The sequence below is a fragment of the Triturus cristatus genome, chromosome 5_1 (assembly GCF_964204655.1).
Source record: "Triturus cristatus chromosome 5_1, aTriCri1.1, whole genome shotgun sequence".
Lineage (NCBI taxonomy): Eukaryota > Metazoa > Chordata > Amphibia > Caudata > Salamandridae > Triturus > Triturus cristatus.
In genome coordinates this window covers 129,364,064-129,435,854 of record NC_140587.1, presented here as the reverse complement: position 1 = coordinate 129,435,854, position 71,791 = coordinate 129,364,064, and the positions used below count along the sequence as shown (strand labels likewise).

Sequence of the window (71,791 nt, the reverse complement as noted above, 5' to 3'; positions counted from 1 at the left end):
AGGAGATTGCGGACACAGAGAAGCGTCTCTCATTAGATTTGCTAACTGGCAAACGATCTTCTTTGGGCAGAATTGGGAATGTATTTTCCCCTGGGGTGGTAGCGAAGGAGACAAGTGATCCTGGTTCTTACTCTTCTGAACGGGAAGAAATGAACACTGAGACTAACTGTTCTTCCGTGGTTCCTAACCCTGTACATATATCGAGTTCAACCATTTCTGGGCTATCAGACTCGCCGAACTTGGACATATCGTCCCCATTGAGTATAGGGCCTTCTGACCCTAGGTCTAACATAAGAAAGAGGCGAGGTTCCCCCACTATATCATCTAGGACAAAAAAGGAGAAAGCAAAATCACAACTCCAAAAGTCGACATCCTTAGGGTCTTCGGAAATAACTAACCCATCTGTAATTACTACTACGACAGGGTTTATACCTGGTCAGGATTTTGTGGGTGAATTACTTAACAAAATGGAGATCATGGTAAAGTCTCTACTACTTCCTCTTTCAGAGAGGACTAGACTAATGACCCTGCACCTAGATGATTTGGGTAAACAGCAGCAAGAGAATAATGTAGTCTTAACTGAATTAGCTAGGGCTCAGATAAAAAGCATCCCGCTTGACTCAGGTGCTCCTCCCACCCGGCCCCTAGAACAACCATCAACCAGTGGTACCGTAACGAATAGCCGCATCGTGTTGGGTAAAAAATCCCTGGTAAAGTCATCCAAAGACATTACAGGCAAAGGCGCTATTAACTCCTTTGGCAAAGAATCAGGAAGACAAATAAAGATGGTCGATAACACTAAAATTGATGAGATTGGAAACGCTGAAAAAGTAGTAGGGAAAAAATCCCCTATGGTTACTAATAATATCTCTGTGAAAAATAGACAGGAGAATGGAAATGGTGAAGATCCTAATCAGCCTCTCTCCACTCTCCCGACTAGAAGAGTGGATTTACCCCCAGAATCAGCACCATACACTATCATTATGACGGGAGTACCAGAACTGCCAGAAGGAACAAGGGAGGACTACTATGCCCTAAGAAATAAAACTATTTATTGGTTGAAACAAAATAGACCCCTTCCAGCGCATATAAATGGAGAAATTTTAATGGTAAGACGCACGTCTTGGGTGGGATCAAGACCAAAAGACAGGAAGGGGGATGTTATAATTATAAATTTTAGGGATCACAGAGCAGTCAGATATATTGGTGACTGGTACGAAGCCAGAGGGGGGGGGGGGGGCGGTATTCTTACCCACTATGTTAACTATTTCTATCCACGTGAATTGATCTCCCAATTAAAACCGTTTCCTGTAAAAGACCATCTTCTAGGCTGGAAGGAACTCAACTATCAACCCTCCCTTCCTCACCCTTGCAAATACATATCCAATCCCCCTTTCTTCAGGGGACCACAGAATAACGACCACTTTTATCATCAAAGGCCTATTGCACCACCTCAGAAAGTGAATTCCTATCCTTATCAGGATTATAGCGTGCCCACCTTTAACCACTTCCTTCCACTTTTTGATTTGGAAAGTGTAGACTGACTCACTGAAGTTGAGGCCCCGCTTCAAAAATCCATCTTTGCAGAAGCTAACACGCCTAAAGAGGTAGCCAACTCGAGCGTAGGCATAGAAAGGCAAGAAATTGAAAACAGCAACTACTTACAACTGCCTAATTCGCCTTTCATTGGAGGAGTAGATATTATTGCTCATGGGAATAGTTCCTGTAGTGGATCTTTAGATTCGGGAAATTGTCCCTTGGGAGTCCGGGAGACCTCACCCGTAGAAGAAACAGTCAGTGTAAATAAAGTATGCGACCCTAGAAAGGACGCTATAATACTTCAAATCATGTCCTGGAATATAGCGGGTTTACGCATAAAAATATTGGATGGAAGTGCAATGGACTTTCTGCAGGACTACCATGTGATAGGCCTGCAGGAGACATGGACCACTAAAGAAATGCATTTGACAGGATATAAAACATACTTCTCTCCAGCAGTTGCAGGCTCACATGGCAGGGCTAAGGGTGGTCTAACGATATATATAAAAAATACTATATCAGGATTAGAAGTCAAGGAACTTAGCCTACAGCCTAACTATCAGATCCTGAGATTATCGTTTCCAAAGAAAAAGACTATCTTCTTGGTTAATACCTATGATAATCTGCCCGATACTGAGAGAGTAAATATCTTTGGGGTCCTTCGGAATAAGCTTTTCTCTCTCCAAAAGAAAATGCAAGGGTCAGAGGCCCCAAGTATTGTTTGGGGGGGCGATTTTAACCATCATCCTTGTGCCGTGGAAAATAGTAAGATCTGCGGCATAGTGGAGGAAACAGAAATCCATACCACCCATTTCAGCCATTCTAGGGTAGGTGATTTCTTAAACGAACTCCTGTCAGAATTAGGATTAGTGATATTAAATAAAATTGATATTAGTAGCGGACAACTACAGCCAACCTATGTCAGCAGGGGATGGGAGTCAACGATTGATTATATACTGGTCTCAGCCACCCTTGTTGGTAAGGCGCAGAAATTCAGATTAATTGCTAATACTTTAAGCGATCACGTTGCCCTGGCTTTTGATTTAGTGGTGGATCTGGAGAATTTAACCCCACATCTGCTGATGACTGCACTTGCACAGAATAATTTAATCCTAACAAAAATCAATGGCTATGCCATAGGTTGGGGCAAGATAGAGCCAGCAGATCTGACAAAGAAGGTGGTACTTGCGGTACTCCCCGCTGTAATGAAGTGCCTAGATGATGATATAGGCGAGGAGGAAGTTTTGAAAAACTTCAGTCAAATCTTGGAGAAGGTAAATGATTGTCTAAAACACAAGAAGAAAGGGAGTAAGGGTGGGAAAAAAGGATGGTTTAATCGAGACTGTACCTCGGCTCATAAAGCTTTAAAAAAATCCCTGACGAATTCCGTTAGAGATAAAGAGGGGATTCGCACCCTAAGAAGGTCCTATAGATTAGCCTGTAAAATAAGAAAACAGGAATTAAAAAAAGCACTCTGGGACCAATTATATGAGAGCGCCAGGAATAAAAATAGCGCGGAGTTCTGGAAGGTGGTAAAGACACCCTTTCTGGTAGAGGTAAATGACCAGCCAACAATAGAAGTAACAATAGAGGGCCCAGCATGGGTAAATAATTTTTCCAAAGTCTTCGGTAAAATACCAGGAGTTGAAATATTAGAGGAGATAAATCAGAATTCACAAGGTAATTTATTCCCCATACCTATAAATTTTGGCATTACCGAAGTCATAAATGCTGTTAAAATGAGTAAATGCGGAAAAACTCCGGGCCCTGACGGCGTGCCAGTCGATTTTTTTAAATTTAACTTAGACCTGTGGGCTCCAATTTTAAAGAGGGTGTTTGATGCTGCAATGAAGTGTGGACTAATGGAAACCTGGACCCATTCGATCATGGTCCCTATTTTTAAGAAGGGAAATAGGGAGGAGGTGACCTGCTATCGGCCAATTTCATTACTGGACTCGCTTGGAAAAGTATTGGGTAGAGTACTTCTTCAACGTTTACAGGAATGGGCTGATGATCAAAAAATACTATCCGATATCCAATATGGCTTCAGAGAGGGTTTTGGAACCACGGAACAGGCTCTGAACCTAGCCCTAATAATGGGAAAATACGTATCAGCAAAGCAAGGAAGGCTCTACATGGTCTATGTTGACCTATCTGCAGCCTTCGACTGCGTTTCCCATTCAAAACTCTGGGCAGTCCTTACGGATATAGGTGTCAACCCAATCCTTGTAAACCTCCTTCGTGCGCTATATTCTGATGCTTCCTCCAGGGTTCGTTTTGGAACACAGGGTGAATTATCAGAACCATTTAAGGTGGAGCGGGGCGTTAGACAGGGTGGTGTCCTGGCCCCCTTCTTGTTCTCCCTCTACACTAATGGTCTTGAGGTAGAGATGTTGAGGGGTTGCCAGGACCTCCCTCGAGCGAAAAATCGCCTAGTCCCCGCGCTCCTTTATGCGGACGACGCAGTGATTTTGGCACGCACCCCGCGTGAATTACAAAAAGCACTGGGAAGATATGCTAGGTTTATGGGCAGGTTGGATCTAAAAATAAATATAAAAAAAACATATGTAATGAGGGCAGGCAAGGGACAGAAAGGGGGGAGGACCATATCCCTTGATAAAGAGAGGTTAGAACAGACTTCCCAATATTCATATCTTGGGATAATGATAGACGATAAATTTAATTGGAAAGCGGCTATTGATGCTCGCAAACATCAATTATTGCGAGCAATAATCGCTCTCATAAAATGTGCTCATAAGCTGGGAAAGAGACCACCAGTAGAGCTCCTTCGTATTTATAAAGCAAAGTGTCAATCCACCGCACTTTATGGAGCGGGGTTGTGGGGGCACAAAAACACAACCTCATTACAGATAGCAGAAAATACGTTTATGAGATTTCTCTTGATGGTATCCAAGCGTGTCTCTACTTATGCCTGCCATGCTGAGCTTGGAATGCCCCATATTGAGGATCTGGCAAAAATCCAACCCCTTATGTTGTGGCGCCGTATTTGGACAGCAACAAAAAATTCACTCACAAAAGAGATAGTGACAGATTGTATGTCTCTGGAACATGTGAAAAAAATAGAATGGTTGTTATACGTAAAAAACCTCCTTGTAGATCTGGGTTTAGACAAATATTATCTAAACCCCGAATCAATTGCTGAGATCTCAAAGAAAGATCTCAAAATAAAGGCTTTGTCTCACATGGAAGAACTCCGGCTGAGCAGGGAGATAAATAAACCATCTGTCCAACATTCCTTGGGAGTGATGACTACCTTGGATATGGAACCATACTTGACTTACGTCGAGCCACAATTTGAGCGTTTCCTTCTAGTACGCTTTAGATTGAACTCTTTCCATAGGCTTGTAGCCTTTCCTAGAAGAAATAATTGGGATGACTCTTTAATGCTGTGCCCTTGTGATGAATTATCACAACAATCAACACTGCACACAGTTTTGTTTTGTAAGTACTACACTGCACATCGCAAATTATGGTTAATACCCCTGCTGAGAGCCCTCGGTTTTAATAGATGCCGCCCCACTATGCTCCACTTGCAATTTCTGAACAATGCTTTAATTTCAAAAACTGTTAGCACCTTCTTAAAGTGTATTTTTAAACATAGAGCAAATCTTGGATGAATTTAATTTGGAGGTGCATAGATTGGCGTATTATTATACTGTTACGTACCTGATATAGATTGTACATTGGAAAATGTTTTATTGTGTTTGTAAGTTCAATTTATGTGTATCTACTTTCATGGTTATTAATGATTATAACCGAATAAAGATTTACTACTACTACTACTCTTGGAGGTTTGGTGTGTCTGTCGCAGGTGAAGCTGGAGGTGCGGCAGGAGAAGGGTCCGTGGGTCCGTTTCGGGGCAGCCTGGAAGCAGGTGTTGTGTCGGCCGGCGTTGAGTGCGTGGAGGGAGTCGGCATCGTATCTGAGTCTGGCGTCGTGGCGAGCGTGGGGTCCAGGGGTTCTGGCGCTGGGCGTGGTCCAGGCGCGGACGGGCTTGCCTTTGGCGTGCCGGAGGCGCGCCCTCCATAAGAGGAGCTGAGGGAGGGAGGGGCAGCTGGGAGGCGGGAGCGGGGTGGTGAATGGGATGCTCGGGGGGGAGCAGCGGTGGGAACCAGGCAGTGAGGGGAGGGGTGCGGGGGGGAAAACGGCGGGAATCGGCGATCGGGCGAGCAGGGAGTGGGAGTCAGGATCAGGTAGCGGGCGAACCAGAGCGGCACTCAGGGGGGCAGCGCAGCGGCTGGGGAGCGACCTAGCAGTAAAGGAATGCGCAGTAACGACGCGTTCGTTGTATTGCACGTGTTGTAGAGGCATGCATGATAAACACATGTGTGGTTCTGTCATCCAACCGCCAGAGATACGGGTGACCCCTTCCATTAGCCACCGTACTGTCCAGGGCTTAAACTAACCATGCAGAGGGTGTCGCCCAGCATGAACCCGGAACAGAAAGAAAACGCCAAATGGCAGTAAAACCTCTCAGAATGAAGATGATCAGGGCTGAGAAGATCCAAGAAGACCCCGACTGAAGGACCAGCTGGAGACCAAGGAGGCAGAAAGTTCTGGAAACTGCTGGGGTAAAAAAGGGAAAAGAAATAAGCAGGTGATGAAAACAACGAAAAATACTCAGAAAGTGTTACGGCACATTGCCTTCCACAGGTTTCAGCTTTATATACCTGTCCGGAAGGAAGCTCTCCCAAACAGTTCCTGTCAGCCATCTTGGATTGGTTAGCTGCAAAGAAAAAGTGCATCTCACATTTCCTTCTCATAGTACAGATCCAGCTGGGCTAGGTTTCAGTTCTTGAATTTGGGAGGGGCTGTTCGGATTTCCAGAGCTGAATCGTTCTGTAAAACGAATTCTTTGCTCGATGTTTTTTAACTGGACCTTCAGGCCAGTAAATCTTCCATTTCCACTATAGTGGATGGTAACATTTTTCATTTGCTTGACCTATACGTCCTGTCGATCTTTCCTTCTTTTTCCGGTTCAGGGTCATGTGGGATGGCGGTCTCGTGGACTGAATATAAAGGAGTTTCTCTTCTGGAGATATGCGGGGCAGCCATCTGAGCCTCTCGCGCCACTTGTATCACTCATTGTAGGCTTCAGGGAGCCTCCACTACAATTGTTTCTGCTTACCGCGGTGCAGTCCATATGCTTCTTTGTATATTGGGAGACAGAGGGGGGAGAGGGAGCGCGAGAGAGAGGGGAGTGCAAGAGAGGGGGAAGAGGGAGAGAGAGAGAGGGAGAGAGAGAGAGGGAAGTGTGATAGAGGCAAGTGGGAGAGAGAGAAGATGAAGAGAGTGCGGGAAGAGGGAGAGAAAGAAGGAGTGTGAAGAGGGGGAGAGAGTGGGAAGAGAGCGGAGAGAGGGAGGTGAGGGAGGGGGAGTGGGAGAGGGGGGGGAGAAGAGGGAGAGAGAGGGGGAAGAGGGAGAGAGAGGGGGGAAGAGGGGGAGAGAGTGGGAAGAGAGCGGAGAGAGGGAGGTGAGGGAGGGGGAGTGGGAGAGGGAGAGAGGGGGGTGAAGAGGGAGAGAGAGGGGGAAGAGGGAGAGAGAGGGGGGAAGAGGCAGGGAGAAAGAGAGAACAAGAAGAAGAAGAAGAAGAAGAGAGAGAGTTAGGGCGAGAGAGAGAGAGAGAGAGAGAGGGAAGATGGAGGGAGGGAGCGAAAGGAGAGAGTGATTGAGTGTGTGTGTGTGTTTAGTTAAGCTATGCTGAGTGTTTGCCCAGCACTCTGTGCACTCTGTAAGGTTAACTCAAAGCCTTCAGGAGGGACAGGCGAAATGAAACAGAGGAACAGAGACAGGGGAAAAGAACTGATATGGAACTGAGGAAGAAAGTGCAACCTTTAGGGATGGAGTGGTTTTCTCCAAAAAAAGGTATGGACTTGTCTGAAGCCTGGGTGTTGCTGAGAGTTTTGTTCTGCGCCTGCGTTTGCCTAGATCTTACACAGAGTGTTTTTATATCTGTTAATTAGTTCTTCTCATTAATACACTTAAAATGTTTCAGTGAAAAATAAATTATCATTTTATGAATCAGTTGTTTCCTAATAGACAGATACCCCAATAACATATGTGAAACAAGATATATACAATATTGCACGTGAGGTGATTACATAAGAAGGAAGAAACTACACGTACCCACAGGAGTCAGTAAGAAAAGTTCACTCGTGTGTGCATTAAACGTGGGCAAATCTATATCACAAGGATAGAAATCTGACCACTGTGCTAGGTTTTTACTCCGAAATATTTTTCGCGAGGGCAGTGTGGCGAACAGTGAATTGTTGCATGCAGGGGGCACACGTGACGGAGGACAGCTGGTAGCGGTGCCATAATGTACAGACTCCTCTTGTTTAATGTTGTACCCGATAATGTGAGTCGGAGAATCCAGCTGCAGAGCCGTGCTCAGCACACCCCCTCCTCACCCCTCCCCCGGGCTGTGCCCACTGTGTGTACCTGGACCACGACATCGGTGTTTGTAACAAACTGAGACCGGTCATACACTCGTCACATACCAGCTGCCATTAAAATGCCATTATCCCACCTTGATCAACACTGATCAGCACGGCACGTGCTTCATTTACTTAACACAAAATATAGCGCTGCCGCCTCTCGTCAGGGGTGCCAAGCGCTACATAACTGTAATTTTAATGCAGTTCAATGCAGCGCCTAGGCGGATGCCGTCTTATTTCAGGAAGATTTGGAAATATATGCTATTTCCAGGAAGCCTGTTGTAGGCATATCAATTTCAACTATATCATGGAACAAAGAGATGGTCACGAGACGTCCTCGGGAGGCGCGTGCTGCCTCCTACCTGGCGATGTACCCGAGCGTGGGAGAAGTCAGATACTGCAACGACGCACAATTTAAAAAATAGGAAGAGAGAGGCTTAGATGGAGGCAACGGGGGCCTGGATGGGTTAAACAGAGAAGGGCAGAGAGAGAAACAAAGCAAGGTAGAAAGGGGAGGTGAAAAGAGAGAAAAAAACGAGCGAGACATGCAAAAAGAATGGGAGAAAAAGAACAAGGGAAGTAAGACAAATATAGTGCTCAAAGAAAAAGGAAAGAGTGTGAGACGGAGAGCGAAGAAAGAGTAAAATGGAGAAAGTGAAATACAACCAAAGAGAAAAACAAAATGAAGAGAAAGCGTGAGACGGAGAAAGGAAAGAAATAGAGAAAGTGGAATATAACGGAAAGAGGATGGAGTAAAACACAAAAAGAGAACGGGGAAAGAAGATGCAAAGTTAAGGAAGAAGAAAGAAAAAAATGAGGTCGCGAAAGAGGGTAGGAGCGAGCGAGGAAGAAAATTAGACGTCAATTTAAAGTTAAAGAGAGAAGAAAGAGAGCGAGAGGAAAGTGAGTGTGTGTGTTGGGTGGGAGACAAAGTCAATGAATTGGTCATAGCGCCTAAAACACACCGATAGGGCAAACTACACCCCTTCCCACGTGCCGCCATCTACTGCGCACACTGGATGTTTTCGAGAGTCCTCACCGGCTGCCCCCTGCCCCCGCCACCATGGACCCCACTGCATACCCTGCCCCCTGCCCCCGCGGACCAGGACCCCACGGCCTGCCGTGCCCCCCAGCCTGTCCTGCCCCCGCCACCATGGACGCCACGGCCTGTCCTGCCCCCGCCATCATGGACCCCACGGCCTGCCCTGCCCCCGCCACCATGGATCCCAGGTCCTACCCTGCCCCCTCCACCGTGCCCCCGACACTCAGGGTCGTTGTCAGCCGATGGTTCTCTTAAGGCCCCTGTAGCCGCTTCCACTGCCCCATTAACAGCTCTTCACGTCGCACCCTCTGGCTGTGCTGCGACAAAAGGGGCTGGAAGAGCCCTCTGCCCGCCCCCAGGGGGCAGCCACTTACCCTGATAGCGGGGCACTTACTCGGCAATAGTATCTGCGTCTCGCGAAGGGGGGCTCACCCGGATTTAGAGAAACGAGGATTTAATGGCAGATAAGCGCATGCAGCCTGCCCATTTCCGGTCCAATGGGGCATCAAGGCCCCGCCATATAGGCCCCAAACCTTAGCGCATTTTTGTATACCGCGAACTCGACCTGAAGGCATTGGACAGCTTGTACACGAGCTCCGGGTTCGTTAAACATGGACACATTCATTTTTGGTACGCAGGAGGAGATTAAGTGATTTGCCCAGAATCGCAAGATGTTGAGTCAACGAGACTCGAACCTGGTTTCCCAGCTCCAAAGGCTGCTTCTCTGGCCCTTAAGCCACACCCACGTGTCACTAGGACCTACCGCACAGGCCATCTCGATATGGGAGGAGGCACATTTTTACGTTCGCATCCTGCCCTACTTGTTACTAAAACGTAACCTCCCTGCCCATGCGAATATGTAAACAGCGTGGTTCTCTGGTGAAGCGCTCTAATGCTCTCGAACAAAGTTGGCGCTGCATAGCGCTGCAATATAGAACATTAAGAAGCTAAACCACGATAACCAGTTCTAAGCCGGAAAGCCAGATTTGTAGCACCTCACATCTACAATTGGGACAGTGGCAGAATTCCACTATGTAGCTGACGAGTAATGCGTGACATCGTCGGCCTGGCTTTTAGCCGGCAGCAAGTTGAGTTCTGTGACTTGTAGTTTCACTTTTAACATATACAGTTCACTAAAATATTAAAGGGCCGACTGAAAGTGGCATATACAGCTTTTCGGCTATCAGCGGGCCAAACGGCTTCCTGAATTAAAGGGCGCGCTCCTTTTCTAGACACGTCTTTAACTCCCTGATAGCCTCAGGGGTGATTAACCGCTATACAAGCCCCCATTGATTGTAAATAGCTTCTATAGATTCCCTCCTCCTGAAGCTATCCTTATGACTTAACGGCAGGAGTAAACTTGAACTGTTCTCTACGTGTCACCGGTCAGCCGGTCCGTTCCGGAGTCTTTCTTTCTTGTTTCTATTTATACAGCGCTTACTACCAATACCTGACGAGGCGACGCATTTGGAAGCTAAATGCCGTATCCCATAGACGTGAATTTCGTCTCCATAAGTCAACAGCATATGGCCTGGGCAGACCAATCCTCGCAGCAGGTGAAGCATGCATGCCTTAGAACTGCATTAAAAATGCTAATACTCCCAAATAGAACGCTAGCTCAGTGGGAGAATGTGCCGGCGGCGGAGAGCCGCGTACCACCTTCAGCCACGCTTAAAACCAGGCGAGACATTCAGCAGATCCAGAACTGACGGACCAGCCAGGTTGCATAAGATCTTCACCCTTACCGACTGGACGACTTCCTGCCCCGTGCTCTCTCGGGGCGGACCGGATCCCTACTATGTTTAAGCCTTAACAAGTCCCATGTTTAGGGTGACCAGAAGGCTCCTTCACCGGAGACACGTTTCCATTCCTGCTCTTTGTTTTCACATGCCATCATGATCCGTGTTCGTTCAATTGGCCCAATGAAAATGAACCAAGACTACAACTCCCAGGATGCACCAATATGTTAATCAAAGTGCAAAGTTGTGTGGCGCTGCCAGGGAGTCATCTGGTCGCCCTTCCAAGGCTTATTGTGCCACACTTGTGCGCTGATGCTACCCCAATATACCAGAAGATGATCATTAAATGTATATATATTCATAGCAACCGACCCCTGACCAGAATAATTTCAACGAAATATTTCCCTTTATTGTCATTTTCGCTAGTCTCATGTTATTGAGAATGCAGACATGCTGCTGGACATGAACATCCAGTTGACCCTCAAAGGTCAGCCGTTGATCGCCGCACGTCCTTAGAGCCAGTCCGGCATGTTCTGTGATCTCAAAATAATGTTTTGAGGAATGATGGTAGGACACGGGGCTCCCAGGATCTTCATCACATGGGTCTCAACATGAGGCGCTCAGCAGTCTGATGTAACACCGCCCGCCATTATTGCCTATTAGCAAGCAGCATTCTGGGATTCGTAGTTTTCTCTTTACAGCTAGAAGTATGACATAAGAATCGCAACATGCTGCTGGGTAGGAAACGGGGCTAGTATAAGGTGTGACGCCTGACTATGTGAATTTAAACATATACACGTCACCGCTATGTCACTACCTTGTGGCAGTTAGTAAGATATTATACACAGCTGTTACTTGAAGAAAGGTTACCACAAACAATATAAAAATGTGGATTATAAACTAATTTGGACTATAAATTGTTTTTACTAAGTGCTTTATTAATGTGTTTTACGGTATCGAATTTCTTCTTGCCAGTGTATCGACATTGGAAGGATGAAGAGCTCAATTGATTAATTCGTTCATCATTGTAAATTAGTAATATTTTTTGTGTGCATTCCTCTCCCTTGCTTACTGTGTTTGATTTTGTGTTCTTGCCCTGTATGGTTTTACCCTACCTCTTCTAGTCTCCTGTTTGTTTTTGTAACGTTCTATTTTGTAACATTTCTCTCATCTAACGTAACTGGTTCTATTGTACAGCGCTCTGACACCTTCGGGTAAAGTCAGCGCTATATAAAAATGCATTAAATAAATACATAAATTGAATCAGACGTCTGGACAGCCATCCATTTTAAATGCTAACATAAGGTTTATTGTAAAGTGTGGTTCTCGAAAATGGTAATTTTAGGAAGGACAGTAAACTGCGGGAGGGGGGTATAATTACGCCTCCCCCACTCCATCAGTCATCCACGTCAGCCCCCCTCTCGCCAGCCTCCCGACGCTGCAGTGTGACATTTCTCGAGAGCTGTCGCCTTATCCAGATAACACAGCGCCCATTTGTTCAGGGTTTAGGGGTGACAGCTGCTGGCTCTAGGGGGCGAATCGCTGCAGTCTCTGACTTGCCCGGCCTTTACTGTAGTTCACAAGCCACGGATCAAATAATGAACCCAGCTTCTTTAATTCCGTTTGTTTTTGTATGGCGTTTGCAGGGTTATTTCTTCCTCCATGCCGCATAATTCTACCAGCACAGGTAACCTAAAAACACTGTAAAGTGGTTTGGGGCGTGTCATTATGACGTCGAAACGGTTCGCTGGGCAATACAGGGTTTCATACCACTGCATTTTTCAAATGTAACATGCAGTGTATTCGAATTTGTATGTGGGGTGCAGGGGGCATTATTTTAATGTTAGATCGCTGGCCTCACACACACTGCTGAGAAACATGTCCGGCAGCATTCCTACTCATTCTGTTTAGATGGCGCATACATTTCTGCGTTTTAGCTTCGGTTTCAGGGCACTGTGGGTTAATTCCGTGTCACGAGGCCTCGGCTGCTCCGGTTCCTGACTTTCCTTTTACAACTCATTGCATGCACGTGGGAAGCTCGCATGGCTTTAAATAAACTACAAATCCCAGAATGCATCGATTTGGCAATTAAAAGTAGATCAGAAAACAAAGGGTTTTCTGCATGGAACCACAAAGTATTCCCGATTATTGCAAATCTATGCCGTGGCTTCTTGACCGCCCTCTCCATTTCTGCCAGGTTCCTATGCCCCCACCCAGGGGTTCTTTCTTCCAGGCGCCCCCACGCCGAGACTGACTCCTGATAAGAGGCAGAGTCCTTTCCACTCAGAGAAGGTCGTGCTAATGCCGGCACAAACAAGATGGCGACCCCCTGCAGGGCACCCCTTCATGTCTTTGCACTCCCTTCCCAAATCCTTGGGTAAATCCCCCAGATCCCGGATTTGGGGTGTAATCGGCTGCCTGCACCCTTTGTTTGCCTTTATTTCAGTGTTGTTCTACCTCGACACAAACAGTGCGTGTTGTTACCCTTGGTGTTTGCCCTGTCCACAGAGAGGCCTGGAGCATCTGTCTCCATCCCTAGCTGAGCTGCTCCGCCCCCTGCCTCGACGCCCCCTCCTCCAATCAAGGCGCTTGATGCCCAGCGCTTAACCTGGCCATCACGGGGCGCTTTCCAGAACCAAAGGCGTTGTTTATCCAACAAGCCCCCACCCCTGCGTGCCACCAATCTATGATGCCAGTTGTGGGGTCATCAGCATGACAAAGCCCTGGGGTTTCAGCAGCATGAGGGGCTTCCTTTAACATATCCCAACATCCTTAGCAAGCCCGACCCAACCTTCACCTTCGGAGAGGCAGGACCGAGGCTTGGGGCGCACTCTGGTTCTAGCCGAGGCCTGGACGACTGAGAGGCCAAGCATAGTTGGGGCCAGGCAACCCGGACGAGCAGCAACTTAAGCCTAGTTTAAGAATCCAGCAGCAAGGGTTTCGAACTGGTCTCAGCAGCAGCGTTCTCAAGCGCCCCAGCAACATGGACTAGCAGCAGAGGCCTGGCTTCAGCAGCAAAGGCTCAGTCCTGGACTGAGCAGCAGCGTTTACAAGCATCCCTTCGACCCAGTAGAGGATTAGTACCCCGCACCACATTGTGACCATACAACTTGGACCAAACCGTAGCAGATGGCTAGCGCCATGAAGCCAGCGCCTCCGGGACCTGCAGAGACGCCGCACCCTGGATAAAGCGGCAGCTGAAGGTTCGCGCCATGAAGCCAGCAGCCTGGGGTCCCGCAAAGACGCAACATCCTGGACCAATCAGTAACCCTGCAGCAAATCGTACCATATGTGTAGCGCCATGAGAGGCGCAACACCTTGCACCGAACAGTAACCTAGCAACCTGGAGCAAGCAGCGGCACCGGCACCCTGGACGAATCGGAACTTTTAATTCCCTGGGCCCAGAACTGCACCCGTGCCCCAGCAGAAGCCTAGGGCCCAGAAGTACGCCCGGGCGTCATGGGGCCAGTAGCAGCCCAGGGCAGGGAGTCTGGTGTGCCCAAAGGGCCCTATCCTGGACGGCCCTTGCCCCCAGAGGCCGGGGGCTCCCCCCACACCGTGTGCAATGGAGTGGACCAGGCACCAATAGAGGTCCTGGATTCCGAGAAGGAGACCCTGGGGAGAGGGGGCTCGAGGGCGGAAGGGGACCACGCTCGGGGGGAGCAAGGCCAGAAAGAGAAGGTAAAACGGAAGAAGAACTACCGGCGCCACGCCAAGCCCCCCTACTCCTACCTGGCCATGATCGCGCTGGTGATCCAGAACTCCCCGGAGAAGAGGCTGACGCTGTCCCAGGTAAGCTGCGCCCTCCTATGAAGTGTTCGCCTCTAGGCTCACTGCATGCTGTTAACGCCGCCACCCCGAGCCCCACTTCCGGGGTCACACAGGCTGCGTTGACCAGCTCTCACCCCTGCCAGGGCACTGTCACCGGGACACCGCTCTCCTTTCCGAAACCATTGTTTTCAGGCTAGTCTGTACCAGCGCTTCTCTTTAACATATGTGGACTACAACTCCCAGAATCCTGTTGTAAAGCGAACGCCAAGTACTGATAACAGTGCCCTGTTGACTGTGCGATGCACCCCTCTCTTCCCAGTGTCTTAACCCATTAACAGCGCTCCTGCTACCCAACACTACCCACTTTTTAACACTTATCTTTTCCAAAACACCTTTTATTGGCGCCTCTTTGGAAACCAGTCCGTGCCCCTATGTACGGGGGTTAGTTCAGAGCCTCTGCGCCTTGCCCGCTCCCGCCAGGCCTCGGGGTTACCGCCTATCTCCCTTGAACATGAACCCTCCCTGGCCAGGTATGCGCTCTTCATGTTAAGAGGCGGAGCTGGCAACGAACATTCCCGTACATAACACGAGCGCGTTCTGCGTTTTGGGCCACTTGGGGGTAACCCGATGGCAGGTCGAGCTTTTACCTATAACTACTTTTCGCTCGGCACATTAAAAAAAAAACCAGTTTAAGTACTCCGGTTCCCAGTAGCACTGAAAGTAGAAGGTTGCGGAGCTGCAACACCCCCAGAATTAGGGAATAGACCAAAAAGGATGTGACACAAAACCATGTTTTCAGGTGTGTTTGTTCAAACTTCAAAGGGCTAACGACAAAATGTGGAAATTTTGTAAATTTGGCGGAATGAGTCTCTGGATTGGGCACAACACAGATTGGAATGAGGCATTACATGTATTAAACAGACAGGAGCCGTACAAAGCATGCTGGGACCTGTAGTTTTCCCTTCCTTGCTCTCTGAGTATGGATCCATAGTGGCTCGCGTGCGTGGTGCCTTGGACCGAACGTCACTCTCGTGACGTAGACCAGGTCACACCTGTGCTGCCCGGCAACTGCTTGATTAAAGCTGGTCCTTCCAACCCCCGCACAGTTCTAGATATCTTCAGCGCCCTATGAATATTCCTTTGTGCAGACGTTGGAAAGGTTCTTGACCCACCATCGATTGTCACAAACCTGTCTTCAGTGCCCATAAGGCGGTCTGTGGAGCCAGACCCTCCACCACATGCCACAGACACATGCCCATAGGACGGTCCCTGGAGCGAGGCCCAGCCCCTCCATCACTCGCCACGGGCGTGTTTTCAGTGCCAGTAGAGCGGTGTCTAGGGCCAGCCCTTACATGCCACCGTCCTGTCTTCAGTGCCCGTTGGACAACCCCTGGGGCCAGCCCCTTCATCAAATACCATAGATATGTCTTCAGTACCTATAGGGCAGTGTGTGGAGCCAGCCCCTCCATCACATGCCACAGACATATCTTCAGTGCCCATTGGACGGTCCCTGGAGCGAGCCCCAGCATCACACTCCACAGACGTCTTTAGCGCCCAAAGGACGATCCCCGGCGCCAGCCTCTCCCATCACGTGCCGCAGACCTGTTTTAGTGCCCAAAGACAGTGTCTAGAGCCAGCCCCCCCCCCCCCCCCATCACATGCCACAGACATGTCCTCGGTATCCGTAGGGCGGTGTGTGGAGCCAGCCATCACATGCCTCAGCATGTATTCAGTAAAGGGCGGTGTGTGGAGTCAGACCCTGCCCCAGTCATCACATGTTGCAGACATGTCCTCACTGCCCATAGGACGGTCCGTTGAGCCTGCTCCGGCACCTCCATCACATAGGACATTCCCTGGAGCAAGCCCCCTCCATCACATGCCACAGACATGTCCTCGGTGCCCACAGGACGGTCCCTCCTGGAGCAAGCCCCCTCCATCACAAGCCACAGACCAGTCTTAAGTGCACACAGGACAGTCCCTGGAGCCAGCCCCACCCGCCCATCTCATCCCAACGGCCCTGCCTTTGTCTCTGAAGTACAAGGGGAGCGGCGCCCATTGCGGCACAGAGTGAAAGGGCCCCGTCGGGAGCGCCTGTTAAGGCGCCCCTCCCCCCGCGGTTGCGGGTGGCAGTATCTCGGTTTGGTGATTGCTGTGTGCAATCGGGGTTGGAGGGGTAGTCAGGAAGGGTAAATGGCCTGCGGGGGCTATTGCTGATTTATGATTTAAAGGCCCCTACCTGCTCCCACCTCGGGGTTTGGCCGACAGTAATATTTTGCTTTTCGAAATAGCGCGATGTGGGCATTTTGAATGTACACGGCGCCCAACCACTGGGGTACCTAGCGCTACAAATAAGGGAGGGCGCTATTAACAAGCGATGTTCCAATTACAGACACTGGGCGAATGAAATGCGGAGTTGACTCCGCGTTAAAATCTGCAGCAGGCGCGCCATTAACCCATTGCCGATCACCTGCCCCACCCACTTACCTCCTGTTCTTCCTTCGGTAACTGTCTGTTTAGATGCAGCGTTTACTACCCTCAACGAGGCGTTGTGACAATATCCATTACACACACACGCCACACATTGGCAACTGAGTCCTACGTGTGTTGCTTCATCACATGAAAGAGATGGGATGTTTGTAGACACGAGGAATCTAGTGCAAACTTTTGCACACTAAAAAAAACAGGCATTTGTTGGGAAAACGATTAGAATCCGTTTAATGTAACAGTTTAAAAACGCTGTAGCTCAGAAATCAAAGAAACTTTCAGATGTAATCTTGCCTGTATTGTACCTACCGTCGGCAAAAAACATTTTGCCATAAATAGCTCCTTCCGGGGGATCAGTGTGGCCTATTAGACTAAGTGTAAGAAGTAAAACCCAGGCTTGGTTTTCCTTTTCAGGTCTCGCCTGAGCCAGCGCATGTGCTGCACTGGCGAGACTTTTAGTAATTGGGCATTGAAAAATCCGACCACATGCTTTTTGTGTGGCCTAGAGTGTGCAGTCATGCGCACAGTTAGCGCAGAGGTGCCATCTGGCTTTCCTCTGTCTTCCTAATTAAGTGCATTGCTCGAGGGCACCCTAACTGCACGGTTTGCGCGCGCACATGAACATTAGTTAATCACCCCTTCACGGCTTTTATTTTGCGTGTGCTTTAAAATATTATTATTAGCTATCTATTGTGAGACAATCTATGTTACATGGATGTTTTTTAAAACGATAGCATTTGTTATTCCCCCGTGCACTTTATTTCCCCCCAGAAGCAAGCAAGTGAGGCAGGGCAGGGCGACATAAGCAGAGGCATTTAGCAATGTATTCTTTTTTTATTGCATCCTCTCTATCTCTCCATCTCCCTCTCTATCTCTCCATCTCCCTATCTCTATCCCTTTCACTCTCTCTCTCTCTATCCCTTTCACTCTCTCTCTCTATCACCTTATTGTTCTCTTTCTTTCACTCCCCTTCATCACTCTGCGTCACCACAGCATCATTCAGCATCGTCTCCGCACCAGTCACCACCACTACCACTTCAACACCACCTCAGCCTGCTCTCGGAATCTGCCATCTGTTGATTCTCCCCTAGTGTCGGGCTGCCGCTAGTGTTATAATACAGGTACTAGTTCACAATCTTCAACCTCCAATTGTTTGTGCCCCCTCAAAAAAAAACTTTACCAACCACCATTGGAATAGGCAAAAACAAGTTGCCAGCATTGCAAGAACAAAAGAAAAATGAGGAAATTTTTTATTGTTCATACATTTTTTTTAATATGGTCGGTCTGTTGAACATAATGTCTTCTTGGTCCTATATAAGGTAACAAAATGCTTCTGACACTTTATTACAACCTTTCAGCATGCTGCACAGCAGCCACACTTCTCTACAGCACAGCTTAAACACATTGGCAAAGTCAATAGCTCTGCCTAAACACTTATAAGTCAATATAGGATAATGGGGTAACCCAGTTATGTGCAGCACCTGGGGATTTGTGCATTAAAGGAACAGTGGTTCTGCCACTTATTAGCTTCAAAAGAGCATACAATCTGCATTCAATATGATTTTATAATAAATTCATGTGAATCATGTATTCAAAAAGGAATAAGTAAATGCATGCACAGATAAACAGTATCAAATTACAAAAAGAAAACACATTTAGACAAAGTGTGAAATATTATTGAGAAAGTATCAACCCAAAAATGAATTTTGTTAATCTGTCTTGATCTGGGTGATCATTTACACTTGATATTGATCGTTGACGTTTCGACCCCTGAAAAAATACTAGTCTGTGAGGGGGTCTTCCTCAGGACTAAAAGAATCTGTGTATGGCCTTCTAAGAAGTTCCACCCTGAATTCCTTATGACAGCACAACAGCTTGTACACAACGGATGACCTTTATCTGGCGTTAGTCCTCACAATCTGTAGTAGAAATTGGTCCAAGGCACAGCCGTGCCTCTGTATCTCCGGCGTCTGACGCTCGGGGTTCAGGGAACGAATCACCTATAAATCCACATTAGATCTCACAGGGCCATCTGCCTCCTGAAAACTGTTACGTATGAGGAAACCAGGCTATTTACTTGCCTTTGAAACCTCCGGCCTCTGAGTGTGCCGTCCCAAATCCCGGATTTCACACTTTGTCTAAATGTGTTTTCTTTGAATCTATGTTGATGTGTCTCTTATATATGGTGTTGTGATAAGTAGTCATTGTTTTGTGTTCACCTCATGTCATTTATTTTTGTAATTTTATAGTGTTTATCTGTGTATGCATTTACGTATTCCTTTTTGAATACATGATTCACATGAATTTATTATAAAATCATATTTGAGAAACAAATGGGTTTTTGATTTTGGTTTTGATTGGATGTAATTAAGATGCATACACTTTTATTAGATGTGAGTCCCATCAGATTAGAGGGATATAAATTGAATGCAGATTGTATGCTCTTTTGAAGCTAATAAGTGGCTAAACACTTATAAGGTCCCAAAGGCAAGACCTATTGGCTATGCCAATGCTTGTTGAAGTTGTTGCTTTAATTCTGCTCTGTGTTCTGCCTTTCACTTTGGCTGCTGGCTCCTCAGAAGATAGTGTGACATTAGAAATCAACGGTAATAAATTATTACACTTGAGCAGCTACTTCATTTCTTTATTACAGGTGACTCGATGAGCCACAAATCGCCTGTAATAAGGAAATTAGAGAGCGCTTTCATACAGGGATTGCAGGATCCCGTGTACTATAATTAGGGCTTCTGGTTGTATAATATATTTTTTTTACCATTTCCGTTTGTTTTTTAATATTTATTTTTGGACCATCCTATTGGCATTTATCCATATTTATTTCGAGAATAAATTGAGTCGTAAAATGGTGTATTTCCACATTTATTTAACTTGTAGATGCTCACTCATACATGGATGCCTATCACGGTTTAGCAAATTAAGCAGCCGCATATGACAAAACACCACACCCACTGGTGCACATTAGTTTTATACTACAAATATATATTAATATATGCCTGTATTTAAGGAAATCTCATCCTGTTTTTTTTTTAACCCCTAAGCTGTCTGTCTATCTGCTCTGTTTTTGCAAGGAAGCCATAAAAGACAGCCTGGAAGGTACGTCACAAAAAGTACTTTTCCGTTTTTAAAAATAAACACAGGAAACGCATTGTTTTCTGTCTGTATTTATCTGTAAAAGTCAGAAAAAAACAGACAACTGGGAGCATAATGCCAATACAAGCAACAGGTCATGACTGTAAGACGGGGGTACTGCGGTGCCTGAAGGTAGTATGGTGAGGCGAGACGATAGTGAAATTCGGCAGGGCAGCTTCTATTATGTAAATTTATAACACGCGTAGACGCCCCAGCAACGGGGCGTCCCAGCGCTAAACCATAAATAGCATTGCAGGGTGGAGAAAAGTGAGAGGCACCTGCTAGACCAGGAAAAGCCAGGTTTTTATGGCTCTTCTAAAAGCTGCATGATTCTGGAAACTCCTGATGGTCACAGGTAAGGAGCTCCAGAGTGCTGATGCCAGTGCTTTAAAAGACCGTCCCCCTGCCCTAGCTCTTTGGACTCGAGGGGCGCAAGAAGGTACAACTCCAAGGAACGCAGCGTGCGGCGCGGTGTATATGGTGAGAGCAGAGCTGATAGAATATAGGTGATTGGTGGATGAATATTTTGTGGGCAATGCATAGGGTCTTGAAATCTCTTGTCCACTGACAACCAGTGTAATTTGGGGATGAGTTTTGATACTAGCAGGACTTGGGGGGCGCAGAGAGTGTGTGCTGCTGCATTTTATACCCTCTGCAAACGCTATATCCCAGATTTCTTTGCACCTAGATACAAAGAGTTGCAGTAGTCTAATCTGGACAGGATTGTGGCTTGCATTATGATCTTACTTGTTTGTGGGTCAAAAAAGCCTAATAAAGGCTTGAGTCCACGTATAAGCCCAGAACAAGCCCCTGCCACCGCTTTAGTTTGGGCTTCAAAGGTCAATGCTCTGTCAACCCATATGCCCAGGATTTTTACCACCTCCTTAGGCAGGGGCGCGGACCCCATTATGTCCGGCCACCACTGGTCTGTCCATAGATGTTTGTTTCTTCCCAAAAACAAAATATCGGTCTTGCTGGCATTGAGCTGTAGACAGTTGGCTGACATCCATTCCGCTACGGCCAGCATATCATCCTGAAATGTAATTAGGTTGTGATTGGATTTGTTAAAAAAGGAAATAACCAGCTGAGTGTCATCAGCATAAGATTCTAATGACAGTCCTCTGCTTTTTGCCAGCACCGCAAAAGTTTGGATGTAAATATTAAAGAGCGTGGGACTCCATGTTGATTCCTGTGGAACACCATCAATATGGATTTAATGCTAAAGAAACTTGCATCTCTCCACCATCTAGTACGTCACGAAAATTAACAAATACCTCATGCATGTAGATCAGATGACTAATCAGTAACTGCAAAAATATTGCTATCAATCTACTGCTAAGTCTACTGACTTGGAGAAAGATTGATGATCTGGAAGATTCCCATAGGAGAGACAACCTTCGAATGTTTGGCCTGCCTTTGGGTTGGAAGTTGGTGAGAACAACTGAGAGCTTGGATCCCCCTCAATCTACACCGTAAAAAAACAAATCTGGGTGCCATCAGACAAACAAATTCATAACGTTTCCTTGAGTTATGATCTTTAAACCATTGTGATGTAAAGGTGGAACACATTTTAGATGGTACGAGGAAAACATAAAAATGTTGTATGATAAAGTGCGAAGAAAGACTTTTTGTAGACTCATGTCCAGGGACCAGTTCATGGTGAAAGGGCTCTCTGGCCATTCAAAATATGTTGAAGAAACAAAATGTCCTGGTTTATTTAGTGGAGCACCTCTGATTTAGGGTGTTGTAGGGGGATTAGTGGGGGAATCTAGTGTCTCCTGAGATCACAGCATTTTAGACTTTTATTGCCAGCGTTCCAGAATCTGAGAAGGCCACTTGACTAAGGACTGTTTGTGCCCTGCGTTGATGAGCTGTCGACTATGTCTCTCAGTTCAGATTCTTTGTAGCCCACATGTAAGAATTAACCCTCTCAGAAATGAGTCTGAGCTGCTTCCACAATATGTACGAAGCCGTTTTCACTGGGCTGCCAGGTAGCATGGATACCTCTTGAGATGTACCAAGAGGGAGTTTGTGTTGATCTACCTAATGATTTGTTATCCACGTATAATTGTGAGTTTTCTGAGCCAATGCAGCTTCTTTACATGGTATAACTCATTTTACTAACTTGGTGGTGTAATTCTGTTCTCCATTCATGATATGGCTGTTTTGTGTTGGAAACAACACCCAGCTCCTATTGTGGACTTGGGTGTGTACAGCACCCAGCTCTGTGTAGACTCTGGTCGGGTGTTTACAACACCCTGCTCCTCTCTGTAGACTTGGGGGGAGTACAACACCCCGCTCCTCTCTGTAGACTCGGGGGTGTACAACACCCTGCTCCTCTCTGTAGACTCGGGGGTGTACAACACCCAGCTCCTCTCTGTAGACTCAGGTCGGGTGTGTACAACACCCTGCTCCTCTCTGTAGACTTGGGGGGTGTACACCACCCAGCTCCTCTCTGTAGACTCTGGTCGGGTGCGTACAACACCCTGCTCCTCTCTGTAGACTTGGGGGGTGTACACCACCCAGCTCCTCTCTGTAGACTCGGGGGTGTACAACACCCTGCTCCTCTCTGTAGACTTGGGGGGTGTACACCACCCAGCTCCTCTCTGTAGACTCTGGTCGGGTGCGTACAACACCCTGCTCCTCTCTGTAGACTTGGGGGGTGTACACCACCCAGCTCCTCTCTGTAGACTCGGGGGTGTACACCACCCAGCTCCTCTCTGTAGACTTGGGGGGTGTACAACACCCTGCTCCTCTCTGTAGACTTGGGGGGTGTACAACACCCTGCTCCTCTCTGTAGACTTGGGGGGTGTACAACACCCTGCTCCTCTCTGTAGACTTGGGGGGTGTACACCACCCAGCTCCTCTCTGTAGACTCAGGGGTGTACAACACCCAGCTCCTCTCTGTAGACTCAGGTCGGGTGTGTACAACACCCTGCTCCTCTCTGTAGACTTGGGGGGTGTACACCACCCAGCTCCTCTCTGTAGACTCGGGTCGGGTGTGTACAACACCCTGCTCCTCTCTGTAGACTTGGGGGGTGTACACCACCCAGCTCCTCTCTGTAGACTTGGGGGGTGTACACCACCCAGCTCCTCTCTGTAGACTTGGGGGGTGTACACCACCCAGCTCCTCTCTGTAGACTCGGGGGTGTACAACACACAGCTCCTCTCTGTAGACTCGGGTGTGTAGACTCGGGGATGTACAACACCCAGCTCCTCTCTGTAAACTCTGGTCGGGTGCGTACAACACCCTGCTCCTCTCTCTAGACTTGGGGGGTGTACACCACCCAGCTCCTCTCTGTAGACTCGGGGGTGTACACCACCCAGCTCCTCTCTGTAGACTTGGGGGGTGTACAACACCCTGCTCCTCTCTGTAGACTTGGGGGGTGTACAACACCCTGCTCCTCTCTGTAGACTTGGGGGGTGTACACCACCCTGCTCCTCTCTGTAGACTTGGGGGGTGTACACCACCCAGCTCCTCTCTGTAGACTCAGGGGTGTACAACACCCAGCTCCTCTCTGTAGACTCAGGTCGGGTGTGTACAACACCCTGCTCCTCTCTGTAGACTTGGGGGGTGTACACCACCCAGCTCCTCTCTGTAGACTCGGGTCGGGTGTGTACAACACCCTGCTCCTCTCTGTAGACTTGGGGGGTGTACACCACCCAGCTCCTCTCTGTAGACTTGGGGGGTGTACACCACCCAGCTCCTCTCTGTAGACTTGGGGGGTGTACACCACCCAGCTCCTCTCTGTAGACTCGGGGGTGTACAACACACAGCTCCTCTCTGTAGACTCGGGTGTGTAGACTCGGGGATGTACAACACCCAGCTCCTCTCTGTAAACTCTGGTCGGGTGTGTACAACACCCCGCTCCTCTCTGTAGACTCAGGGGTGTACACCACCCAGCTCCTCTCTGTAGACTCAGGTCGGGTGTGTACAACACCCTGCTCCTCTCTGTAGACTTGGGGGGTGTACACCACCCTGCTCCTCTCTGTAGACTTGGGGGGTGTACACCACCCTGCTCCTCTCTGTAGACTCAGGGGTGTACAACACCCAGCTCCTCTCTGTAGACTTGGGGGGGGGGGGTACAACACCCTGCTCCTCTCTGTAGACTCGGGGGGTGTACACCACCCAGCTCCTCTCTGTAGACTCAGGTCGGGTGTGTACAACACCCTGCTCCTCTCTGTAGACTTGGGGGGTGTACACCACCCTGCTCCTCTCTGTAGACTTGGGGGGTGTACACCACCCTGCTCCTCTCTGTAGACTCAGGGGTGTACAACACCCAGCTCCTCTCTGTAGACTTGGGGGGGGGGGGTACAACACCCTGCTCCTCTCTGTAGACTCGGGGGGTGTACACCACCCAGCTCCTCTCTGTAGACTCAGGTCGGGTGTGTACAACACCCAGCTCCTCTCTGTAGACTCAGGGGTGTACAACACCCTGCTCCTCTCTGTAGACTTGGGGGGGGGGGGGGTACAACACCCTGCTCCTCTCTGTAGACTTGGGGGTGTACACCACCCAGCTCCTCTCTGTAGACTCGGGGGGTGTACAACACCCAGCTCCTCTCTGTAGACTCAGGGGTGTACAACACCCTGCTCCTCTCTGTAGACTTGGGGGGTGTACACCACCCAGCTCCTCTCTGTAGACTCTGGTCGGGTGCGTACAACACCCTGCTCCTCTCTGTAGACTTGGGGGGTGTACATCACCCAGCTCCTCTCTGTAGACTCGGGGGTGTACAACACCCAGCTCCTCTCTGTAGACTCAGGTCGGGTGTGTACAACACCCTGCTCCTCTCTGTAGACTTGGGGGGGTGTACACCACCCAGCTCCTCTCTGTAGACTCTGGTCGGGTGTGTACAACACCCTGCTCCTCTCTGTAGACTCGGGGGTGTACACCACCCAGCTCCTCTCTGTAGACTTGGGGGGTGTACAACACCCTGCTCCTCGCTGTAGACTTGGGGGTGTACACCCTGCTCCTCTCTGTAGACTTGGGGGGTGTACACCACCCAGCTCCTCTCTGTAGACTCGGGGGTGTACAACACCCCGCTCCTCTCTGTAGACTCAGGGGTGTACAACACCCAGCTCCTCTCTGTAGACTCAGGTCAGGTGTGTACAACACCCTGCTCCTCTCTGTAGACTTGGGGGGTGTACACCACCCAGCTCCTCTCTGTAGACTCGGGTCGGGTGTGTACAACACCCTGCTCCTCTCTGTAGACTTGGGGGGTGTACACCACCCAGCTCCTCTCTGTAGACTCGGGTCGGGTGTGTACAACACCCTGCTCCTCTCTGTAGACTTGGGGGGTGTACACCACCCAGCTCCTCTCTGTAGACTCGGGGGTGTACAACACACAGCTCCTCTCTGTAGACTTGGGTCGGGTGTGTACAACACCCTGCTCCTCTCTGTAGACTTGGGGGGGGGGGGGGTGTACACCACCCAGCTCCTCTCTGTAGACTCGGGGATGTACAACACCCAGCTCCTCTCTGTAGACTCGGGGGTGTACAACACCCCGCTCCTCTCTGTAGACTCAGGGGTGTACACCACCCAGCTCCTCTCTGTAGACTCAGGTCGGGTGTGTACAACACCCTGCTCCTCTCTGTAGACTTGGGGGGTGTACACCACCCTGCTCCTCTCTGTAGACTTGGGGGGTGTACACCACCCAGCTCCTCTCTGTAGACTCGGGGGTGTACAACACCCCGCTCCTCTCTGTAGACTCAGGGGTGTACAACACCCAGCTCCTCTCTGTAGACTCGGGTCGGGTGTGTACAACACCCTGCTCCTCTCTGTAGACTTGGGGGGGGGGTGTACACCACCCAGCTCCTCTCTGTAGACTCGGGGATGTACAACACCCCGCTCCTCTCTGTAGACTCAGGGGTGTACACCACCCTGCTCCTCTCTGTAGACTCAGGGGTGTACAACACCCAGCTCCTCTCTGTAGACTCAGGTCGGGTGTGTACAACACCCTGCTCCTCTCTGTAGACTTGGGGGGTGTACACCACCCTGCTCCTCTCTGTAGACTTGGGGGGTGTACACCACCCTGCTCCTCTCTGTAGACTTGGGGGGGGGGGTACAACACCCTGCTCCTCTCTGTAGACTCGGGGGTGTACAACACCCTGCTCCTCTCTGTAGACTTGGGGGGGGGGGGGGGGGGGGGGGTACAACACCCTGCTCCTCTCTGTAGACTTGGGGGGGTTGGGGTACAACACCCCGCTCCTCTCTGTAGACTCAGGGGTGTACAACACCCTGCTCCTCTCTGTAGACTTGGGGGGGGGGGGGGGTACAACACCCTGCTCCTCTCTGTAGACTTGGGGGTGTACACCACCCAGCTCCTCTCTGTAGACTCGGGTCGGGTGTGTACAACACCCTGCTCCTCTCTGTAGACTTGGGGGGGTGTACACCACCCAGCTCCTCTCTGTAGACTCGGGGGTGTACAACACCCCGCTCCTCTCTGTAGACTCAGGGGTGTACACCACCCAGCTCCTCTCTGTAGACTCAGGTCGGGTGTGTACAACACCCTGCTCCTCTCTGTAGACTTGGGGGTGTACAACACCCTGCTCCTCTCTGTAGACTCGGGGATGTACAACACCCTGCTCCTCTCTGTAGACTCGGGGGTGTACAACACCCTGCTCCTCTCTGTAGACTTGGGGGGTGTACACCACCCTGCTCCTCTCTGTAGACTTGGGGGGTGTACAACACCCAGCTCCTCTCTGTAGACTCAGGGGTGTACAACACCCTGCTCCTCTCTGTAGACTCGGGGGTGTACAACACCCCGCTCCTCTCTGTAGACTCAGGGGTGTACAACACCCTGCTCCTGTCTGTAGACTTGGGGGGGTGTACAACACCCCGCTCCTTTCTATAGACTCTGCTGTGGAACACCCTATACCCCGCTCCCCTCTGTAGACTCGGGTACTTGTGCCCTGGGTGACGGTTTTCCATTCAGCTCAGAGGTAGCAGAGGGGGTTGCGCCTTGCTGCAAAACCCAGGGGATGAAAGTTGCCGTCTCGCTTCGCATCATTCCCGCGCTTGAAGACGTCCCTTTAAGCCCCTCTTGCGGAGCGCGGCGGGGGGCGGCGTCTCAGGCCTGAGGTACATCTTCTAAGAGTCTTAGCGGGATTGGATCCTGGACCGGCCATTGTGTCAAGGATCACACGGCTCGACTTAAGTCCGCCGTACAAAGGTAGTGATAAGGAGGTGAGCTCGGAGCTGACAGGCGAGATTACAGGCTCTGGAGACGGCGGTATCAGCAGCAGAAGCCCCCCGCGGGGTCCCAGTCACAGAGAGGGCCTGACGAGACAGCCAAGGGTCAAGAAAGTGAGGCCCATTGAATGTGAGAGCTGCGCCGACTAGACGGAGAGCAGAGCGGTGTAGCAGAGCGGGGCGTGTGTGTGGGCTAAAGAACACAAGCAGGGTAGAGAGTGCCGCCGCTAGACGGTGGTCCCGAGACGTGACCGGCACGGAGCCCAGGAAAGTAACTTCAGTTACCGAGGAAGAAGCGGGGGAAGCGTGACGTAGACTCATGGAAGAGAGAACGGGGGACTTTCTAACACTAACGTGACAGCAAAGAAGGGGGGCTGCCGCGTGTCACTGCAGGTGGGGGGGGGGGCTTAACCTTCGTACACTGGGCATGGGCGCTGTAAGCTGGGGGACTACAGCACCCCCAAAATAAGGTTCGGAAAATGCAAGAACAACAAAAATGGCTTTACATTTTTACTTTCATCTTGCCACATTTGTTGGGCTTCGAGGGCACAGGTCATGCGCTATGACAAATTACGGCTTATGTTTTTAACACGGGGATTGGAGTTCACTTTCCTTTCTCTCACTTGCAAAGTGAGAGGGTTTTGTAAAGTCAACTATGGGACAGTCTTGCTGGGGTACGGGCAGAGTGAAATGATTTTTCTACTGCTTAACAAAGTTGTAAATGAACTGTAATCATCTTTCAAAATATCACCAGGAAAGCACAAATGTAGCTAATTTTTGTAATTCTGTAGTGTAATGTAAACAAAGATTTTAATGGGATCTAATTTAGCGATGCCCAGATGATAAACATTGGTTCGAAAGCCGCGCGTTACCTGCCTTCTGTGCCTTACTTAGTTCCAGCAGTCAAAGTGCGCGTGGGCGCAAATGTCGTGGCGAATTAAAGGGAAGAAGTGCTGTATGTAAACGACCGCGCGCTACCACACAATGCTGTAGTAATAAATATATTTGCGGAGGCTATGAGAAGTGCACCACCAGCTACATACCACACCCGTACCACTCTCCCGATGATTGGGTGTGGCACATTTGCTACACATGTTGTGTGTTGCTTCTCCTAATTTTCACAGTCCTCTTGAGTTCAGTGATGCAATATTGATGGCAGCACCCCCACTCTGAAAATTGTTTCAGCCCCTATGCATGGTCTCCTCAGAAGGCCTCCCCAACTCTGGAAACATCTCCGAGTCGGTGCTCAAGGGTTTCTGCCGGGTAAGCAGGCCTTTGCAGCCGGTGGTAAAACGCTGTCCCTCCCCCAGAGTGTGATGAGGAGACCCGGAGCCTCTCGTATATCTCAGATATTCCTTGGCCCTTGGCTGACTGGGACGGCCCTTGAATGGTAGGAGGACCCCCTCCACGCAGGGGCCTGTGTTGTGAACCTGGCCATGGCTCCTTTGCAGCACATATTCCAGAGACACGATTGTCTCTCAATGGACACTCGTAGGTCTGTGTACAGTGGTCTCTACCCAGCGGCGGCCAGCATGACTGGCAGGGCGGGGGCATGGGTGTTACGCAATGGAACATAGATATATATATAATATATATATCCACCGGGTCCAGCATTTCTGCACTCCTCGTGGGACAGGAGAACAGTCTGGCTGCCCTGACCAATCACAACGCTGCAATGCAGCATTGTGATTGGTTTTGAGCGTCTTGGTGCAATGCTCAACCCGGGAAGTGTGGCCTGGGCATGTTCTCCACACAGGCTGTAATGCAGCCTGCATGGAGAACAGGGAAAGTGCCCATGACTGGTTCGGGCGGCCCAAGAGGGCTGACTAAACAGTCATTGCGCACTTAGGAGTGGGCAAACTACTCATCCCCTGCTCTAAGAACAGAGTAGCCCCACCCACCCACCCGCAAAGGAAACCTAAAATAACTTTTAAAGTTATTTATCATTTTATATTTCCTTCACTTTACACTGCTCAAAAGAAGTGGAGCGACGCTATAGCAGAGCAGCCGCCACTCTGCACTATCTCCCTGAGGGAGCACCCGTGTCTCCATGGAACACTAGCTGTCTGTACATCAGGGTGTCTCTCCGAGGGAGCACCTGGGTCTCCGTGGAACACTGGCTGGTTGTTTATCAGGGTGTCTCTCCGAGGGAGCACCTGTGTCTCCGTGGAACACTAGCTGGTTGTACATCAGGGTGTCTCTTTCTGAGGGAGCACCCGTGTCTCCGTGGAATACTAGCTGTCTGTACATCAGGGTGTCTCTCCGAGGGAGCACCTGTGTCTCCGTGGAACACTAGCTGTCTGTACATCAGGGTGTCTCTTTCTGAGGGAGCACCCGTGTCTCCGTGGAATACTAGCTGTCTGTACATCAGGGTGTCTCTCCGAGGGAGCACCTGTGTCTCCGTGGAACACTAGCTGGTTGTACATCAGGGTGTCTCTTTCTGAGGGAGCACCCGTGTCTCCGTGGAATACTAGCTGTCTGTACATCAGGGTATCTCCATCATCATTGCCGTGGTACATTCTGAACCTAAGATGGTTCCCTCGTGATCTCTGTTCAGTTCACTGATGTCTTTGCCCTCTGAGCCAGGTGAAAGAAGTGCAGCTGTTGCCTTTATTGGTGAGATAGTCTTTCTGAAGGACATTCTATAGGCCTAACGACTCTGGTTTCACTGGAAAAATAGCCATCAAGGAAGATGCCTTCAACTATGGTTCTACTGACAGGAGCCATGGGATGTAAGGTCTGCATCGAAGTCCTCGGCAATGAGGCCATTGACCAAGTTGAAGCAGTTGTCACCATCAGCGATGAAGTGATAGTCAATGAGGCTACAGTCTCGGTTACGATTAACTATGCTCAAGGTATGACTTCGGCGCCGAGGATGGTGATCTTGCTTGCCGGCAGGCATAGACAGTGTAGTTATTGATGAGTCTCAGTGGACTTGGACTGCTTCTTAGAGAACGAGGGCTCGCCTGCAGTTTTCGATACGGGTTTAGTCATTGATTTAGATGGCATCTTAGAAGTGACAGGCCGAGGAGATGGTGTGAAGTGCCTATGCTGGTCTTCGTTTTATTGCCCTCTCTAAAGATTATCTATCCACACCGTGGGAGAGACGACAGGGTTTAAGAGTCAAGAATCAAAAGATGAGGCTCAGACCTGCTCCAGCCTTAATTTACCATCTTTAGGAAGAGTCACACTTTCTGATGAATTTACGCCTGCCAACAACCCACTGGGGATACATGAGGTCTCTGCTGCTCTGCTGTTAAGAGTCTCGTTATTGTAATTTTGGGAAATTGAGATCCTCTTTGCCTTCATGGGGTTGATTATGGCACATCTTCCTGGCCTCGCAGGTTTGGCATGGGTTGAGTAAGTGTCTGAAAAGTTTCAGCGCTCCATCCATCATCTCCTTGTGTTTGCTTTGTTCGCCCTAAGTTGGCAGGGTATGCCCAGAAGTGGGTCCCTTGCTCACTTTTCCACTGGATTCAAGCTAGCCTGGCTGATGAGGGTTGCTAGCCCAAAACTGGTCCCAGGAAGCTTGTTTCCGGTCCAGGGAAGACATGGCTTGGCAGTTTGAGCTGGACTGTTCCCTTGTGGCACAGGGTCAGACTGATTTGCATATAGCTGTGTCCAAACTTGGGTGGCACAGAAGCTAAGGAACAGGCGCAGCCATCCAGATGGAAAGAGGTTCGTAATCTGGTTACCTTGTTAGATGGTGCTAGAGGGACCCCAAGTGTAAAAGAAGAACACCAAAAATGTAGTAAAGTGCTGGAACAAAGAAAAAAGCAGAGCTCTGAGGATTCCCTTTCTGTCAGCATGACTTGGGGAGAAAATCAGCACAGCTCTGCCTCGGTGAGAAGCTTAGGCTCTGAGCCCCTTCACCACATGGTTGTTTCGGTGTTGCCTGAGCGTATGGGACACTGTCCTAGTACCACTGACTTCCAAATATCCCCAGCTGATGATGGGGACTATTCAAACATGTGAATCTATGAAAGATCCAAGGTTGGAGAGTTGGGGTGTGTCTACTGTCACTCAGGGAAGCAAGTTGATGGTTTAAAATGTGTTGTGTTTTAAAGAAAATAATTTGTAACTATATACCACTGTTAATGTGGGACATTGAAAACATGTTTCTTTGGTCATTCCACTCTGAAGGTTCCAATTCCTACCCTGGTGTCAAAAGGCCCGTTTGATATGAGTCCAATGTTTCCATGAAACCCCACAGTGTAACGCCGACGGCCCCATTGCAAGTAACATCGGCATTGCAAGTAACCTCGCCAGTTCTGTCGCCTACTGTCCACATTTCACTGCTGTGGCGGACGTGGACTCTATCGCCATTGTACAACCAGCATCTTGGTCTTGTTAATATGTTACTAAGGGGGTCTTTTAGACCCTGCAGAGAGGCTGTGACCTTCCCTTCCCTGGTGGCGGACCTTGCACTGTATTTCGAGTTCCCCTCGAGGTAGACCGGGATCTGTGCGCCTCCACCGAACCTGGCCTTTTGTCGGCTCTGCTGAAGAGACTGCAGCTTTGAGTGTCCACCATGTTCGAGGCTGCCAAACAAGAACATGCTTCGTGTTTTAAGAACACATTTCCAAAGCCTGAGTTTGTACTTGAATACCAAAAAAAAGAATGGGTCAACACCAGTTTTCTCCATGCATGTGGTGGTTATTGAGTGATTCTTTTACTTTGGGCTGTCATGTAAAACGTACAAGTCAGGGGCACAGAAATCTAAGATCTAATCTGAGGGTGGCCATCTATGTGACCCGACGGTCCGGTGGCTCTGGAGCCAGCAGAGGCTTTAGCTCTGTAAACCGTAAGCGACTCTAAACGGAGCGGGAGAACCATGAGTTTGGCAGGATCATGGCACTGCTGACTTAGGACAGGGCTTCCGTTGAGACCACTCTAAAGGGCACCATGAGTCTGTTAATGCCACTGCATCGAAGTAGAGCCCGCTCGTTGGGTGTTAGGTCGTCTTCTGGCTGGTACGGTTACAGAATGGCCGCTATGTTTATTCTAAACACTTGCGTTCTACACACTGGTCTTTCCCTCCCTGCTTGTGTAACCAGGTTAAATTGTTGCAGAAATGATGGAAGGAGTGAACTCTTGACTCTGAATGTGAGGCTAACACACCAACACCATGACCTGTCAGACTTTCAGACCCCTCCATGCTCTGCTCACCCAGGTTTGTAGTCACTGGTCAGCCTTCTTAAGTGTTGTTTTGATATATTTTTGTTTTCCAGATACTGAAAGAGATCAGCACCCTCTTCCCTTTATTTAAAGGAGACTACCAGGGTTGGAAAGACTCCATCAGGCACAACTTGTCCTCCAACGACTGCTTCCGAAAGGTAAGGCTGGTGGACTTGGCTTTGGCATGGAAAATCTGAGCTGAGGATGGAAGACCGTGTGTAGTCGGTACCTACTGTCGTGACTGGTAGAGATGGGGGTTGTTTGTGGAGTTTGGTAATAGTGAAATGTATGGGCTGCTCGTAGCGCCACGGCTTTTCAGCTTCAAAGTGTAGTAAATACTAGTAGTATCAGGATCCCAAATGAATAGAGCTTTATGAACCTGAGACCGGCAGATAGGAATGGATCTATTGGGTTTTAAGCCTTTTACTGCTTCTTGCAACCAGATCCGAGATACGGTCACACGGGGTGCGATACTAGCGTGTCGGTGCAATGCAAATAAGAAGATGAGCATCTTGGTGCGATGGCGCCTACTTGGTGTAAGTGAGCTTGTGATGGGCATCTTGCATGCCGGGCACGTTTAATTTGTGGTGGGACAAGAATATATTGTAGGCGCGACGTATACCAGTGTGCAGTTGTAGGTAGTACGGTTTACTATGCCACAGGCCTTTTCTAGGGAGGATGTGCCTTCAGATTATATTCACTGTCCTGTAAATTATGTAATGGTGGGGCATGATCTATAGATGTAGGCGATGTGTCCAGGGTGGCTGGTTTTTGTGTGATTTTAAAGGATTGTGTGTGAGAGAGATATATAACTCTATCAATCACGTTTTGGTCTTTTTAGTGCACAGAAAACAACCCCTGTTTCAGGGTGCAATGTAATAAAATAACAGATTTCATTCAATTGGGTGGAGGGGGTATTTCCTTTGCCCAATTTAACTGGTATCTAAGAGTAACCTTGCTTGCATTTAGATTATTGTAAAGACCAATGAGACATAGCAGTAAGATTAATAGTCTTTAAGCAGTAAATGCCCTGACACCGGGATGCGTGTCCTCTCGGAACAAGAAATACACCTCAACTGTCCTTCCAACTGTTGACCATGCCCAAGGTTCTATTCCACAACAGATGGACGTCATAGAACCTTGGGCAAGTGCTCACGGCCAGGGAGACAGCGCGAGGCATGTGCAACATAACACATCTCCTTTTTATCAACAGAAAAAGTGCAATGCAATCAGGAGAGGGGGTGAATGAGAAGGAAGGACAACAAGCTGGTGGACTGTACAATAACTGTGTGCGATATAGGCAATAACTATGACTGAAGGCCAAGGGACACTGTAGGAGAAAAGGGGAGGTTATTCACACACACAATCTTGCAACCTTGCGGGTAATCTGACTTCTCTACGGTGTCTCCTCACAACGGGTTCCCTTACTGCTACTCCCCTCCCATGGGGATCATTGTGAAAGGAACATCCTTGTTCAGCATTAACATCGTCTTTGTTTTGTATATTATTTTCTCTACTGGTGACGGGGTCACTTAGTGTCTCATCTTCAGTCTCCTTACTGAGAGAATTACCGCTTTTCTCAGTCCTAGCAACATCACCACTCGGAACAACCATTCTACTTGAAGATCGGCCTACAGTTCATCAGGGTTACAACCCCTACTGGTGTCATCATCCAGAAGCCAATCATATTTAAGGGAGGTAGAGGGCCGGTGATACTCCAAACCAGTTTGCTCTTGAACCATCATTCCTTCTCCTCTGCACAAGTATAAGGACGAAAAATGCCAAATCTTTCCGTCACTTAAGAGAGACGAATTGCAGAAAATGTTCTTAACTACAAAAGGCTGTGAAAAGTGACACTGACCCTTTTTGACAAAACCACTTTTTTAGGTCTCGGCCTGGCGAAAGCAGCGCATGCGCTGCACTGCCAGCAGATGCCTTTTGGAATGGATACGATTCCAGCGTGCACGCGGGGAGACAAACAAGAGAAAAGATGTGCACATGGGGATTGGATGCTTTACTGGCGGCGTGATACACTGGGGACTTTTTTTTCCGCCTCCAGTAAAGGCAGTCACTGCGTGCACATCTTTTGTCCCATGGCGGGCTGCGCTTGTTTAAAACTCTTTCCAAAATATCTTGTACTCTTTGCCCGTTACTATTCTTTAAATGTACTTGCGTTTTGTCGTCCTCTATAGATTTTGTTATATACTCAGCAGGATGTAACACAAGCCGCCGCTAGATGGCACAATATACTGGCAGAGCCGCGAAAAGTGTTCAAGGACACTGTTTTCCTTTCAAGGAGGCCCTCGAACACCAAAAATAGGACACACCAGAATCACAGCATTTAAGTGGCCTGGACACTGGAAAAAAAGCTTTTGGAAAGTCCAGCCCCCAGGTTGGTGCAGGAAGTACCCGAGAGAAAGAATTCTGTGACTTGACTGCTACTTCCGAGAACTCGGTGTACCCGGCAGCACACAGGTTAGAATTCCAGTAGGGCTGAGCCCGCCTGTCATTCTCCTAAAGTTGATCATATTAGTGGTTTTCAGATCATTTTTTTTTTTGTTCCGGATCAGTTTGATCCTCGCTTGCATTAGTGTATCTGTATATTACCTTCTCTTGTCGAACACTACATCTGCCAAAAAGACACCAGAGCATAATGTAGAGCAGGGACGTGTGGTGAGACCCCAGCAGTGATGCATAATGACACTGAACGAGAGGGCAGTCTTGCATCAGTTGGTTGTTGTCCGTCCTCCCCTTCCACTCCCTGTCCACAGCCACAACTCTCCCGGAAATGCTGGGTCACTTTTGTCAATGTTCACTGGGGAAAATGCCTGCGGTGCTAATTAGAAGTTCACATCCTGGGTTGTGCCGGATTATGTACATGAGCCTGGGCCAGGATGATTTTTTTTGGGTTCCGAACCTCCTCTGCCTTCCTCCATCTGAGAAGCACCCGAGACAAAACACCAGACCCACAATGTCCTTTGGGATCAGTCGCAACTCTGCGTTTCGTAATGTCCATGTAACGCTCTTTAAAATCCTTTGTGCACGCTGCATTTTTGCTGTTTTGTGAAAAGCTTAGCAGTAATCGGCTCTGTACTAATGAGACGCCTCCCCCAGCCTCCATTATGAAGGGAGACATTATTGCAGACTTCGAATTGTATTCGACCAGACTGTAACCCGCTACCTGCTGGAGCGGATGAGTGCGCAGCATAACAAGCATTACGGACGCCATTTTAACTGGGCGAGAGCCAATTTGGGTGTTCTTGGCCGACCAGTGTGTTTTTACACTTGTAGCGGGGAACAGTGTCTTTCCTTAGTCAAGAGTTCAAATGACAAACGGATATCTCAGAGTGGAAAAATGGGTACGAGCATTAAGCAGGCCTTGAGTTCTAGGCTACAATGTTGCATACGAGCCCAGACTTAGCAATATTCCGTGACAAACCATGTTATGCTTACCAGTCCTTTCAGCAGTTCGTTCAGGACACGATTTGACCAATGCCACATATTTTTCCAGACCTCAAATTCCTGTTCTTTGGATTTCCAATTTCAAAGGCTCAAGTCCTATCCACTCTGTGTAATGTTAGGCTGAATCATACATCCATTGAGTGACGGCTTCATGCCACATCGTCCACACATGCAAGGAGTAACGGGCATTGTCAAATACAACAGGTCTGTCTTTTACAAGCTGGTGCAATGGATATTTTTTGTAATACTAGTATGTGCCACAAGCATTAAAAATGCAATAGGTCTCGCCTTTTATTAAGTTAAAGCCATTTGCTTTGCAATACAATATCATTATCCAAGCAAATGGCTTTAACTTACTCAAAGGCGAGACCTATTGCATTTTCAATGCTTGTTTTTTACTCTAACTTTGTCATCTATGCGAATGCTAACAGGTTTACAACCATGTCTGGAATCGTAATACTTCTTGCTAGTAAATTTAGAGTGTAACAGTTTTTCTTTAACTCCTTCTGTGGACCAAGCTACCTTCTTAGGTGCTAACCACCCTACATTATATTTGGTGATGGGGGTTTTACCTCTTAATAACACAAAGGGGCTCGAGCCTGTAGACTCAGATGGTGTAACTCGAAAAGCCCATAGGTTGTCTATCAATCCTTTCCTCCAAGAAAGGTCATTTTGGTTGGCAAGTTGGATAATGCCTTTTATGACGCGGTTGAATCGTTCAACTGCACCATTACCAGCCGGGTGGTACAGAGAGGTGGTTTTATGAGTGATACCATTATCCATCATGAATCTCTTTAAATCGTCATAGGCAAATTGGGGACCATTGTCAGTCACAATGCACTTGGGTAAACCTTCTCTTAAAAAGAACTTCTGCAAGAAATTAATGATGGTCTTGGTATCGGTTTTATGTACAACCTCTACTTCAGGCCATTTGGAAAAGTGATCAACTAGAACGATGAGAAACAACTGTTCACCATTCTTCCAAATGGGGCCACAAATGTCCATACCTAATCTACTCCAAGGCATGCTGGGGCTGGAAAGGGGTTGTAAAGCTGGTCTAAAAGTGCGTTGCGAGGGGGCGTGGCCAAGATGGCGAGGTGAGCGGTCGCACTCTCCGCGAGCTCCCGAGACCCTAGGCCCCTGGACCGCGCTTTCTGGCAGAATCTCCCCCTGTTCTGCCGGGAAATCGCTGTGGAGGTGGTGGAGTATCGGCGGACTCACTTTGGGGCTGGGAGTAGCCCCCGGAAAGCACCGCTGGAGCCCAAGAAGAGCGGGCAAGGGAAGGAGCGGCCCGGAGGCGGGGCCGAGAGCAGGGGCCTGAAGGCGTGGACCGTGGTGTGTAGCCGGAGCACGGTCTAGGATCGGGCAGCGCGGGTCGACTCCACCCGATGGCGAAGCCTGGAGGAGGCTTGCCGGAGGAGCCTCACGGTGAGGTGACGTCTGGAGGCGGAATCGAGCCCGGGACCCTGCGCCATTCCGCTGCGCTTGGCCGGGGGCGCGGCCTACCGGCGAGGCATAGGCGCTGGAGGTGGAGAGCAATGGCGACAGGGCCACGAACCGGTGGTGCCGGTGAGGAGTAGCGGCAGGGGGAGCGGGTGAGAGCGGTGGTTCCCCCCCCTGGTGGACCACGCAGAGAAGACTAGGCCGCAGGGACGCGCGGCCTGAATCCGGAGGAAGAGCCTGTGGGAGGGGCGACCGGCCCGGCAGGGGTGGGTCTTGGAGTCCGCCGTGGCCCCCGCGGGCGTCCCCCCGATCACCTGACACCAGAGGAGGGGCGGCGGAGAGGCCACAGGCCCAGTAGTGCACGAGGGAGATTGGGCCGGGTGTGCGTGGAAGGAGACGGGGCCGGTGTACATCCCTGCGGCCTGGACTGGGCCCCGGCGGGCGCCGCCCCTGCGAGGTCCAGAGATTGGCCGATCGCATCACTGAGCAGCGTGCGGGCCCCTGGGGATTGCGGTGGCGGAGCGGGGCCCGGACCGGGTGACCTGCGATCCTTGAAGGGACTCGTTGCTCCATACGCGGAGCCGCCTGGGGCCTGCGGAGGGAGCCACCAGAGGAGGTGGGAGCTGGACACTGCCTGCGTAGCCGGGAGACGGCAGGAGGGGATCGGGGGCCCTGCGGTGCCCTGGGAGTGGCTGGGGCTGTTCTCTCCCCACCCCCCCCCCCTGGTTGGCGCTAGCACCGGGGAAGGATTGAAGAGCGGGTTTCCGGAGAAGAGGTGGGCCCCATTGACTCGCACTGCCCCCCAGAGGTGAGGGGGAGTGGTGGCCGGAGGCGGTAGCGGCGGGGCTGAAGTCCCGGGAGTGTTGCGGATTGTGGAGACCCTCCTGCAGTGGGTGGTGGAGACGGGCCCGTGGAGCGTGGCGTGGGCCTGGCGGGGCCCTGGTGCTTGGGAGCGGGCTGCGCCCGATCGAGCGGCACGTAAGGAAGACGGGTGCCCGGTGGGGTGAAGGGCGACCCCCCCCCCCCCCCCCGGGGTACAGCGCTGGAGGTTGGCAAGCAGCAGCACGGCAGGCCAAGCGCCCGTGACGCAGGAAGAGCCGGCTGACTTACGTCCCCATAACAATGGCAGGCAACAGAGACGGCAAGAAGGGGGACCGCACTCTTCCCGAGATGCTTGGCAGGAACCAACAGAGAGCGGACAAGGGGCAGCCGTCGCCGTGCCCCTCCGGGGGTACGCAGGAGGCAAGCGGGGGGGAGCCGCCGGTCACCAGGTCCTTCCTGCAGTCCCTTTTCAGCTCCCTCAGGGATGACTTCCAAACGTTGAAAAAGAGGTCGCCGGTGAGGTGCGGGAGGTACGAAGAGAGGTAGATGGCCTGGGAGAACGTGTGGCCACCGTGGAGAGTGCAGGCCAGAGGAGGGACGAAGACATCGAACAGCTGCAGCAGGAGGTGCTGCGCCTCCGGGACCAACAGCTCGATCTTCAGGCGCATAACGAGGACCTTGAAAACAGATCCCGGCGGAATAACATTCGGGTCCGGGGAGTTCCGTCCACGGAAGAGGGTTCCGACATTGCCGGCTACTTACAGGCCCTGTTCAGGGAGATCTTGGGAGAGTCGGCGGACTTCCCCATCCGGATTGACAGAGTACACAGGGTGTGGCCGCCGAGACGTGCGTCGGCACCACCGCCGGATATTCTAGCCTTTCTTCCGCACTTCCCGCTCAAGGAGCGCATCCTGGCTGAGGCACGGAAGCAGCCATCCCTGACCTTTCGAGGCCACCCTGTCACTTTATACCAGGACTTATCTGCCATTACCCTTCAGAAACGCAAAGCATTCAAGATCGCTACTGACTTTGAGGGAGCATGAGACTCCCTATGCCTGGGGTCACCCCTTCCGTCTTATCTTTCGGTGGAATGGCACTATGCACCAACTACGCTCACTGCAGGAGACATGCGGGGTCCTGGGCATCACCGCGACGGAAGAGGACGCGACTATGCCACGCCGGAGGCGCACCACTAGAGATGGCTGGCGGCGGGTGTCAAGGCGGCGCTCCTCTGACCGCTCTGGGAGGCCGGACTCACCCACCATCAGGGCCGGCATGGCCAGCGCAGTGCTCGGGGTGACCAGGGACACTGCCTCAGGCGACGTCGCGCTGACGGCATAAGAACACTCCAGGGGGAGATCATCACAGCCTACTTCATATTGCAGGTTTGGGGGCTCTGGGGGGGGGGCTGCGGGGAGGGGACAGTGGCTGGACGTCCACTCAAGTAACTTACCACAGACTTGTCCCTCTTGGGACTCGACTGGGACTATGGTTTGTGGGGGTGGGGGGTTGGAAGAGGGAGGGAGGGGGGGTCAGGGGTTGTTGGCCTATTGCCGGGGGGTTTGTTTGTTTGTAGTTAGGGGGTTTTGCACAGGCTGTATGAGGGAGGGAGGAGGGGTAGCCTGGGGGTTGGGTGGGGGGTTGGGGGGGAACCGGGAGGAGAGGGGGGGTCATCCAGTGCACCACAGGGGTTACGGCCGCCGCGGCGACACTCATGAGACGGACTCTGCGTATGCGGAGGCTATGCGCTATCTCTTCTCTCATCCCCTATGCCGCCCACAACCCTTAAGATCATGACACTTCGGGGCCTCAACAACCCGGTTAAACGGCGTGCTGTGTTGTCCCTATTAGAAAGCACCCAAGCGGACATTTGCCTCCTTCAGGAAACGCACCTGTTGCCTCGGGACTGTCACAGGCTCCGCTCACACAAATTCCCGACACAACTCTTTTCTTCCAGCAACACTAAGACGGCAGGGGTGGCGATCCTGGTAGCCAGGCATTTTAGGGGAGAGGTCCTCCACAAACACACAGAACAGAAAGGCAGGCTGTTAGCCTACAGGTTTAGGGTGGGGGGTCTCCCCTTCACGGTAGGGTCCCTGTATAGCCCTAACGAACAACAGTAGCGCTTCTTACGCTCAGCGCTGGAGGACGTCACTGCCACGCAGGACAGGCACATTATCCTCGGAGGGGACTTTATATGGTCTTCGATTCGGCCTTAGACAGATCCGCACACCGCTCTCCGCAAACTGGGGAATTCTCAGCCGGGTGTAAGGCGCAGTTGGACCTTCATGACCTCTGACGTCGCATGCACCCTACTGACAGGGACTATTCATACTACTCCGTCGCACATAAAACTTATGCGAGGCTGGACCATCTCCTGGTCACAGCGCCGGTGTGTGCACTAGCCACCGCGACGGAGATGGGGGTGGTCTCCCTGTCTGATCACGCCCCGGTCGCTGTCGCGCTCTGTCTGCCGCCGATCTCGTGCCCGCCGCGGGTTTGGCGTCTACGGGACACCTTACTGCACAGGAAGGCGGTAGTCACGCGCGTGACGACTGCAATTCGGGACTATTTGTCCCATAATGACGACTCCGATACCTGGGCTGCTCTGAAGGCGGTACTTCGGGGGGAGTTTTTAGCTCTCTCTTCGGCTGACAATAAGGAGCAGCAGCTCAAGAGGGAGGAGCTCACTCAGCGGGTCCACGAACTTGAACATATGCACCCCAGGACGGGGGCTCCCCGAATCTGGCGGCAGCTCAAGGAGGCGAGGAAGCTCCTGGCGGCCCTGGACCGCGCGGAGTACGCAGCCTTGCGCCTGCGCCATGCCTATTATACGGGAGGGGACAGATGTGGCCGGCTGCTGGCGAACAGGCTCAGGGTGGCACGACAACAGCAACTGGTGAGGGAGATCTCTGACTCCACGGGGTCGACGGTTATGGAGGACGCCCATATAGCCGAGACCTGCCGCAGGTTTTATGCCGACCTCTACTCTGGGGACCCCCCGGATGCACCTGCGGCGGCGGCGTACCTGGACTCTGTTTCCCTCCCCTCCTTGGTGCCTTTGCAGGCGGAGTACCTTGACAGGGATATACGAGTCGAGGAAGTGATTTCCGCCATTGCCATCCTTAAGCATGGAAAAGCCCCGGGGCCGGATGGCTATACGTCCCTTTTCTATAAAACGTTTTGTGCGACATTGGTCCCGCTCCTCACACGCCTCTTCAACTCGTTCTCTGCTCCTGGAGCCATTCCGCCGGACCTGTTGCGAGCCTCTCTCACGGTTATCCCCAAGCCGGGGAAGGACCGGACGCAATGCGGTTCATACAGGCCGATATCGCTTTTAAATGTAGACCTCAAGCTGTACACCGGGATCCTGGCGGCCTGATTGGTCCCCCACCTACCGGGACTTATAGATCCGGACCAGGCGGGCTTTGTCCCGGGAAGGCAGACGGTGGACAACACCAAGCGGATAGTTCACCTCATAGAAAAGGCGTCCCGGATTCCCGGGGAGAGAATGATGCTCTCAGTGGACGCTGAAAAGGCGTTCGACCGCGTCCACTGGCCTTATCTGGAGCAGGTTCTGCTGAAGGTGGGTATAGGGGGAAAAATTCCGCTCTATGATCCTCAATTGCTACAAATTCCCGAAGGCGGTAGTGCGGGTGAATGGCTATAGCTCCAGAAGTTTTGACATTGAGAGGGGCACGAGGCAGGGCTGCCCGTTGTCGCCTCTGCTCTTCGCCCTGTATATGGAGCCCTTTGCCCAGAGGATACGTCACAATCCAGCAGTGAAGGGGGTGAGGTTTGGGGGCTTCACTCACGCCGTTAGCCTTTATGCGTACGACGTCATACTGTCGCTGGATGACCCGTTCTCTGCCCTTCCGGCATGTCTCGAGGAGTTCAACTCCTTTGCTACGGTCGCGGGCTTCAAAATGAACGTGGGGAAATCTGTGGCCTTGGATGTGTCTCTTACACCAGCTACCAGGACCTACTTACAAGGCCTTTTCCCGATGCTCTGGTCGATGGATCTGGTGCCCTATTTAGGGATCCAGCTAGCTCCCACCCTACCAGCTATGGTGGCGGCTAATTATGCCACCTTGGGCAGGAAAATTCGCGAGGAGATAGGCCGGTGGGACCGCAGCGCCCTTTCGTGGCTGGGCAGAATAGCTGCCGTTAAAATGACTGTCTTACCCCAGATTCTGTATCTGTTTAGGGCGCTGCCACTGCAGCCGCCTGCTGGCTGGATCCAGCAGACGCAGTCGGACCTGGCGCGGTTCATATGGCGGGGCAAGAAGCCCAGGATGAAGAGGGCGCTCTCTATGCTGGCGCCGGAGGCCGGGGGATTGCAGATCTCCGCAAGTACTTTCAAGCGGCGCAGCTGCGCTACCTAGTGGAGTGGAGCAGGTGGGAATCCGACAAGCACTGTCTCTTTCAGGACCAGGCGGTGGCGGGCAGGCCCCTGCAGGAGGTGCCTTTCCTACGTAGGGCTCACCGCCCGGCGAATCTCTACGCCTCCTTCATCACAAGGGTACCACTGCGGGTCTGGGATGCCACCAACGCCACGCACGGCCTAACAACATTCCCTTCGCCACTCACGCCTCTGATTGACAACCCTGACTTTGCCCCAGGACTGGAGAGGGGGGCCTTCGCTCACTGGCGTGCGGCGGGGTGTCGGGCCCTGTACCATATGTACGACCCGGAGGGGGTCGTCCCCTTCGTGCGCTTCCGACCGGTATATGCGGTCCCGGAGACCGAGAGGTTGCGTTACCTACAGGTTCGCCATTGGGCGTTGCACCCACAGGTGCGGGAGACGGCTGATAGGAGACTCCTCCCTTATGAACGCTGGCTCCTAACTCGCACGTCCGACGCGAAGCTGATAACCGACCTTTACAAGCTTTTACAACCACCTTCCTCACACTTCTATAATCCAGGAAGGGAGCGCTGGGAGAGAGAATTGGGCAGGTCACTGAGTCACAAAGAATGGGAGCAGGTGGCATATAGGGCCAGGCACTCGGCATACCATATGGGACTCACTGAAACATTAACCAAAATATCGACATACTGGTACTACACCCCGGAGCGCGTACACAACATGGACCACAGCAAAGATAACGCCTGCTGGAGGGGATGCGGGCGGGTGGGCACGCTGACACACATCCTGTGGGACTGTCCGCTCCTCGACTCTTACTGGAAAGAGGTGATAGACGATATCGACTCCCATTTTGACACTGAACTGCCACGCCTCCCAGCATATATATTACTTGGCCTCCCGAACGGGATGATGTATCCCTTACGATCTCGCAGGGGTAGGCAGATAGCTATAGCGCTGGGATCGGCGATGCAGAACATTCTCGTACACTGACTCTCCACGACACTCCCCACTGTCACGGGCTGGCTTCATAAATTGTGGCATGTGCTGGTGATGGAGAAACTGTCGCTTGCAGGGGATATAGAGCAGTTCAATGATCTCTGGCAGCCGTTTCAGTCCCTGCTGGTTACTGAATTTAGGGAACTGACCTGCCCGAGATATCTTCGCCTCTTGCGGCTTACGACCTAGAGGAATCGGCCTCCTGAATGGGCATGTGGCAGGGATCCTTCATGGGGGGGTGGGGGGGAGGGGCGGGGGGGGGGGGGGAGGAGGGCGGGGATGATCAGACCTTGCACTGGACGGGGGAGGGCTGGGGTTGGGTGTTTTGGGGGTTGGGGTTTGGGGAGGGTGGTATGGGGGGGGGTTTACGAATTTTGCAACACTGCTCATCCTCGAGTGTCATAGCGGACTAATTGTTGTTGGAATGTTCTTTGAAGGGCCTCCAGCCCAGTATATGGCCTTCGCCGCGGTGCCCTGACCCCTTCTATGATTTGTATTGTTTGTCTCTGTGTTGCACCAATAAAATACCTTAAACCTAAAAGTGCGTTGCGATTTGTCATAATTCTCACAAGCTGATCAATTTCTTACTTTTCTTTCTATTTCAAGATCTAATCCTGGCCACCAGTAGGAATTTTTTACTCTACTTTTAGTTTTTCAAATGCCTAAATGTCCTTTGTGGCAAATGTCGAGTTTAGACCGAAGGCAAGCGGGGGAATGACATTTCCATTTCTTAGGATGAGGCCTCCTTCACATGACAATTCATGTCTTAACTACCAGAAAGTAAGTAAGTGAGTGGGAATGTTTTTTTTAATGGGCCAACCATCGTTGATATACCCTCTCACTTCACATAAAAGGGTATCGGCCTCCTGGGCTAGCAACCATTCGGAGTGGGACATGCAGGGTATTTTTTCTAGTATGTTTGCTACAAAGAATGACTCAATATCTGAGGTAGATTCACCCACATCAGGCAAAGGCAAACAACTTAGACAGGAACAGTGTTTTTGCCACCTTGAACGTATTGTACCTCATAATTGAAATCCATCATTCTGACATTTATGCGTGCAAGACGAGATGAAGCACTTTGTAGTCACTTGGTGGTGAGGACCTTGACGAGGCTTATGATCACTTCTAAGAGTGACACGGTATCCACATATGTATTGCCTGAAATGTTCCAAGTCCCATGCGCATGCAAGAGCCTCACGCTCTATTACCTTTCTGCAGTGGGTGTAATAGAATGTAAGCAAAATGCAATGGTTCTTTCGTTGCCCATCCTATCGGTTTGACTAAGAACCACTCCAAGACCTCTACCACTGGCATCTGTGGTAACAATGCTATGTAAGGAAGGATTAAACTCCTGTAAAGGTGGTGCATCACAAATGTCGTTCTTAATCCTAGAAAAGGCTTCTTCACAAGCACTAGACCATTCAAACTTAATCTTTTGTTTTATAAGTGGTCTTAAAATGAAAGTTTTGGTGGAGAAATCTTGCACAAATTTTGCATAAAACTCCGAGAGACCTAAGAAGGCTCTAAACTCATCATTATTTTGGGGGGAGGGAGCTTCTCTTATGGCGGACAGCAGTTCTCTTTTTGGTTTGATGCCCTCCCCACAGATCCCATGTCCTACATATGTGACGCTGGTCTCAGCAAATTTACAATTCCAAATATCAGCGGCGAGACCATTGTTTTCAAGGATTCCTAGAACTTTGGCTAATTTGGCATCATGTTCATCTCTGTTAGCACCCATGACCATAATGTCATCCTGCAAAATTAAAAGATGGGTTTTATCTTTAAGAAGTATCTGCATTAATCTTTGGAACACAGCCACCGCGGAGGCCAACCCAAAAGGTACTCTCTTAAATTTAAAGCAACCAAATGGCGTCACAAATGTGTTGAGGCACCTACTGTCTGGGTATAATGCGACCTGATGATATGCCGTAGTGAGCTCGATAGTGGAAAACCACTTGATTCCATTTGTGTGTGACAACATCTCGCTGATTTTTGGTAAGGGGAACTGATCAATGAGGATGTTTTTATTGAGACCACGGAGGTCCACACATAATCAGAATTTGCCATTAGTTTTTTTTTTAGCAACGACTAAGGGTGTGACCTATTCTTCTGATTCAACAGGTTCAATTATGCCAAATTTCTGTAATTTTCGAAGCTCAGCTTCAACTTCACTTTTAATGGAGACAGGAATATTCCTGGACTTATGAATACATGGAACCACATTTTTTAGTTGAATTTTGTGATGGAAACCTTTTAATTTTCCAATGTTATCTGAGAAAACTCTGGGATGCTTTTTAACAATGATGATCTTGCATTCATCCTCAGATTGTAAGAATAGCACAGGATCTAAAATCCTGCCCAATTTTCCTTGGTCCATCCAACCAAGTACTGAAGGACCAACAGCAGAAACATACAATTTACCCAACATTTGTCTGTCTTTGAATTGAAAGCCCAGTTCCCTGTATCCTAATACATCGATGGGTTCACCAGTGAAAGTCTTGGGCGAGATGTCAGGATTGACTAAATGTTTTCCTATGACCGGTACAAATTTTCCTACCTAAACGTTTTTGTTAATAATGGTATACGGTGAACCAGAGTCTGATACTATGGAGACTTCAACACCCCCGATATTTAAATATCACATTGGTTTCTTTTACCATTCACATTTAGCATGTGTTCATCAACTTGTAAGACAAATAGGTTCATGTCATTCTCATCAGAAGAATATATATCATCATAGTCTTCTGGTACAACAAATTTCACGTTTTGCATTTCATTTTGGTTTACTTTGACACATTTTGAAAAATGTCCTGTAATACCATATTTAGAACACTTTTGTTTAAGTGCGGGGCATTTCTTATCATTTGATTGGTGAAACTTGCTACCACACCTTAAAACATTTCCTGTCTCCTGCTAATTTTGTTTTGGGACTAAAATCCTTCTTCTGAGACTTGGTATCCTAATTAGATTTTTTGTCACGAGTTCCTGACTCTGGTGGCCATTGGCCGTTCCTCAACACAGATTTTGTTTTTTCTCCCGACAAGACTGCTTTGGCGCATCTTCCTGTCAACTCTGCAATTTTGACAATGTTGATGACTTCTTGAAGAGATGATTCACCTTTTACCCACAATTTCTCTTGGATGTTGCGATTTGCATTTGGCATCACTATTTGATCGCGGATAAATTCATCATGTAGTGTGCCAAAACGACTAGATAATGCTAAATTTTTTAGTGCAGCAACGAAATCCTCAACCGATTCTTCAGTTCCTTGTTTGCGATTGAAAAAAATTGAATCTATCAACAGATGCACACACTGTAGGTTTAAAGTAGTTAGACAAACCTTCAAGTGCGTTGGTTTATACATCACTTTGGTCCGCCGGTCTGGGTTTCTTATTGATACGATTGTACATTTTCATTACTTGTGCTCCTAAACAGTGTAGTATTATTTTCTTCTAAGAGGGGGGGGAAAAGGCCCTCCCTGAATTACTTTTAGGTCCAAAGGAGGGAGGAATGAAAAAACCAATGAAAGTATAAACCTCTATGCCGACTTATTTGATTTATCAAACGACCAAACAAGGTTCTAAGGGGCATATTATCGAGGAAGAGTGGGAAACATTGCTAAGCGCACTTAGCGCATTTCTGTTTATCGCCGTCTATCGCTGAATTACATCGCCGTGTTAGTGGCGTATTATCAATGCTTTGTGAACTGGCGATGGAATTCCAGCGATAGACGGCGAGAAACAGAAACATCGCCTGAAATCCAGTGATGATTATGGAGATGCTTGCTGATAGGGGAGGGTGGTCTTAACATGGCGATCCACCTCCCATTATCAGCATAGCTAAGTAGAAGGAAAAGCAGACGTAAACTTCATGCGATAACCGCGGTTAGCGCATTTTTTAACATCCCTGGGGCCGCATTGTAAATAGTGCGAAGGTCTGTCTGTTACGTAAATCGTGCAGACATTGTGAGGAACGCCCATTTTGCATGTCATTAGCGATAATAATCGCTGACATGCAAAATGGAGAGAAAACGGCTACAGGATCAAGGAAACGCGTCAGCGTGTCCTTGAAAATAGTGATGTTTTTCGCCGCTTTTCGGCCAAAATCGGCGACTAAAGCGGCGAAAACGGGCTTGTAAATATGCCCCTAAGTTACCAAAACCCTCTGCTTATCATACATTTACTTTAAAGCCACAATTTTTTTTTTTCTTTCTAAATTACAAAACATATTATTGTGCAATTTATCTTTTATGGAATTCTTTTTTTATTTTATTCTTTAAATAAGTACATATCTCTGAAATTTACACAATTACATATAGTTATAGCACATGTAATATTTTCAATTTTCACAATTTCTTTTGTGATTTTTTTACAGAAAATATATAACATAGGACATCCCACAAAAATACGAACAATGTAGAAATGCTAACTGTCATCATTCATTCATTACCACTGTTACATACTCTCATTCATACGACACAACTTCAACAACCTACTATAAAAAAAATTAGGACTCTGTGGTTGGTCTCAAGGTGTTTGCAGGCGAACTTATACAATTATTCTCAAAAACACCTATTACAAGAGATGAAATTCTCCGGGACCACTTTTCTGAAAACAATTTGCTAAATATATCCTAAATATACAAATATATTAAGTTAGTCCAGAATTTCACATACTGATTCTTAAATTTAACATTTCCCTTTTTTAAAAAGGCACCGTATTGGCCAACTTAACCAAAATAAACAAGTAATTGAAAAAACATGTAACTGGTGACGTGTAACATGACCATCTCAAAAGACGAGCAGGTTACAAGTTATTGTACTGCCTTAACCCTGGTGTGCACCCCTGTGGCACTCAACCTTAACTCCCACCTCCTCCATGTACTGTTTCCAACATCAAACATATCGTGCACAAAGGCCACCACATTACATCATGTGTGATATCACAGTGTACATCTGTTGATAACACACATGGACGTCACATATATAATAACAACATTCTGAACACACAGACGAATTTGTGATTTTGTACATTATGTAATTGTATTTAAGAATGGTCTAGAAGGCCAGGCCCTGGTGAGTGGATGAGGGAGACCTCTGTGCTGCGGGCACCCAGCAGCCATCTCTGCTCTGTATTCCGATGGTGGACTTCGCAGCACTACAGCTCGCTCCTTTCTAGGGTCATTCCCTGTCCCTTCCTGAAACTTTCTCTTAAGTGCTCCTTTGTTGAATGATGTAGGTTTCAAAAGGTTGGGGGGGAAGTCCCTTTCTAAAGGTACCTACCGAAGGATGGTGCAGATCACCCTGCCACCCATGTCTGGCCTGGCTCAGCCAGAGCCCTGTACAGATGGCCCATGGGCAGTACCTACAAGCGCCTCCTAACACTTTTGAGGTCTGGTCGGATCTCTGCTGAAGCTGAACAATTCACTCTTTTCTTATCTTTGATGTCATGGAAAGTTCACCAATCGTAATGCAGCATGCGCTGTGAATCTCCCCTACAGTGGCCAACCATTGCAGAAGAAACCCAGTTCTCTCCTCCAAGTCCTGCGCGGGCAACAATCGCCATCAGTAGGCGTTCTAGAATGCTTCCTTTTTAGGTCTCGCCTGACCCAGCGCATGCGCTGGTCTGGCGAGACTTATTGAGAGGGCTCCAAAAAGTGCTACCAGGCCAGCCTAGAGCTACAGTGCATGTGCGCGGGCGTGCGCGCTGCGCTTGACCGCAATTACTTTCACTTTGATGTTTGAATGCGATCACTTTCGCGGCCGCTTCCCATAACCAATAGGTCTCAGTTTTGGGACCTTATAAGTATTTAGTTCTGCAACTGTTGCATGGCTAAACACTTATAAGGTCCCAAAGGCGAGACCTATGGGCTATGCCAATGCTTTTTTTTTTTTTTTTTTTTTACATCGGCTGGGGTTTTGGGACCCAATTGTGACCTCATTCACCCAATGCTTCTCTCATCTTTCCTTCAGTGGGAGATGTATGTCGCGTCTTCAAAGGCCTACTGCTTGCATGAACTGTGTAAAACCTTACATCGCCAGCAGTCCTCTCACATTCATACTGTAGGAAAGGTGACCCTACAACTAAACATTCACAAATCCTCTCCTACTGTTTGCAGGAATGTTCTATGAAGCAAACCAGACTTTCATTAAGACACACGGGTCTCTACATTGGGTTGCAGCGTCAACCTTTCTATAGCAGGACTGATTCATGTTTTGTGTACTTTTCCCCCTCTTTAATTACCTGTCTTTGGTCTCTTACAGGTGCTGAAGGATCCTGGGAAACCCCAGTTGAAGGGGAACTTCTGGGCTGTAGATGTTTCCCGTATCCCGCTGGAAGCCCTCAAGCTGCAGAACACCGCTATTGCTCGCCAGGGCTGCACCATCCTAGTCGATGACCTTGCACCCTACATCCTTCATGGGGAGAGGTACAACTTGGAAGGACTTATTCAACAACATGAAGCTCCGCCCGGCCCGCCCCCTTGTTCGGTTGAAAATGACCACCCGCCTGTCACTGTTGGCAAGACCAATAACTCCTTCATGATCGATTCTCTGCTGCAGGGCTTGGAAGGCATGAGTATTCCAGGGAAATCTCCTGCGTCTGAGAGCAGCCCCCAGTCGACGGATTCACAGCCGTATACGCCCACCGGAAATGGCTTCAGCACCAATGATCGTGTCTGGATCCCTACCCAGTACCTTTACTCACCATCACTTTCCTGGCGGCCATCTTGCAGCCTTGGCTATACCTACAGCACGCCGGTGGACCCCAGAACTTTCTCGTCTTCATCCAGCCTGTCCACCATCTCTTCAATTAGCTCCGTCTCCGATGACGAGAAGGAGTCCAGGAACATTAGGCAGCAAATGCAGCCTCGCAAGAGGCCCACAAAGCGCCCCCGGGTGGAGAACGGGGTCAGCAGCAGCTCCAGGTCTGACTCTGAGGACACAGATGACCAAGCACCATCACAGTCTCCCAAAAATGCCACCCTTATGCCATGGGAGCTGCCAACTTCCTACACCAAGTGTGTGCCACCCAATGCTGTTGCCCCACCAAGCGCTCACCCGTTCTTTCAGTTCTCCAGCATCCCTGGCTTACCTCACTTCTCCTACAAGCCAGCTGCGTACTGGGGGGTAATGCCTGCACATCGAGGCGCTGGGCAGCAGAGCCATCGACCCCCTGCTCCAATGGATTTGGACAGCATGCTGCAGGCGGTACCACCCAACAAGAGTGTCTTCGATGTCTGGACAAGCCACCCGGGAGACGTTCTCCTCCTGCCACCATTTTTCGGCCTTCCCCCCTTCCCCAGTGGCACAGATCTTGCAGGGCCACGGCCATTTTGATCAACTGTCCGAGCAGCACAGAATATGCAGGGTCTTCGCTATATGAGCAATCCTCGCCAATCATATGGCTCACACTTTGGCCAATGGCCCCATTGGCACAGATTCTCATCACGTCCATCAGTTTAATTGTCTTTGGGGTCAGCAATATGGTGTGAAACGAAACCTGTTGTAAAGGGCGCATCACTGCAATGTGCACGGACTTGAATGACCACAGAAGCCAAATATGTCAATTGGCTTTTTTAATGAGTGAGGCTGACCAAACTGTTGCAGGTTGGCTAGGGTTCCAAATGCAACCACCAGGATGATACAGCAGAATGGTGTCCATAGCAACAGCCTCACTATCCCTAGTTGTACAAACCTATAGTGGGCAGGATTTGGGATACTTCGTGAAAACTGTGGGCTGTCTCCAACCAGGGTTGTTTGCAAAGTGTTTTCTTCACGCGATGAATTTGCACATATGTATAGATCATGATTTGCTGCTATTGGGCGCTCCATGACTTTCAAAAGTTTTATTGGATCGCTTTTTGGATCAGAAATTGCGCTCAGGGTCCTTTTGATACATGTTGGCTCTATATGTAAATATGGCTCTTACAGAGAGGTTTTAAATAAATGTATTGCTGCTTCCCTTGGACTGTCTGCATTGAGAGCAGGCTTCATTTTAAGTGACCACTTGGAGGCGCACATGTTGTGCTGGAGGCCTTTTCTTACAGATTAGTTCACAGACCATTCTGGATTTTTGTGATAAAGCAGCAGAGACTTGACAATGAGTTCTTGTCACCTTCTTAAGCGACCTTGGAAATGGTTTGCTTTTTTCCAAACCCCTTCAGATATTTGAGCCTTGTATGTTTGGCGTCAAGCTTGTACTTCTGGTGTCAGGTTTATTAACTAGCGCAGGTAATTGCATGTTTCAACTCCGGATTAAATTATGTCCCTTTTAATGGTTTTCATTCATCCTAAAAATACTTGAAATAACAGATGATGTTTTTACAGCAGCCACTAGCAAACAGTTTATGAAGAATGTCTGTTTTCATTAAACCCGCCAGAAATGTTAACGTTAAAGTATGTTTAAACTCTAGCAAACACATTCCTGTGGTTGTGAACGTATTTCGGAGCTTCTAGGAGCTAGAGATGTCCTGTTGGAAAAGGAGAGCCGACGAGCGCTGGCGCCCAGAGGATCGCATCAATTGTTCCTTTTCAAGACGTATTTTTATACTCTAAACCCTTGCATTTTATAAACCATGTTTTATCAATCTACTATGCTGTGATCTTTTCAAAGAGCCCTACGCGTTTTATATAATTTGTATCTGCACAGGTACATGATTTGATGGACCTAACTTTTTTTCCATGGATATGATATATCTCTCTGTTCCTCCCTACTCCGCCTCCTTTACCCCCCCAGCTGCCTTCTCCTATCCCCCCCCCCCTCCACTCCTTCCTCCCTGCCTGCCAGTGGCTGTCTGGGTACTTTTAGTCAGGACTATATTTCTATTGGAAATGACTTTTGGTTTGCATCGTTTGACGAATCTTCATAAAAAGTTTCCCAAAAAGTGTTTTTTACCCCTGGTGGGGGCTACGAAAAGGGGGTGGGGCGGTATCCCAAAATGCATTTTTCACATGCAGCTTCCATAGGGATTTGTAAAAAGCGCTACAACCAAAATAGCTAAACAGAATTACAGCAAGTTAGATCTTGGTGCAGAAAGCATGCTTCATGTGATTTGGTGTAAATCTGTCAGTTTTCAAGAAATTGAGGTTGAAAAACTTTGAATCTATATCTTTGTATATCTGGACATGTGTTGCTGTAGCGACACATCCTTCTGCCAGCTAGTGTTCGGCGCTTGTGTGTGCATCTTGTTTTTCTTCAAAGCAGTCTTTCACATCACAAGGTATAGGACCTGCTCCTGTGACTGGTAATGGGCATCGGCTCCATTGTTAGATTGTTTTCCTCCATCAGACGTTTTACCGATCAAGCTCCATATTGACACCTCATGGTGTTCGGACTTCTTTGGCCGTTCCTCCTTCGTTGGATAGAAAAAGCCTTCAACTCTGTAGGAGAGCAGGGTCTGCCTCTTATGTTGCCCCCACTTTTTTTTTTCCTGATGTTTACACTGGTTTCTGGCTATAGTCTGGCTGGGCGCCTGCTAATCACAGCCCCAGCCTCTCTGTTCTCTCTAAACAACATGGAGTGCATATTAGGTGCACTAGTGATTGGATACTGTGGTGCCTTATGAGTCCCTAGTATATGGTACCAAGGGCATAGGTACTTCACAGGCCTACCAGGGGCTGAAGCATGTATTAAGCCACCCCTGGGAAGCAGACTAAATCTGACACCACAGGACTGCTACTGCAGCCTGGGTGAGGTGGTGCTAACACTCCTCACTGAGATATAGGTTCCCTATATCTCTCCCTGCACACACATTTAAACCTATCAGTCACCCCTAAGGCAGGCCCTATCAATCCTGAGGGCAGGGTGCTTGGTTTCCATGTGAGGGGGGCCTCTGCCTGAGCAGGGCCCCTCTGCATCTCTCAGAGTCCATTCTCTGGGGATTGTTTGTGAATGCGGTCAAACAATATACTCTTAAGTGCATTATAACCTCGCGGTAAATGGTAACTTTGGAATGGCTGCATCAAAACATGTCGTGTTTGGTGTCAAATGCATTGGAATCATACCCCCACACCAGTAACTGGTATGGGAGTATGATCCCACCCTTCTAGAAGGATAGACGTGTACCTACTGTGGAAACACAGTAGAATCCTGAAGAGCCCTGGCATTACAAAATGGATGCCACCAGTCAGACACTGGGCTGCCCTCCTGCTGATGACCGAAACTCGCAGTGGAGGAAGCCCAACAATAGGTATCCTGTCACAGGGAGGTGTGACCACCTCCCAGACAGGGTTTAGTGTATTGGGGCAGGGTGGGTGCACTCCTAGAGTGCTTTGAAGTCTTGCACTGGGGGAGCAGTAGGCTCCTCCGTGCATACATCAGTTCAAACCGGCTCAGGGGCTACCTGCCCCTGCTCTGGCGCGAAACTGGACAAAGGGAAGTGGGTGTAGCCACCCACTCCCCTGACCCTCCCATAGGTGGGGTCATAGAGCTAGTCCCACCCTTCCTTCCAGTGTAAGTTAGAGAACCCTTGCCATTGCAAACTAGATACCCCTGGACGATGCTCTGAAGAAGAATCCCAGACCTTCGACGTTCCACTACCTCTGGAAGACTGAAGAATCTCCCTTGGAGTCAAGGAGTGACTCCCCTGCTTGGTAGGCACCACAAACTACAAACTACGGTCGCAAACTCAACTGCTCCTGCTGGAGCCCGAAGTCCCTGCAGCCCAGGAAGAGGATTTCCTGACTTCTCCAAGGCCATCGTGAGCCCCCAGCGACGCTGAGGCCAGTCGACCCCCACGAGTGACGAGGAATTGCAATCCCTGGGTACCGTGCACTATTTTCGAGTGCAACCCCTTCACGATGTTCTATGAACCTGTGCATTGGGCCATGTGTGGTCCAAGCCTCTAGCAGGGATCCCTCCAAAGACCAGAGGCCTATCCCGTCCCGAGTGATCGTGAGCCCCTGTTGAGTGGATCCTCGTGAGGTGTCTTCGTGATCCCTTGCCTGTTGGCTTGTGGGTCCCCTGAAGACTTTTCTACAGTTCCAAAGGGCTCCCCTGGTTGCTCCAGGCCTGCCCTGACTTACCCTTGCTGGGTGAGTCCCTCAGACCTTGCTGGTCTGCACCGCTGACTTTTTGGCCTTTCCACAAGACTTGCTGTTACCAAGGCTTGTTGGCTCCAATCTGGTCACCGACACCGCAGTAAGTTGCAGACTTCGTGGGACACGCCAAATCCAGCTCCTGATCATCATTGCCTCCTGGAACTCGTGGCTGAAGAGTCAAGACACCCATGAATCGCCTGAAATCACCAGACGACTGTGGGCATCCATCTTCCTTGCCCCGGGTCACTTCCAAGTGACTTTGAACACTGTCCCCTCTGCTTTCAGGTCTTCCTTCTTATGAATCCAGGCTTGGATTCCACCGGACACTTCTTCTGTCTTCACAAGCAGCAAGTCTTCATTGGCTCCTATTGAAAACGACGCCGCGACCCGACACCAAAAGACACCTATGCACCCGGCCTCCCTGGGTGAGGTAACTCCAGCACTACGGTGCCCCTGTGGGTGTTGGCTCTAGAACTACTTACCCTGTAAGTGACTTGCTTGTAGACCCTCCCAAAGTATCCTTAAACTCTTAATTTCCATTCGCAACTTGCTCCGTTGAAGTCAATAGGGATTCGCGGCTGTGTTAACACACTGCATGTGTCCCCGTAGGTCCTTTACTTACCTGCTTTGGGTGGTTTTGCAGCGTGAATCTTTCTGGATTCACTATGCTGTGCATTATTCTGCCATCTAGTGGTTGGGTCCGGAATTGTTGTATTTCTTCTCTTTTTATTTTATTTTTTTTATTTTTTCGTGGACCAGGTGGGCATCGACATACCACCATTTGGTGTCCTTTGTGACGTCGACGCGCTTCCTCTGGAAGCTCCCACCTTTGGTCGCCATCTTCAGATTCTTTTTTCCGCTGTTGGGTCTGGATCAACAGGAAGGAGCTCCAAGAACTTTGGAGAGAAGAATCGACGAAAGATTGGAATATATCACAAGGGAAGACACCGGAGACCGAGTAAGAAGAAACTTGACTACAGTTCAGAGAACTTCGAAGAATTCGACGTTTTTCAAAGGAGAATGCGCGTACAGGGGGCTCCCTGGGCACGGTGATGGACAAGACTCTGTTCAAATTCTGCGCAAACTGCCACCACAAGTACGCGCAAAAGGACCAACACCCGGTTTGCAATCTCTGCTTACCGCTCGACCATCGAAGTGAGGACTGCAACGCCTGTGCAGCATTCACCCCGAAGACTCTCAGAGTAAGGGAGAGACAGAGAAGAGCAAACTACAACATGCAGGGGATGCCCCCATCGCTACGAGATTTGGGACTCTCCAGCGGAGAGGAAGACAACGTAGCAGAAGGACCAGAAGACGTCGTGGTCGTCTAGGTCGAAAAGAAAACATCGAAGGAGGTAAGGGAGTCGTCGAACCTTAAACCCTCCACTGATACTCGCAAAGGCGAGCCAAAGTCCTCGAAAGGAGCAGGGCCGTCGAAGCACTCTACGTCGACTACTGCATCCAGGTACAAGCAGACTGTCGGATCCTCCGAGAAGGACCCCCAGACTGCAAAATCCCAAGACAAGGGAAAGGCCCCGAAGAGCAGCCATGAAAAAGAGGCCTCGACGGCGAAAGGCGAAGGCCTGAGACCGGTTTCGACTTCGACGTTGAGAACCGCGAAAGGGATGGTCGAGGCCATCAAAGCCGATCACGCGGCAGAGATGGAGAAGAAAAAGAGGCTCGAGGCCGAAATGGCTAACATCTTGCAACGCAAGAAAGACTTTTACGAAAAGCTAAAATTCTACAGCATACCGTCGAAGACTACACCCAAAACAGGAAAGGGCGATGAGGAATTCGAAGCGCCGAACACACCTGAACCTGGAGAGGAACAGGAAGAGGACCTGTACTACAGGACAGGCGAAGGGGAAAAAGATGTGACTTGCCAATAGTCGACTTCTTCGGAGGCTCATGACTTGCCGTGGGAAGATCTCGATGCCGAATAACCAGAAGAGGGCGTAGATTCATATCCGTCGAGGCCTTCACTGCCGGACGACATAGGGATCTATAATCCAGTCATCAAAAGGGCGGCTGAGACGTATGGAGCGCAGTTAGAGGAAGAGAAACCCCAGTCTTGCTTCCTCTTGGAGACCATGCTGCCTTCAGACTAAAAGCCAGTTCCTGCCCATGCTCCCAAGTGTGCTGGACCAGGGAAAGGAGGCATTCAAAGAGCCTGCCATGTGCAGAGCTGTGACTCCATGAGCAGAGAAAAAATATAAACATTCTTCGAAGGACCCCATGTACATCAGAGGGTCAGTACCAGCCGACTCCATCATTACATCCACAACTCGGAAAAGAGCAAATATACCCACAAACTCTGGCCCTCCACCAGACCAAGAAAGCCAGAGGATGGACATGATGGGTAGGAAGATGGAAAGGAGTGCAGCCATACAAAGGCGCATCGCCAACTCAATTTGCTCATCAACAGACACGCATACCAGCACTGGGAAGAAGTGGGAGAACTCCTCAAGCACGTACCAGAACAATACCAGAGAAGAGCAAGCCATCTGGTAGAAGAGGGGAAGAGCATGGCTAATACATGTTTAAAGTCAGCCCTGGACGCAGCAGAGCCATCGAGCAGGCGGATGATGCTGGGGATCACAGAAAGGAGATATGCCTGGTTAAGAATTTCAGGTTTCAAGAATGAGATCCAAAACAACATCCTCAACACACCCTTCAACAGGGAACAACTGTTTGGAGCACCAGTTGATGAAAAGTTGAACCAGCTGAAGAAAGATAACGAAACAGCTAGATCTATGGGGGCGCTGCAGTTCCGAGGTATGAGAAGAGGAACACCTTCCAGGACACCGACAGGCAGAGGAAATCATCAGCCTGGGGCAACACACCAAACCACCCAGCAAAGTTATCAAGGGGGTAACCAGGGACCGCAGCAAGGACCGCAGCAGCAAAAAACTGGCAGTACCAGCCCCGAGGACAATCCTTTTGAGGGCGCGGCCGAGGAAGGGGTAATGTTCAGAGGGGAAGTCCGCCTCCCGCAGGAAAGTGACTCTCCAGCAGAAACAATGCACTCCTGGAGGGGACCTCAGGAAGTGCAGAGAGAGACGGGACAAAAACCAGCAAAAAATCAAAAACTTCAACAGCTCCTCTAACACACATCAACGGTAGGAGGCAGATTAAAACACTTCCTCCAGGAGTGGAGGAAAATAACATCAGACAAATGGATATTTAACCTCATACAATATGGGTACTGTATAGACCTGGAAAGCCCACCGCAAAACAGAAGGCCAAAGGTCAGAGTGCGCACAACAAAAGAGCTGAGGGAGGAAGCTAGAGAACTGCTAAAGAAAAGAGCCATAGAAATTGTGCCACAAAAACAAAGGAACAAAGGGGTATACTCAACCTACTTCCTCATACCAAAGGTAGACGGAACATTACGTCCAATTCTAGACCTCCGATTCCTAAACAGGTTCATAAAGACTCAAAAGTTCAAGATGGCCTCCCTCCAAGAGGTAATACCTCAACTACAAAGAGGAGACTACATGGCAACTATAGACTTAAAGGACGCCTACTTGCACATCCCCATCAACAGCAAACACCTCTTCAGGTTTACAATAGGCACAAATCACTACCGGTTCACAGTGCTAGTTTTTGGACTAAAATCATCACCGAGAGTCTTCACAAAATGTCTGGCGGCAGTAGCAGCACACTTAAGGAGGAAGGGATACATGTATACCCATACCTCGACGACTGGCTGGTAAAAGCTAGCTCATACCACAGGTGCAGGAAGCACATAGAGATAGTGATACAGACGCTGGCACAACTGGGGCTTTTGATCCATTGGGAGAAAACGTCAATAGAACCAGAACACTTGAAGAGGTTCTTAGGACCATACAATGAACGGTGATGCCATGTGCAAAGAGGACTCGGGCTATATGCAAGGAGACGCGTCTTTACCGCAAGGTGCAAGCTCTGACAGTGAGGACAGTGAGCAAACTGATGGGGATGATGGTATCATGCATACATTTGGTACCAAATATTCGCCTACACATGAGGCCATTCCAAGAATGGATCCAGCAGCAATGGTCACATGCGACAGGGAGTTGGGAGGATCTAGTGGTTGTCACACAAACAGTACAGCAAGAAATAGCGTGGTGGAACCAGAAGAACTTAGCACAGGGGGAGATCATTCATGCAACCAACTCCAACTGCAACCATTACAACAGACGCCTCCCAGAAGGGGTGGGGAGCGCACACAAACAACCTCAAAGTAAGGGGGTTGTGGGGACTTCAAGATGCAATAAAGCACATCAACTACCTGGAACTCAAGACAGTGTTCCTAGCCTTAAAGGCCTTTCAGAAACTGCTGTACGGACACAGAGTACTGATGCAAACAGACAACGCAACTACCATGTTCTACATCAGCAAGGAAGGAGGGACACATTCAGTGACACTCATGGCTAGCGCAGGAAATATGGAGATGGGCAATCCCCAGAAAGACTGTATTTATCTGTAAAAGTCAGAAAAAAACAGACAACTGGGAGCGTAATGCCAATACAAGCAACAGGTCATGACTGTAAGACGGGGGTACTGCGGTGCCTGAAGGTAGTATGGTGAGGCGAGACGATAGTGAAATTCGGCAGGGCAGCTTCTATTATGTAAATTTATAACACGCGTAGACGCCCCAGCAACGGGGCGTCCCAGCGCTAAACCATAAATAGCATTGCAGGGTGGAGAAAAGTGAGAGGCACCTGCTAGACCAGGAAAAGCCAGGTTTTTATGGCTCTTCTAAAAGCTGCATGATTCTGGAAACTCCTGATGGTCACAGGTAAGGAGCTCCAGAGTGCTGATGCCAGTGCTTTAAAAGACCGTCCCCCTGCCCTAGCTCTTTGGACTCGAGGGGCGCAAGAAGGTACAACTCCAAGGAACGCAGCGTGCGGCGCGGTGTATATGGTGAGAGCAGAGCTGATAGAATATAGGTGATTGGTGGATGAATATTTTGTGGGCAATGCATAGGGTCTTGAAATCTCTTGTCCACTGACAACCAGTGTAATTTGGGGATGAGTTTTGATACTAGCAGGACTTGGGGGGCGCAGAGAGTGTGTGCTGCTGCATTTTATACCCTCTGCAAACGCTATATCCCAGATTTCTTTGCACCTAGATACAAAGAGTTGCAGTAGTCTAATCTGGACAGGATTGTGGCTTGCATTATGATCTTACTTGTTTGTGGGTCAAAAAAGCCTAATAAAGGCTTGAGTCCACGTATAAGCCCAGAACAAGCCCCTGCCACCGCTTTAGTTTGGGCTTCAAAGGTCAATGCTCTGTCAACCCATATGCCCAGGATTTTTACCACCTCCTTAGGCAGGGGCGCGGACCCCATTATGTCCGGCCACCACTGGTCTGTCCATAGATGTTTGTTTCTTCCCAAAAACAAAATATCGGTCTTGCTGGCATTGAGCTGTAGACAGTTGGCTGACATCCATTCCGCTACGGCCAGCATATCATCCTGAAATGTAATTAGGTTGTGATTGGATTTGTTAAAAAAGGAAATAACCAGCTGAGTGTCATCAGCATAAGATTCTAATGACAGTCCTCTGCTTTTTGCCAGCACCGCAAAAGTTTGGATGTAAATATTAAAGAGCGTGGGACTCCATGTTGATTCCTGTGGAACACCATCAATATGGATTTAATGCTAAAGAAACTTGCATCTCTCCACCATCTAGTACGTCACGAAAATTAACAAATACCTCATGCATGTAGATCAGATGACTAATCAGTAACTGCAAAAATATTGCTATCAATCTACTGCTAAGTCTACTGACTTGGAGAAAGATTGATGATCTGGAAGATTCCCATAGGAGAGACAACCTTCGAATGTTTGGCCTGCCTTTGGGTTGGAAGTTGGTGAGAACAACTGAGAGCTTGGATCCCCCTCAATCTACACCGTAAAAAAACAAATCTGGGTGCCATCAGACAAACAAATTCATAACGTTTCCTTGAGTTATGATCTTTAAACCATTGTGATGTAAAGGTGGAACACATTTTAGATGGTACGAGGAAAACATAAAAATGTTGTATGATAAAGTGCGAAGAAAGACTTTTTGTAGACTCATGTCCAGGGACCAGTTCATGGTGAAAGGGCTCTCTGGCCATTCAAAATATGTTGAAGAAACAAAATGTCCTGGTTTATTTAGTGGAGCACCTCTGATTTAGGGTGTTGTAGGGGGATTAGTGGGGGAATCTAGTGTCTCCTGAGATCACAGCATTTTAGACTTTTATTGCCAGCGTTCCAGAATCTGAGAAGGCCACTTGACTAAGGACTGTTTGTGCCCTGCGTTGATGAGCTGTCGACTATGTCTCTCAGTTCAGATTCTTTGTAGCCCACATGTAAGAATTAACCCTCTCAGAAATGAGTCTGAGCTGCTTCCACAATATGTACGAAGCCGTTTTCACTGGGCTGCCAGGTAGCATGGATACCTCTTGAGATGTACCAAGAGGGAGTTTGTGTTGATCTACCTAATGATTTGTTATCCACGTATAATTGTGAGTTTTCTGAGCCAATGCAGCTTCTTTACATGGTATAACTCATTTTACTAACTTGGTGGTGTAATTCTGTTCTCCATTCATGATATGGCTGTTTTGTGTTGGAAACAACACCCAGCTCCTATTGTGGACTTGGGTGTGTACAGCACCCAGCTCTGTGTAGACTCTGGTCGGGTGTGTACAACACCCTGCTCCTCTCTGTAGACTTGGGGGGAGTACAACACCCCGCTCCTCTCTGTAGACTCGGGGGTGTACAACACCCTGCTCCTCTCTGTAGACTCGGGGGTGTACAACACCCAGCTCCTCTCTGTAGACTCAGGTCGGGTGTGTACAACACCCTGCTCCTCTCTGTAGACTTGGGGGGTGTACACCACCCAGCTCCTCTCTGTAGACTCTGGTCGGGTGCGTACAACACCCTGCTCCTCTCTGTAGACTTGGGGGGTGTACACCACCCAGCTCCTCTCTGTAGACTCGGGGGTGTACAACACCCTGCTCCTCTCTGTAGACTTGGGGGGTGTACACCACCCAGCTCCTCTCTGTAGACTCTGGTCGGGTGCGTACAACACCCTGCTCCTCTCTGTAGACTTGGGGGGTGTACACCACCCAGCTCCTCTCTGTAGACTCGGGGGTGTACACCACCCAGCTCCTCTCTGTAGACTTGGGGGGTGTACAACACCCTGCTCCTCTCTGTAGACTTGGGGGGTGTACAACACCCTGCTCCTCTCTGTAGACTTGGGGGGTGTACAACACCCTGCTCCTCTCTGTAGACTTGGGGGGTGTACACCACCCAGCTCCTCTCTGTAGACTCAGGGGTGTACAACACCCAGCTCCTCTCTGTAGACTCAGGTCGGGTGTGTACAACACCCTGCTCCTCTCTGTAGACTTGGGGGGTGTACACCACCCAGCTCCTCTCTGTAGACTCGGGTCGGGTGTGTACAACACCCTGCTCCTCTCTGTAGACTTGGGGGGTGTACACCACCCAGCTCCTCTCTGTAGACTTGGGGGGTGTACACCACCCAGCTCCTCTCTGTAGACTTGGGGGGTGTACACCACCCAGCTCCTCTCTGTAGACTCGGGGGTGTACAACACACAGCTCCTCTCTGTAGACTCGGGTGTGTAGACTCGGGGATGTACAACACCCAGCTCCTCTCTGTAAACTCTGGTCGGGTGCGTACAACACCCTGCTCCTCTCTCTAGACTTGGGGGGTGTACACCACCCAGCTCCTCTCTGTAGACTCGGGGGTGTACACCACCCAGCTCCTCTCTGTAGACTTGGGGGGTGTACAACACCCTGCTCCTCTCTGTAGACTTGGGGGGTGTACAACACCCTGCTCCTCTCTGTAGACTTGGGGGGTGTACACCACCCTGCTCCTCTCTGTAGACTTGGGGGGTGTACACCACCCAGCTCCTCTCTGTAGACTCAGGGGTGTACAACACCCAGCTCCTCTCTGTAGACTCAGGTCGGGTGTGTACAACACCCTGCTCCTCTCTGTAGACTTGGGGGGTGTACACCACCCAGCTCCTCTCTGTAGACTCGGGTCGGGTGTGTACAACACCCTGCTCCTCTCTGTAGACTTGGGGGGTGTACACCACCCAGCTCCTCTCTGTAGACTTGGGGGGTGTACACCACCCAGCTCCTCTCTGTAGACTTGGGGGGTGTACACCACCCAGCTCCTCTCTGTAGACTCGGGGGTGTACAACACACAGCTCCTCTCTGTAGACTCGGGTGTGTAGACTCGGGGATGTACAACACCCAGCTCCTCTCTGTAAACTCTGGTCGGGTGTGTACAACACCCCGCTCCTCTCTGTAGACTCAGGGGTGTACACCACCCAGCTCCTCTCTGTAGACTCAGGTCGGGTGTGTACAACACCCTGCTCCTCTCTGTAGACTTGGGGGGTGTACACCACCCTGCTCCTCTCTGTAGACTTGGGGGGTGTACACCACCCTGCTCCTCTCTGTAGACTCAGGGGTGTACAACACCCAGCTCCTCTCTGTAGACTTGGGGGGGGGGGGTACAACACCCTGCTCCTCTCTGTAGACTCGGGGGGTGTACACCACCCAGCTCCTCTCTGTAGACTCAGGTCGGGTGTGTACAACACCCTGCTCCTCTCTGTAGACTTGGGGGGTGTACACCACCCTGCTCCTCTCTGTAGACTTGGGGGGTGTACACCACCCTGCTCCTCTCTGTAGACTCAGGGGTGTACAACACCCAGCTCCTCTCTGTAGACTTGGGGGGGGGGGGTACAACACCCTGCTCCTCTCTGTAGACTCGGGGGGTGTACACCACCCAGCTCCTCTCTGTAGACTCAGGTCGGGTGTGTACAACACCCAGCTCCTCTCTGTAGACTCAGGGGTGTACAACACCCTGCTCCTCTCTGTAGACTTGGGGGGGGGGGGGGTACAACACCCTGCTCCTCTCTGTAGACTTGGGGGTGTACACCACCCAGCTCCTCTCTGTAGACTCGGGGGGTGTACAACACCCAGCTCCTCTCTGTAGACTCAGGGGTGTACAACACCCTGCTCCTCTCTGTAGACTTGGGGGGTGTACACCACCCAGCTCCTCTCTGTAGACTCTGGTCGGGTGCGTACAACACCCTGCTCCTCTCTGTAGACTTGGGGGGTGTACACCACCCAGCTCCTCTCTGTAGACTCGGGGGTGTACAACACCCAGCTCCTCTCTGTAGACTCAGGTCGGGTGTGTACAACACCCTGCTCCTCTCTGTAGACTTGGGGGGGTGTACACCACCCAGCTCCTCTCTGTAGACTCTGGTCGGGTGTGTACAACACCCTGCTCCTCTCTGTAGACTCGGGGGTGTACACCACCCAGCTCCTCTCTGTAGACTTGGGGGGTGTACAACACCCTGCTCCTCGCTGTAGACTTGGGGGTGTACACCCTGCTCCTCTCTGTAGACTTGGGGGGTGTACACCACCCAGCTCCTCTCTGTAGACTCGGGGGTGTACAACACCCCGCTCCTCTCTGTAGACTCAGGGGTGTACAACACCCAGCTCCTCTCTGTAGACTCAGGTCAGGTGTGTACAACACCCTGCTCCTCTCTGTAGACTTGGGGGGTGTACACCACCCAGCTCCTCTCTGTAGACTCGGGTCGGGTGTGTACAACACCCTGCTCCTCTCTGTAGACTTGGGGGGTGTACACCACCCAGCTCCTCTCTGTAGACTCGGGTCGGGTGTGTACAACACCCTGCTCCTCTCTGTAGACTTGGGGGGTGTACACCACCCAGCTCCTCTCTGTAGACTCGGGGGTGTACAACACACAGCTCCTCTCTGTAGACTTGGGTCGGGTGTGTACAACACCCTGCTCCTCTCTGTAGACTTGGGGGGGGGGGGGGTGTACACCACCCAGCTCCTCTCTGTAGACTCGGGGATGTACAACACCCAGCTCCTCTCTGTAGACTCGGGGGTGTACAACACCCCGCTCCTCTCTGTAGACTCAGGGGTGTACACCACCCAGCTCCTCTCTGTAGACTCAGGTCGGGTGTGTACAACACCCTGCTCCTCTCTGTAGACTTGGGGGGTGTACACCACCCTGCTCCTCTCTGTAGACTTGGGGGGTGTACACCACCCAGCTCCTCTCTGTAGACTCGGGGGTGTACAACACCCCGCTCCTCTCTGTAGACTCAGGGGTGTACAACACCCAGCTCCTCTCTGTAGACTCGGGTCGGGTGTGTACAACACCCTGCTCCTCTCTGTAGACTTGGGGGGGGGGTGTACACCACCCAGCTCCTCTCTGTAGACTCGGGGATGTACAACACCCCGCTCCTCTCTGTAGACTCAGGGGTGTACACCACCCTGCTCCTCTCTGTAGACTCAGGGGTGTACAACACCCAGCTCCTCTCTGTAGACTCAGGTCGGGTGTGTACAACACCCTGCTCCTCTCTGTAGACTTGGGGGGTGTACACCACCCTGCTCCTCTCTGTAGACTTGGGGGGTGTACACCACCCTGCTCCTCTCTGTAGACTTGGGGGGGGGGTACAACACCCTGCTCCTCTCTGTAGACTCGGGGGTGTACAACACCCTGCTCCTCTCTGTAGACTTGGGGGGGGGGGGGGGGGGGTACAACACCCTGCTCCTCTCTGTAGACTTGGGGGGGGTTGGGGTACAACACCCCGCTCCTCTCTGTAGACTCAGGGGTGTACAACACCCTGCTCCTCTCTGTAGACTTGGGGGGGGGGGGGGGTACAACACCCTGCTCCTCTCTGTAGACTTGGGGGTGTACACCACCCAGCTCCTCTCTGTAGACTCGGGTCGGGTGTGTACAACACCCTGCTCCTCTCTGTAGACTTGGGGGGGTGTACACCACCCAGCTCCTCTCTGTAGACTCGGGGGTGTACAACACCCCGCTCCTCTCTGTAGACTCAGGGGTGTACACCACCCAGCTCCTCTCTGTAGACTCAGGTCGGGTGTGTACAACACCCTGCTCCTCTCTGTAGACTTGGGGGTGTACAACACCCTGCTCCTCTCTGTAGACTCGGGGATGTACAACACCCTGCTCCTCTCTGTAGACTCGGGGGTGTACAACACCCTGCTCCTCTCTGTAGACTTGGGGGGTGTACACCACCCTGCTCCTCTCTGTAGACTTGGGGGGTGTACAACACCCAGCTCCTCTCTGTAGACTCAGGGGTGTACAACACCCTGCTCCTCTCTGTAGACTCGGGGGTGTACAACACCCCGCTCCTCTCTGTAGACTCAGGGGTGTACAACACCCTGCTCCTGTCTGTAGACTTGGGGGGGTGTACAACACCCCGCTCCTTTCTATAGACTCTGCTGTGGAACACCCTATACCCCGCTCCCCTCTGTAGACTCGGGTACTTGTGCCCTGGGTGACGGTTTTCCATTCAGCTCAGAGGTAGCAGAGGGGGTTGCGCCTTGCTGCAAAACCCAGGGGATGAAAGTTGCCGTCTCGCTTCGCATCATTCCCGCGCTTGAAGACGTCCCTTTAAGCCCCTCTTGCGGAGCGCGGCGGGGGGCGGCGTCTCAGGCCTGAGGTACATCTTCTAAGAGTCTTAGCGGGATTGGATCCTGGACCGGCCATTGTGTCAAGGATCACACGGCTCGACTTAAGTCCGCCGTACAAAGGTAGTGATAAGGAGGTGAGCTCGGAGCTGACAGGCGAGATTACAGGCTCTGGAGACGGCGGTATCAGCAGCAGAAGCCCCCCGCGGGGTCCCAGTCACAGAGAGGGCCTGACGAGACAGCCAAGGGTCAAGAAAGTGAGGCCCATTGAATGGGAGAGCTGCGCCGACTAGACGGAGAGCAGAGCGGTGTAGCAGAGCGGGGCGTGTGTGTGGGCTAAAGAACACAAGCAGGGTAGAGAGTGCCGCCGCTAGACGGTGGTCCCGAGACGTGACCGGCACGGAGCCCAGGAAAGTAACTTCAGTTACCGAGGAAGAAGCGGGGGAAGCGTGACGTAGACTCATGGAAGAGAGAACGGGGGACTTTCTAACACTAACGTGACAGCAAAGAAGGGGGGCTGCCGCGTGTCACTGCAGGTGGGGGGGGGGGGCTTAACCTTCGTACACTGGGCATGGGCGCTGTAAGCTGGGGGACTACAGCACCCCCAAAATAAGGTTCGGAAAATGCAAGAACAACAAAAATGGCTTTACATTTTTACTTTCATCTTGCCACATTTGTTGGGCTTCGAGGGCACAGGTCATGCGCTATGACAAATTACGGCTTATGTTTTTAACACGGGGATTGGAGTTCACTTTCCTTTCTCTCACTTGCAAAGTGAGAGGGTTTTGTAAAGTCAACTATGGGACAGTCTTGCTGGGGTACGGGCAGAGTGAAATGATTTTTCTACTGCTTAACAAAGTTGTAAATGAACTGTAATCATCTTTCAAAATATCACCAGGAAAGCACAAATGTAGCTAATTTTTGTAATTCTGTAGTGTAATGTAAACAAAGATTTTAATGGGATCTAATTTAGCGATGCCCAGATGATAAACATTGGTTCGAAAGCCGCGCGTTACCTGCCTTCTGTGCCTTACTTAGTTCCAGCAGTCAAAGTGCGCGTGGGCGCAAATGTCGTGGCGAATTAAAGGGAAGAAGTGCTGTATGTAAACGACCGCGCGCTACCACACAATGCTGTAGTAATAAATATATTTGCGGAGGCTATGAGAAGTGCACCACCAGCTACATACCACACCCGTACCACTCTCCCGATGATTGGGTGTGGCACATTTGCTACACATGTTGTGTGTTGCTTCTCCTAATTTTCACAGTCCTCTTGAGTTCAGTGATGCAATATTGATGGCAGCACCCCCACTCTGAAAATTGTTTCAGCCCCTATGCATGGTCTCCTCAGAAGGCCTCCCCAACTCTGGAAACATCTCCGAGTCGGTGCTCAAGGGTTTCTGCCGGGTAAGCAGGCCTTTGCAGCCGGTGGTAAAACGCTGTCCCTCCCCCAGAGTGTGATGAGGAGACCCGGAGCCTCTCGTATATCTCAGATATTCCTTGGCCCTTGGCTGACTGGGACGGCCCTTGAATGGTAGGAGGACCCCCTCCACGCAGGGGCCTGTGTTGTGAACCTGGCCATGGCTCCTTTGCAGCACATATTCCAGAGACACGATTGTCTCTCAATGGACACTCGTAGGTCTGTGTACAGTGGTCTCTACCCAGCGGCGGCCAGCATGACTGGCAGGGCGGGGGCATGGGTGTTACGCAATGGAACATAGATATATATATAATATATATATCCACCGGGTCCAGCATTTCTGCACTCCTCGTGGGACAGGAGAACAGTCTGGCTGCCCTGACCAATCACAACGCTGCAATGCAGCATTGTGATTGGTTTTGAGCGTCTTGGTGCAATGCTCAACCCGGGAAGTGTGGCCTGGGCATGTTCTCCACACAGGCTGTAATGCAGCCTGCATGGAGAACAGGGAAAGTGCCCATGACTGGTTCGGGCGGCCCAAGAGGGCTGACTAAACAGTCATTGCGCACTTAGGAGTGGGCAAACTACTCATCCCCTGCTCTAAGAACAGAGTAGCCCCACCCACCCACCCGCAAAGGAAACCTAAAATAACTTTTAAAGTTATTTATCATTTTATATTTCCTTCACTTTACACTGCTCAAAAGAAGTGGAGCGACGCTATAGCAGAGCAGCCGCCACTCTGCACTATCTCCCTGAGGGAGCACCCGTGTCTCCATGGAACACTAGCTGTCTGTACATCAGGGTGTCTCTCCGAGGGAGCACCTGGGTCTCCGTGGAACACTGGCTGGTTGTACATCAGGGTGTCTCTCCGAGGGAGCACCTGTGTCTCCGTGGAACACTAGCTGGTTGTACATCAGGGTGTCTCTTTCTGAGGGAGCACCCGTGTCTCCGTGGAATACTAGCTGTCTGTACATCAGGGTGTCTCTCCGAGGGAGCACCTGTGTCTCCGTGGAACACTAGCTGTCTGTACATCAGGGTGTCTCTTTCTGAGGGAGCACCCGTGTCTCCGTGGAATACTAGCTGTCTGTACATCAGGGTGTCTCTCCGAGGGAGCACCTGTGTCTCCGTGGAACACTAGCTGGTTGTACATCAGGGTGTCTCTTTCTGAGGGAGCACCCGTGTCTCCGTGGAATACTAGCTGTCTGTACATCAGGGTATCTCCATCATCATTGCCGTGGTACATTCTGAACCTAAGATGGTTCCCTCGTGATCTCTGTTCAGTTCACTGATGTCTTTGCCCTCTGAGCCAGGTGAAAGAAGTGCAGCTGTTGCCTTTATTGGTGAGATAGTCTTTCTGAAGGACATTCTATAGGCCTAACGACTCTGGTTTCACTGGAAAAATAGCCATCAAGGAAGATGCCTTCAACTATGGTTCTACTGACAGGAGCCATGGGATGTAAGGTCTGCATCGAAGTCCTCGGCAATGAGGCCATTGACCAAGTTGAAGCAGTTGTCACCATCAGCGATGAAGTGATAGTCAATGAGGCTACAGTCTCGGTTACGATTAACTATGCTCAAGGTATGACTTCGGCGCCGAGGATGGTGATCTTGCTTGCCGGCAGGCATAGACAGTGTAGTTATTGATGAGTCTCAGTGGACTTGGACTGCTTCTTAGAGAACGAGGGCTCGCCTGCAGTTTTCGATACGGGTTTAGTCATTGATTTAGATGGCATCTTAGAAGTGACAGGCCGAGGAGATGGTGTGAAGTGCCTATGCTGGTCTTCGTTTTATTGCCCTCTCTAAAGATTATCTATCCACACCGTGGGAGAGACGACAGGGTTTAAGAGTCAAGAATCAAAAGATGAGGCTCAGACCTGCTCCAGCCTTAATTTACCATCTTTAGGAAGAGTCACACTTTCTGATGAATTTACGCCTGCCAACAACCCACTGGGGATACATGAGGTCTCTGCTGCTCTGCTGTTAAGAGTCTCGTTATTGTAATTTTGGGAAATTGAGATCCTCTTTGCCTTCATGGGGTTGATTATGGCACATCTTCCTGGCCTCGCAGGTTTGGCATGGGTTGAGTAAGTGTCTGAAAAGTTTCAGCGCTCCATCCATCATCTCCTTGTGTTTGCTTTGTTCGCCCTAAGTTGGCAGGGTATGCCCAGAAGTGGGTCCCTTGCTCACTTTTCCACTGGATTCAAGCTAGCCTGGCTGATGAGGGTTGCTAGCCCAAAACTGGTCCCAGGAAGCTTGTTTCCGGTCCAGGGAAGACATGGCTTGGCAGTTTGAGCTGGACTGTTCCCTTGTGGCACAGGGTCAGACTGATTTGCATATAGCTGTGTCCAAACTTGGGTGGCACAGAAGCTAAGGAACAGGCGCAGCCATCCAGATGGAAAGAGGTTCGTAATCTGGTTACCTTGTTAGATGGTGCTAGAGGGACCCCAAGTGTAAAAGAAGAACACCAAAAATGTAGTAAAGTGCTGGAACAAAGAAAAAAGCAGAGCTCTGAGGATTCCCTTTCTGTCAGCATGACTTGGGGAGAAAATCAGCACAGCTCTGCCTCGGTGAGAAGCTTAGGCTCTGAGCCCCTTCACCACATGGTTGTTTCGGTGTTGCCTGAGCGTATGGGACACTGTCCTAGTACCACTGACTTCCAAATATCCCCAGCTGATGATGGGGACTATTCAAACATGTGAATCTATGAAAGATCCAAGGTTGGAGAGTTGGGGTGTGTCTACTGTCACTCAGGGAAGCAAGTTGATGGTTTAAAATGTGTTGTGTTTTAAAGAAAATAATTTGTAACTATATACCACTGTTAATGTGGGACATTGAAAACATGTTTCTTTGGTCATTCCACTCTGAAGGTTCCAATTCCTACCCTGGTGTCAAAAGGCCCGTTTGATATGAGTCCAATGTTTCCATGAAACCCCACAGTGTAACGCCGACGGCCCCATTGCAAGTAACATCGGCATTGCAAGTAACCTCGCCAGTTCTGTCGCCTACTGTCCACATTTCACTGCTGTGGCGGACGTGGACTCTATCGCCATTGTACAACCAGCATCTTGGTCTTGTTAATATGTTACTAAGGGGGTCTTTTAGACCCTGCAGAGAGGCTGTGACCTTCCCTTCCCTGGTGGCGGACCTTGCACTGTATTTCGAGTTCCCCTCGAGGTAGACCGGGATCTGTGCGCCTCCACCGAACCTGGCCTTTTGTCGGCTCTGCTGAAGAGACTGCAGCTTTGAGTGTCCACCATGTTCGAGGCTGCCAAACAAGAACATGCTTCGTGTTTTAAGAACACATTTCCAAAGCCTGAGTTTGTACTTGAATACCAAAAAAAAGAATGGGTCAACACCAGTTTTCTCCATGCATGTGGTGGTTATTGAGTGATTCTTTTACTTTGGGCTGTCATGTAAAACGTACAAGTCAGGGGCACAGAAATCTAAGATCTAATCTGAGGGTGGCCATCTATGTGACCCGACGGTCCGGTGGCTCTGGAGCCAGCAGAGGCTTTAGCTCTGTAAACCGTAAGCGACTCTAAACGGAGCGGGAGAACCATGAGTTTGGCAGGATCATGGCACTGCTTACTTAGGACAGGGCTTCCGTTGAGACCACTCTAAAGGGCACCATGAGTCTGTTAATGCCACTGCATCGAAGTAGAGCCCGCTCGTTGGGTGTTAGGTCGTCTTCTGGCTGGTACGGTTACAGAATGGCCGCTATGTTTATTCTAAACACTTGCGTTCTACACACTGGTCTTTCCCTCCCTGCTTGTGTAACCAGGTTAAATTGTTGCAGAAATGATGGAAGGAGTGAACTCTTGACTCTGAATGTGAGGCTAACACACCAACACCATGACCTGTCAGACTTTCAGACCCCTCCATGCTCTGCTCACCCAGGTTTGTAGTCACTGGTCAGCCTTCTTAAGTGTTGTTTTGATATATTTTTGTTTTCCAGATACTGAAAGAGATCAGCACCCTCTTCCCTTTATTTAAAGGAGACTACCAGGGTTGGAAAGACTCCATCAGGCACAACTTGTCCTCCAACGACTGCTTCCGAAAGGTAAGGCTGGTGGACTTGGCTTTGGCATGGAAAATCTGAGCTGAGGATGGAAGACCGTGTGTAGTCGGTACCTACTGTCGTGACTGGTAGAGATGGGGGTTGTTTGTGGAGTTTGGTAATAGTGAAATGTATGGGCTGCTCGTAGCGCCACGGCTTTTC

At 50.0% G+C, this 71,791-nt stretch overlaps 2 protein-coding genes across 2 annotated transcripts in view; both read left to right on the top strand.

Annotated features, from left to right (window-relative positions):
• The first annotated feature begins 12,894 nt into the window (after positions 1 to 12,894).
• LOC146830377 (forkhead box protein H1-like) lies at positions 12,895 to 51,917 on the top strand. Its single transcript, XM_085604568.1, has 3 exons — positions 12,895 to 14,570; positions 32,602 to 32,706; positions 49,906 to 51,917. The coding sequence occupies exons 1-3, from the start codon at positions 14,238 to 14,240 to the stop codon at positions 50,977 to 50,979; spliced, it is 1,512 nt and encodes a 503-aa protein (XP_085460694.1). The 5' UTR covers positions 12,895 to 14,237; the 3' UTR covers positions 50,980 to 51,917.
• A 17,104-nt stretch (positions 51,918 to 69,021) lies between these two features.
• Positions 69,022 to 71,791, top strand: part of LOC146830376 (forkhead box protein H1-like) — a 21,817-nt gene continuing 19,047 nt past the window's right edge. The window contains exons 1-3 of the mRNA XM_085603724.1: positions 69,022 to 69,151; positions 70,000 to 70,139; positions 71,528 to 71,632. Coding sequence (XP_085459850.1) covers positions 69,022 to 69,151; positions 70,000 to 70,139; positions 71,528 to 71,632 — 375 coding nt within the window. The remainder of the gene's footprint in view (positions 69,152 to 69,999; positions 70,140 to 71,527; positions 71,633 to 71,791) is intronic.

What these genes read in the sequence shown, in the direction of transcription:
- LOC146830377 (XM_085604568.1), top strand. Translation starts at nt 14,238, where the DNA reads ATGGGGCCAGTAGCAGCCCAGGGCAGGGAGTCTGGTGTGCCCAAAGGG. An exon ending in AGAGGCTGACGCTGTCCCAG is followed by an intron (nt 14,571 to 32,601) that starts GTAAGCTGCGCC and finishes TTTGTTTTCCAG; the next exon opens with ATACTGAAAGAGATCAGCAC. An exon ending in CCAACGACTGCTTCCGAAAG is followed by an intron (nt 32,707 to 49,905) that starts GTAAGGCTGGTG and finishes GGTCTCTTACAG; the next exon opens with GTGCTGAAGGATCCTGGGAA.